Source organism: Hakea prostrata, chromosome 2, assembly GCF_041222555.1.
Source record: "Hakea prostrata isolate BN-2017 chromosome 2, UWA_Hpros_2, whole genome shotgun sequence".
NCBI classification, from domain to species: Eukaryota; Viridiplantae; Streptophyta; class Magnoliopsida; order Proteales; family Proteaceae; genus Hakea; species Hakea prostrata.
Genome location: NC_142601.1, coordinates 72879145 through 72948800, shown reverse-complemented (window position 1 = coordinate 72948800; position 69656 = coordinate 72879145). Strand labels below are relative to the sequence as shown.

The following is a 69656-nucleotide window of genomic DNA, read 5'->3' as shown; positions in this document are numbered from 1 at the left end:
CTCGTAGTCTCCAACGTTTTTGAGTGGATTGAATGCATCTGATAGATAAAGATAAAGAAGAATCGTTTCTTAGAGTTTTCAGTGAAGAAAATATGTGGTTGCTGCTGTAGCGCATAGATGTGTAACCATTATAGTTAGAAAGAAGAACAAGGCCCTTAAAACAGCAGTCGTGGTTACCGTACCCACCATTTGTGGAAGAAGCGAAGCTCCTACTACGAACAACGCAAAACGCTTCCCCAGTACAATCGTTTCTTAGGGTTTACAGGTTTTGTGGTTTGGAATTGTAGTTCGATAAATCTCAGGTGAAAATCACCACCCAAAAAAAGAAAAAAAAAAAAAAGACAACTATTATGATTTATCTAAGTGGCACTACTGTGACGGTTAAAAGAGATCGCCTTTCTTATCTTGACTCTTGAGTGGAAAAGAAAATAATTGAATCAGCGTTTAACAGCTGGAAATTTTCGCCCAACTTTCCGTCCTTCTCCAGGCGGGCGCCTCCCCATTTTCAGTTGCGAAACAAAAGCGGTTTTCAGTTGAGCCTAATGCCAAATGGCCTGTCTGCACTGAATAAAGTAACTCTTCCGACACGTGTTGCCAAACTGAAATTGGATCGCCATTGACAGTATAAAGAAAAGCTTCTCACTACTTCCAGCTCGAGCAATTTTGTGTTCTTCAAATTTCGATCAATCCATCATGGCTACTGCTCCGTTACAGTTCCCTGTGGTCGCCCGTAGCAATTGTCAAAGGAATGAAGTCTCGATGGTGGGCATCTCTACAACCGCAAATTTACGCTCAGCTTCTAAATTTCAGAAGAAGAGCTTTCAGATCAGGTTTTTCCATTTTTTCAATTGTTTTGGATTCTTTCCTTTTATCTATTTTTTCAATTAAATTGATGAGAAATGGATGGAATTAGTAGCTCGGATTTGAAATAGTAAAGGATTAAAAGAATTTATCTTTCTCGTAGATGCCAATCTGTTAGTACTGAAGAAAAGAAAACGAGAAGAAATTTGTTTGACAATGCAAGCAACCTTCTTACTAATCTGTTAAGTGGAGGGAGTCTAGGAACGATGCCGGTGGCTGAAGGCGCTGTATCTGATCTGTTTAGCCGACCGCTCTTCTTCTCACTTTATGATTGGTTCCTGGAGGTGTTTACCATTACCAATTCTCTTCGTTGCTACTCGCACCGCTTGGCTTAACTGTTGCTCTTCCTTGTGTTTTTTGAAGTTATATGCGTCTTGACATTTTTAAGCTTGAAGTTTCATTACTTGTTTCTTTATTTCTTGGCAGCATGGTCCAGTTTACAAACTTGCTTTTGGACCCAAGTCGTTTGTTGTTGTATCAGACCCCATTGTTGCAAGACATATTTTACGCGAAAATGCATTTTCATATGACAAGGTATGAATTATCATCTTCTGTTTCTATTATTATTACTACGGGCATGCTCTGGCATGTTTTTTCCCTCCTACGATTCCAATTTCAAATTGACACCGTTGTATAGAAATGATAATGACATGTAAGAGAGGTCAAAATGAATCTTACAATTTCCCTCTGTTTGAACGACCATATTTTTTTTTTATTAGGGAGTCCTTGCTGATATCCTAGAACCAATAATGGGGAAAGGGCTCATACCTGCTGATCTTGACACTTGGAAGCAGAGAAGAAGAGGTATGCTAGTTATGTATCCTTAATGAGTTTATGTTTGCAGTCCATCTTTTAGAGATCAGTCTGCAACTAATCTTCAAGCTTTTGACTTGATCATTGAGCTGAGCAATTGCTTTAGAGGTTTTGTAGCAAAAAATCGAGTAACACGGTCTGCACTGCCTTTTGACTAGACTGGCCATGCCTGAGTTTTTCGGGGCTGGATGAATTTCTGGCATCTTCCTCATCTTCTTTCCTGAACTTGACTCTCTTCTAGATTAATTTTTAACCCTTAATGCTAGCCATCTAACCAGAACAGTTCCCACTCTGGTGTTGACTTATTTTTGCTTCCATTCTTCATCATTTACTACTTGTCCACAGTTTTTAAGGATTGGTAATGATGCAATAATTAATCCTCGAGAACAGTGCTTCGGAAAGGGATTCAGAAACCAGAATGCATTAATGTCATTATGTTAAACATTTCAGTTTTAGCGTTTTTTTATGAACTAATGCACAATTGGTTTTCCCCATTAGCTCTTTTAAAAACTTCACGTCTGTTTGCTTAAAGATTTTGTGGATAAATTTTGTATGATATTTGTTCTGGTCTCAGATTTTGGGGTTTAGGGAGCTGTCACTTGGAAAATTTTGAAGCTAACATGTTTCAGATGTAATCCCCATGAATTGCAGTTGTCGCTCCTGGATTCCATGCTTTGTTCTTGGAGGCTATGGTCAAAATATTCACCACTTGTTCTGAGAGAACCATATCAAAAATTGAGACACTTCTTGAAACAGTTGAGGCTGAGGTTGTTGAGTTAGATCTTGAAGCAGAGTTCTCAAGTTTGGCACTTGATATCATTGGGCTTGGTGTGTTTAACTATGACTTTGGGTCAGTGACTAAAGAATCTCCAGTTATTAAGGTTTGGTTCAATGGCTATTCATCTTGAAATTTCCTTCATCTTCTTCTTCTTCTTATTTTTTTTGGTAAACAAATTTTCTTCATTCTATCTATGTTCTTCTCAACCCAATGAAGTTTTTTTCTTTTTTTTTTGGATGAGTGAATAATTAGATTAAACGCCAAGAATGTACAAAGGATGAAGGGGGGGGGGGGAGCTGCCTTCAAGTAGGAGACCGGAAAGAGGAGGTAAGACCCTAGGAGACAAAAATGAGTCTGTTCTTTGGGATATCAGTATCCGGGGGATGGGGGATAGAAAGGAACTTAGCAGAAATGTCAAAACAGATGGCATTGCAAATCATGTCTATAAAGCAGGATTTGGAAGTCCATCTTTGAAGTTTGCGTTCCTACCACAGGTGATGGACAATAGTACAAAAGACCAGCTTACCAATCCAGTCGCAAATGTAGGAACCTGAAAAGTTTCTCAAAACCCAAGAATAGTCTCAAGCAAAGCCAAAGGACCGCCACGAACGAGGCCAAATGGAAGCTAGGGCTTTTCCCCAAAGGAGATGGGAGAAAGGGAAAATGAAGAACAAGTGCTCTAAGTCCTTTAAACCATTCCAATAAAGGATGCAATTGGGGCTAACCAGGATATGGCGGCCAATGAGGAAGGATTGGGTGGGGAGAGCAAGGTTAAGGGCTCTCCAAAAGGTAAGAGAGTGACTAGGGATGTGTCATTTAAACCAAACCAAGGGGACCAAGGGGGCTGGGGAAAGGGGAATGAAGAAGGTTCCAAGCTGAAGATGTAGAGAAAGATTTGGTAGGGGAGTGCAGCCAAATGGTGAGGTCGTGAGGGGAGTCCAAGAGGGTGGGGAGCGAATCCCAGACTTGAGTGAGACTAGGGTGGGGGAGAGGGGACATGAACCATCAGTGATGAAAGAGGAGAGGAGGGTGGGATGTGGGTCTCATAGATAGTGTGGGGGCCGAGAAGAGTGAAAACAATACCCATCAAATGCCATGGATCAAGCCAGAAGGATGAAGTTGTTACTCTTATCTTATTTTTGGGAAGTGGAGCTGGAAGATGTGAACAAGGAGGCTTGAAACCAAGACCTCCCAGTAGCAATGAACTTTCTACACATCACAGGCTACCAAATGCACTAAGCTTTTGTTCAAATCTTAAAATTGGGATTCATATATGTACCCCAAAAGATTAGTATCTGCAGCTTGGAACTTTCTTTTTTGTGAGAAATTGATCTATATAAGATGCTTTCCAGTCTACTACATCAAGGCCAATAGAATGTGAATGAACTAACAAGAACAGGTTTACCTGATGAACTCCAGATTCTTCATTCTGAAGTTAACTATGGTTAATATCTTTAGAAGGGTAAATATTAAACTGTACAAACTTTCTGACATTTCTTGACCAGTGTGTATTTATGAGATGTTTTCTTCTTTTGTTGATGTATACATTTAATAGCATGCACTTCTATGCTAAGCAGCAGTTCACATGGTAGCAGATCAAGGAGGTTGAGTGTTCACTCTTAGGAAGTGCTATGCGGGATTGTGATGCTTCTTCCCCCTTTGTGCCATGTGAAGTGTTTCCCCCTGTGTGTGTGTATCAGGTGAAAGGACCATACACCTACAATTACCATAAAGAGGGGGGGGGGTATATAAATCTGTGTTGCCCTTACTTTAGTTTCTAGGCTTAGTGGTGATGCACAACGTTGTCCAACCTATTTACTGAGTAGACCTTTTGGACTGATTAAAGTGGATATCAAGTCAAGGAAAAAAAGTCATGAGACAAGAAAGACGTTTTCTATACTGGATCTTATTTTTCGCTTGTCCATGGATTATATGTTTCATTCACTTAAATTTACCTGTTTCATTTCCACCCGAAAGGATAAAAATAGGCTACCTGTACCGGATATTTTTGGTTGCTTCAGTTGAACCTCTGCTTGTGGTCTGGTAGTAGAAGTAGAGAGAATATCCTACCATCTCCTCACCTCTTTAACTTTCCATATGAAGCCAATATATGGTGATTGATGCCTTGCTCATTTTGATAGATTAAAATTAGTTTTGGAGATGATTTTTTAAGTTACAGTTTCGTGCATTTTAGTTTGTCTATCTATTGATGGAAAAAAGTTGAATTCTGATGTAGTTCTCTTTACATAACTGATTCGTCTATATTGCTTTTACAAAGTAAACAGTCAAAAGCGTTCATATGTTTTTCTTTGTAACTGTAATCTTGTGTTTATGACCTTTTGTGAATAACCTTATCACTTGTGCTTCTTGCGGGCCTTTTTGCATTGAGACTAAAACACATGGCTGCTAAAGATTTTGATTCAGCTTTTCCATATATAAATCACAGGCTGTATATGGCACTCTTTTCGAAGCTGAACACAGATCTACTTTCTACATTCCATATTGGAAACTTCCTCTAGCAAGGTGGCTGGTTCCCAGGCAGAGAAAGTTCCATAGTGACCTTATGCTTATCAACGGCTGCCTTGATGGACTCATCAAGAATGCAAAAGAGACCAGACAGGTGAGGATAAATTTAATCTGAATGGTGAGTGAACTTGACTTTTAACCATGGACTTCTTTTAACCATTATGAGTTTCTGATTATCAATGATTGCCTTGATGTCTGCTGCATGGCCTTTCGATGATACTCTTTGTATTATATCGATTTTACACTTCTCAAGTTTATGTTGATTATATTTGTTTCTTTGTTTTTTTGATGAATATGCTTATAATATATATTTGTATTCTACTCTTATTCATTATGCGTTGGTTTCCTCACATTAGGTCATACCAGAATAATTTTATGATATTTGCATTGATTTGGTTTTTATTCTGCTATAATCATATAAGGGCAAGAGCCTCAAGACTATCAGATCATTTATAGCCTCCACCAGCATGGAAACCAATAGGAGAGTGTGCTTCGCTTCTTGATAATGAATCTTTATTACAACTGCTAGATATTATTAAAAAGTGAGCTGTTTATGGTTATGTAAATTACTTCCTACGCATAAGTTCTGGGCATTCTATGAAGCTCGAGTGTTTTTAAACTAATTCTTGTGTGGTTTCTCTGGTATTGCAAACATGATTATGTTTCTGAACTGTTTAGTTGTACTTTTAATGTTGATTTTTTTCCATTTTATTATAGGAGACAGATGTTGAGAAACTACAACAAAGAGACTACTTGAATCTGAAGGTTGTTATGGTTCCTGTAAAGAGGAAGCCCCTCAAATCCTTCATGCTATGTAACTTGGTTCAGTTCATTGTGGAGCTTAACATTACTCCTTGAGAAGCACTCATGTGTTATTCTTTTTGTTGACAAGCCTTGCAGGATGCTAGTCTTTTGCGTTTCCTAGTCGATATGCGGGGAGCTGATGTTGATGATCGCCAGGTAAATATATGTCCTGTAATGCTTTAGTTTGTTGTGACAGTCTGAACTAGGGTATTAGATCAGAATGTTCCATTTCAGACCTCCATTTAAATATATTATTGCCATATCTGAGACAGGGATTAAAGACCCCCTTCTGAAACTTTTTAGTAAGAGATACGATGGATGCTTTTATCCTTATGTCCCTTTCCCCCCCCCCCCCTCTCTCTCTCTCTCTGTGAATTCCCCTAGGTGGGTCCTGTCAAATGATTTGCATAGCTTTGTTTCTCTATTAATATATTTTTTTTAATGTCTGATATCTTGCCAGCTAAGGGATGATCTAATGACAATGCTTATTGCTGGTCACGAGACCACTGCTGCAGTTCTTACCTGGGCTACTTTCCTGCTTGCTCAAGTATGTTTTTGCATGACTAGACTTTGAAAGTACTCTAATTTCAGAATAACTCAAGAACCTTTTATTGGATTGAGTCTTACTGTTTACTGAAATTTGCATTTCATAGGAACTTACATCTTACACATGTATTTAAATGTCTTTACATTTTCGGAAACTCTAAATTTCTCTTGAATTGCTTTATCACAGAACCCTTCCAAAATGAGAAAAGCTCAAGCAGAAATTGATTCTGTACTTGGTCAGGGAAGAGTGACATTTGAATGCCTTAAGAAGTTGGAGTAGGTCAACGAAGCCTTTAGTCCTGTTTACTAGTTATATGAACTGTGTTCTTTGTTTTCTCTGTCTGCTAATGAATTTTATTTAAAACCCCTCCCCCTTCACCCCAAAAAGAAAAAGGATAGAGAAGGAAATGCTTATTTTCAGGTGTCTCGATGCCCCCATGTATATAATATTCTTTTCCTACTGTCAGTATATAGTTTTGTTCTTCCACTTTACAGGAATGATCTTTCAATATTCTGCTTAGATTTATGATGCTATGTTTTTCAAGTCCCTGATTCTCTGTTTAGTTTCTAGTCTGTGGTATTGTGTTGAGTGAATTACGCAGACCTCCCCTGACATTTTTGACAATCACTTGAACCTCCCCTGCATTTCTAGCCTTTTTCATGAACCCTCTACTTTACAAACTTCATTTTACTCTGGACAGTGGGTATTACTAATAGTTTCTGAAATTTTACTCATTTCAAACCCATGACTAATATTGGATTCAATAGAATGGAACTCTACGATTCTGAATCCTAAAATCCTCCAACAGTCACATAGATCAACTGGCACCGTCTTTCTCAAAATGATGGAGGGCGTTGCTGTGCCTTGTAAGGACCATTCTTCATCTCCAAATAAACTGCGCTTGAAAGCAAAAACAAAGACTGATGCCATACTACTCAAAACAAAGCCTTATCCTGTACAATTCAGTTGATCGTAATACTGCTCCAGGTAGAAAGTAATCAAAAAGATTATATAGTGCAAAGGTAACCAAATTGTGGCCTTTTCCCTCTTTCATGTCAGCGGTTGCTGTTGTCAGTTCCACCAGTTGTGTAATTACAATGGATAGACACCAGGTATGAGGGCTCCATCAATGAAATTCGCGTCATGTTCAAAACCAAGTTGGGATATGGGTGGAAGCCATGCCTTTATGTTGCGACTGATTATCTCAAGAATGACAGCAGCTGCAGGTTCTGTTGGGTGACTTTAGTGTTTTGAGGACTGCAGAAGACTAGAATTGCTGTGAGTCTTGGAAGAAATATTGCTGAACATCTGTGACACATATAGTCTGTAAAATGACAGGTCCCACCTTTTACATTGAAATTAAATACAATAAAGGATAATCATTGACGAGTTTGTAGCAATAACAGATGAGGGTAAAATTCTCAACTCATTTTTTTCTTAACACCGCTAGCATCAGACAACACAGCAGTAAATATCAGAAACACAGGGAAGGTTCATGTAATTGTCAGAAAGGTCAGCATAATTTAGTCTGTTTGTGTTTAAATCAATATGGTTTATTACTAAAATTAAACTTTTTGGGTTCCTATGCGCTGGGCTATTCTGATTACTGAATATGAGATGAAGACAATGTTTTCAAAGATCTTAACTTTACATCCATGCAGATACATACGGCTTATTGTTGTGGAGGCTCTTCGTCTATATCCTCAGCCACCCCTGCTCATTAGGCGTTCCCTGAAATCGGATGTATTGCCAGGTACAAGTTCTTGTTGACATCACATCTAACCCAAGTTCTCATTGACATCATATCCAACTCCAAGTAGATGTAATGATAATTGTGGTGTGTCTTTCTACTGAACTCAATCTGAATATATCAAAATTCAAATACCTTTAGTTTAAAGATGTTAATAGAAAGGGCATGCCCATGGAAGTATTCTTCCAAATGAATGAAGTTCTCGTTATATAATGATATGGGTCAATTCAAACTTAACCTATTTGTAGGCCTTTCTAATGAAAAAATTTTATAGTCAGAGCAAGTTTGATTATTTTAGTACTTCAGCTTTCATTCCAGTTATTTTTTATTTTTAATGAGATTAAATTTTGAGGAGCCATAAAGATGATGCCGTTTGAAACAATTATAAGTTACCTGTTTATCTAATCCTTAGATGGTTCACCCTAACTAAATAACAGACGGTAGAAACTCCATATCCAAATCATATGGTTGATCTGTTCAAGACTCAAGAGAACATTGAAAAAGTATGCACCCATATAATCACTGTGTTCTTCTGGGGCCATCTGTGTGACGGCTTCTTCTAGGCTTTCATTCTATATCTGGAGTTTCAATTTTAACATTTCAAAATTCTTTTACCTTTCTTGGAGGTCTCAGTCTTTATATCAATTCCTTTGTCAATGACAACAAAAATGAAGGGGAAGAAGAAAAAGACAGAGATTTTAAATACAATTTTGCTTATCAAGTTGTGAAGCTAGGAAAAGGATATATTGATGAGGGAGTTACTGTTGATGTTTTTCTGTCTCTACTAAGTGCCAGGGATTCTTTTGGAATCATATGCCTTTTATTTTTGGATGAATTTAAAATTCACTAGCAAAGGAAAGAAGGGAGAGAGATTTTCTTTTTCTTTCTTTTTCTTTTTTCGGGAGGAGTGGGGTAGCGATCAAAATAAAAGGCTCTGCCTTTATGAAGGCAAACGCAAGGGCCTGCAAGAGGGGAGGGAAGAACCCCAAAGGATGCATTAATTCTTTGATGCTTCTTTCAAAGGATAGCATGTCTGATCCCAAACGTGTTCTAAGTTTTGCTTCCTTTAGCTGAGTTGCTCAGTATGTAGGAAAGGAATTTTCTTGTTGCCATATTCAGGTGCATAGATTTCTGTTGGTTCCTTCAGAATTTCTTCTTGAATCATTCAGGCTCATTTTGCATATTAGGAACCTTCAGATACAGAAAGAGGAATCTGCTCATATATTTTCATAACTACATGCATGGCAAACTTTACTGTGCAAATATTGGAGATCATAATGTAAGCAGTCTTGCCTCTGCTTTCGCAACCTTACTGGATTTGCTAAATGTACATCTGTCATGACCATAGTTCATTGTGTCGGCGACATATCGCCGACACAGGGCGATATGTCGCCATGTCGCTGGGGGGCGACACGACTCCCCCAGCGACACGACATTTACCAAATGTCGGCGACATATCGCCCGTGTCGGCGATATGTCGCCGAAAAGTCGATATATCGCCGAAAAATCGGCGATATGTCGCTACATTCGCCATATATAACAGCCTTTCGTTTGTTTTTCGCCGATTTTTCGTTCTCTTTTTGCCAAAGTGATGTAGGGCCTCTAAAAGCTCCGGGGGCGCTGCCCCCACACCCGCCGGGGCGGCCCCCCCGATCCGTCGGCAACAATATGTGAAGCATGAGCCATACTCAACATAGTTGTATAATGAATTGTAAACTTTAGTACATCTCTTTATTACTTGTGTATTTGTGTTCTCTTTGCATATTTACATTAGTTTATATGAATTTTCCAAACTTCCAGTTTTGCCCGCATATAGTTGGACATGTGCCAATTATAAACTTTAGGTTAGGTGATGTTTTAGGTCAAAATAACACCCCCAATGTGTTTATTGGCCTCAAATTAGGTTACACGTCAAATTTCATGTCAAAATGACCCCAAATACCCTTCGAAACAGGGGTTCGATTTTTCATCGAACCCTTACCAAAAGTCGAGCGACTTTTGGCGACATGTCGCCCGTGTCGCCGTGTCGCCAGAGTCCGACACGGCGACACGAGTCGACATGTCGAACCTTGGTCATGACCCAGACCAATTAGGGCTGAGATCAGTAATCTCATCCCTTAAGGCCAGCACCTCACTATAACTGTTAATACTTTATGCAACCGGTGCCTTTCCGGTTACCCTCACATCTAGGACATGATAAATATGCTAGTCTAAGCTGCAATTTTAAATCAATCATGCAGGAGGACATCAAGGTGACAAAAATGGATACGCCATTCCTGTTGGGACTGATATATTTATTTCTGTAAGTAGAATTTTCCGCTTACTTTCACTCTTTTATGCATCTGCTTGTGGCCTTTTTAGTTTGCTGTACAGTATATCCATAGAGAAGTGAGTGATTACTTTGTAAACAATGCCTCCTCTGGGATGTTCTTTGAACTTCGGTCTCTCCTCGTTCCCTTTCCTTCATTTCCAGTTTTGATTTCCACCCCCCAACCCCTGAAAACTTCTTTTCTCCCCTTTCTCCTTTGATAAAATTAAAGGCCCTTAGAAACTCCTTTTCTTGCTCAGGTATATAACCTTCACAGATCTCCCTTTTTTTGGGACCAACCTAATGATTTCGAACCGGAGAGATTCTTAGTGTCTAGGCCAAGTGAAGGAATTGAAGGATGGGCAGGTTTTGATCCAGAACGGAGCCCAGGAGCAATGTATCCTAACGAGGTTAGCCTCTGTTACTCTTCTAGAATATCCTCTTGTACAATTGATTGTTACTCACAATTTCAGATACATATAAATTGTCAGATCATATCAGATTTCGCCTTCTTACCTTTTGGTGGGGGGCCACGTAAATGTTTGGGAGACCAATTTGCAGTCTTGGAGTCCACTGTCGCATTGGCGCTACTGCTACAGAAATTTGATGTGGAGCTGAAAGGTTCTCCTGAATCTGTAGAACTTGTTACAGGTGCAACAATTCATACCAAGACTGGTCTATGGTGCAAATTGCGGAAGAGACATCATTGATTGAGATGGAGGAGTGTTGCAATTATATCCCCCGTAAAACCAAAAGTTACAAGAATTCAAAGTTTTGGTAATTAGCTTTATAATGTAATGCTTGGAAGATCAAAAGGATCTCATATTCTTATTTATGAAATTCAAGTATTACTTGGAAACTGGATAAGGTCAAGATTGATATGGGATTTGTTACTAGCTGGGCATTCAATGGCATTTCCCTCTTACAATTTCCTGTGAATGGACAATCAGAGCTTCAGTTGGATTGAGCTCTTATGGCTATGATGGTTTCCAGTTGTCTTCATCCTTTCCTTTCCAATTGAAGCATATGGTGGAAAGATAATTGGATTGTAGTTTTCTGGTAAGCAAAGAAGCATTCATTTGGAAAGCCTTTTCATTAATTGGCTTTTATATATAAAATAGTTGAAGCTCATGGTGGTTTTCGTCAGTTGAAACAGATTGTTAAAAATAGAAATTCTGTTTCACTGATCCTCATTGAAGTCACAATGTAACTTTATGAATATTAGAAAAGAACCCTTTTGTGATCAATACGTATTCTACGGTAGATGCATGAGAAAATTGCTTTCTTATTTTATTGAATGTAATATTGCTTTTATTCTCAGGAATAGTGTGACAGTGTGGTTGACCACCTGGTTCGAAAGGCCTTGTCGTTGCTGCGGGAAAGGCGTTATGGTCGAACTCTACTCCTTGGCTATTAACTAGACTTGTGTTACCTTGTGTTCTTCCTGCCTTTCTCAATGAAAATTTATATTGAAAAAAAAAAGTACCAACAAAGCAATCAAATAAAATTATTGGACTGACCATTTTTATTGAAAATAGAAATTCTAAGACAAGGAGAAGGAAGCATTTATTTATGAAAAGTTTTATAGCAGTATAGCTTTTATTGGAGCTTCATTCGATTTTCTCAGATGTTTCACCATAGTAACAGTTTCTATGAAACTCAACAAGGCTTGCAGCAGATGCACAGATCCGGGACCTCCTGACAGTGTCCCTCAGTGAAACCCTCGGCCTCACACACAAGACCACAAGTGGTGGGACTCTTGCACTGGCCCCTGAAATTTTTGCTCTTCGAGCAACACATTCTCTCAATGTCATGATTAGGCTTCATTGTCTCCTCTTCATTTAACAAAAACAAAAACAAAAATGCAGAAGGCATCAACAATTTGCTGCTGTAGAATGAATGCAATTAAATACAAATATGAGACACAGAGAGAAAGAAAGAGAGGTACCTGCAGATGCAGCTGAGATCAACATGACTATCAAGAGAAGACAAGCGAAGGACTTACACGCCATGAAGACAAGCTTTTTCTGAGTAGTAAATAATCTCAAAGCTGGGAGAATATGATCATATCCTTGGAGAACTGGGATGGGTAGCCTTCTTATACTAAAATTTGCAGTAAAACAGTAACAAGTGTAGTTGAAAGAATAGATGCATGGTTTTAACCCATTAACGAAGTAATTATCAATATCTGTGATCACATATTGATGAAACTTTGCAGTTCTAGGAGAATCTTAGTGGTAAAGAAATCCATTTTAGTACAGTTCACACTCCAAATGGAATTTACCATGGACCCTCCTCATGATAATCTCATTGCAGCTCATGCCCCCATAACATGAAGTACAGCTAGCTCCAATGCAATTATACCTGAAGATTTAAACCCCACCCAAAACCCAGTTGGGTATTCTATTTCAAAGGAGAATTCTTTTATTTGGTTAAAATTCCAATCACCAACCAGTTACTAAGCATAAGCTCTCTAAGGTGGGGTGGGTGCATCCCTTGCTAATTGTAAGTGATTATTGTCATTTCTAGGATTATCTCCTTTGAAGCTTTTCTCGAGTAATAAATGAGTTACCCTTTAATTTATTAGCTTTTATATATATGTATATACTTTCACTGCTGTAAAGCAATACTTGAAGCACATGGTGGTTTCTGTCTGTTGAAACAGATTACTAGAAATCGAAAATCTGTTTCATTGATCCCCCGATTGAACTATATCGAAAAAGAAAAGAGAAAAAATCTCCTGATTGGAGTCAAAATGGTGGCGTAGCTATCATCATTGAACCAAAAAAGGTAGAAGAGAGTTGCATTATCGTACACAACGTTTGTTTTTGAATCTGAAGAACATATCGTGGAAATCATTACCGACTCAGCAATGCTTGGATGGTGCAGCCCATGTCCTCAAACTTTGCTAATGTTTCGGATGAGGGAGTTGGTCCTCCTCGAACCAGTTTCAAAGTCTTCTTGGATGCATCTAGGGATAGCTCTTCACAAAAGGCAGATAGAAGTTGCATTATTTAGAGTCTATGGGTCAATTTATTTGGGCAAGAATCTTTTGTTGTTTTGGTTTTTTAGCAATTGTAATAGAGTTTATTGTTTTGGTTTTTAGCAATTGTAATAGAGCTTGAAACTCTTAGGGATGTTGTTTATGCCACTCTTGAACTACAGATATCATAGGTGTCTTTCACTCTAATTGTCTTCTATCTATAAAGGCCTTAAATGGTCAAACTCAGTCTTTGGACTAGATTAGCAAAGGATGCTCACCCTCTAGCTTTTGTCTGATACTCTTTCAATGAATTTCTGTTTGACAAAAAAAAAAAATTAAAAATTAAAAAAAATTTAAAAAAAAAAAAAGAAAGAAAAAAAAGAAAAAGCAAAGGCTGCTCGCAATTTGTATGTGTTTACATCCCAAAGACTATAGATCAGTCTCCCTCACTTCTGATTATCATTCTCGGTTAGAGATTTTAATGGCGATGGAGAGTAAACTCAAATCTGATAGCAGTGCAGAAAAGATCCCCTGCAATTTTTGCAGTGAAGAGCTCACAGTCTTGTACCGTACCGCTAATACTACAAAGTCTGTTTATTCTGTGTCGGAATTTACGGACACAGTAATAGAAAAGCAGAAGGAAAAACTAGCACGAATGCTAGCAAATCTAATGCCATTCCCCTAAACTGAATCTAGTTTAAATGAGTCATTTTTTTCTCTTGGTAGAGGCTTAAATGAGATTTGAAATCATACATCAGATCAACCAGAAAAATAGTAATCCCAGCATCAGTGATGAAACAAGATAGAAAGCAACAGAAGATATGATGTAGAGAGAGGAAGAATCCAAAACAGTTCTTGTAAACAGGTGATAGCCATCACAAGCAAGTTCCGCCAGCAGATTCACCGGCAGCCACAGCTCGGTGAGGCTACAGTTTCCTAGTTAATAAAAGAGACTAATTAATTCACTATGCTTATGTAGATTATGAAGACAACCCTGAATAAATCTTTCATAGAACTTCAAAAGGAAAAATAAAATCAATACATCTGCTAGTGTTTGACTCCTACATTGAAGGGAATGTATTATTTAAGTCGTACAGAGGAGACAAACCTTTTCGATGTCTCCCATCTGGCAATATTTCTGGATAACTTATCAAAGCTACAGTTCTCACAAAATAACAAAAAAACAAAAAACAAAACTGATCAAAGCTACAGAGCCTTTTTTTTATGAAAATCAGAGCCATAGCTTCCCCCAAACTCTTTAGGGAACAAACTGCTAATCAGCTCAATCCTCCAAAAACTTTCATAAAAAGATTCAACTCCCCAAAAATGTCGTCTACTAAAATTTATAATTGAAAAGCTCACCAGCACCAGCGTTAGCCGAACTGGTGCTGAACCTACAACATGTGGCCCAAGCGACTCTATCATTTCTCAGCAGCCACCAATGCCATGTGCTCAATCAAGTCCAACACTCGATTACTGCATAAACACAAACAAAAACTTTCATTTTCAAAGAGAGAGAGAGAATTTGTGCAAATGCAAGAGAGGGCGAGAGAGTGCATACCTGTAACCCCACTCATTATCATACCATGAAACAAACTTCATGAAGGAGTTACTTAGTCCAATTCCAGCCTTCGCATCAAATATGCTTGACCTGCGAGAAAAGTGCCAATCATTACAGAAACCAAAAAACAAAAAAACACTTCAAGACCCCACCCTGACAACATGGATAGACTTGGCCAATTGAGCTCACAGGCAACTTGTAATCACCCAAAGTAGATCTTAAAATAATTTTTATTATTATTTTTTTTTTTTTGGGTAGAAGATCTTAGAAGTATTGTTACTGTTGCAATAATAATAACAGATATCACATAAATTATCATTGCAGACAAATTATATTACCTGGTGTCACCAACAAAATCGTTAGAAACAACATCTTCATCCGTGTAACCAAGAATGCCTTTCAACTGTTCTTCTGATGCCTGTCTGTTTAGATAGGATTTTAGTTGTGAGTGTGCAGGAAGAAGTTTCAGAAGATTGCTGGACATTTAGTAAAAACAAGATAAACATACTTTATCACTGCCTTCACATCCTCATATGAAGCACTTTTCTCGAGTCGGCAAGTTAAGTCCACGACTGAAACATTTGAGGTTGGGACACGGAAGGCCATCCCAGTGAGCTTGCCATTGAGTGCTGGAAGAACTTTGCCAACAGCCTACAATTCCAAATCATATCTATTATACTCCCAAAAGAAGGCAAGGATTTTTTTTTCCCTTCTTCTAATTTCAGTATTCTTGATTGCTTCACCAGGTATCGAGAATCTGTCAATCATACCTTTGCAGCCCCAGTGGAACTCGGGATGATATTTTGAGCAGCACCACGGCCACCTCGCCAGTCCTTCATTGAGGGCCCATCTACAGTCTTCTGAGTTGCTGAAAAATAAGTGATACTGATTACCACCTTATGTCTACAATTCCACTCACAAGTAGGGGTCTTGCATTTGTATGCACAAAGACATCTTGTGCACACAAAAGTTGAAAGGCATAAAAAGCATACAGCAGTGGCATACTATGTCTGCATTTCTGTTTGTGTTCATGGCTTCATGCTTACAAAAGACACCATGTGTTTGTCTAAAGGTATGGGGTGTTTCTTTATATATTTCATTTTACATTAAAGGGGGATGGGGATGGGGGAGAGAGAAACCTGTCGTTGCATGAACAGTTGTCATGAGGCCTTCTACAATACCAAACTCCTCATGGACAACCTACAATGTTGTTGCCAATAAATAGTACTGAATGAGGAATAACAGAAAATAAATACACTTTTAAGCAATATTGAAGGAAATGGAACCCATTAACCAGATAAATGAAGTCAGACCTTGGCAAGTGGAGCAAGACAATTGGTGGTACAGCTAGCATTAGAAACAATGTTCATGCTAGGCTTGTAGGTCTTCTCATTTACCCCTACAACGAACATGGGTGCATCAGCCGAGGGAGCTGAAATGACTACTTTCTTGGCTCCACCCTAAAGAAGCATAGAAATGAAAATTTTCAGCTACAGATGCTGTTGCAGGGCCAAATATACAGGACAGAAAGAACCAACCTTCAAGTGAAATGATGCTTTTTCCATAGTTGTAAATATGCCAGATGACTCAACAACATAGTCAACTCCAAAGTCACCCCATGGGATCTCTGATGGATCCCTGCGGACAGAAATGCAAGGGATTATATTTCTCACAAAGTAAAGCACTAACCATCATACTAGCGCATGAAGTGAGCCAAACACTATAACTAATGTCATCCAAAAAATAATTTGAATCGCAGTGGTAGTTTGCATAGGATGGTGGGGAAATCCTGCCAGTAGCCCAACAACTTGCCACTAAATATTGCAAACTACAGCCATTACCTTCTGCTGATAACTTTAATCTGCTTCCCATTGATTTGCAAAGTAGATTCATCAACAACATTGATGGTTCCCTCGAATCTACCATGTGTTGAGTCAAACTTAAACATGTAAGCCTGGCAACAGGAAGAAAAATTGGTCATCACCAAAACTATGGATCTGCTTGAAAAGAGTAAGCTACAATCATTAAAAGAAAGAACAAATCCTTACCATATACTTTGCATCAATAAAGGGGTCATTTACAGCTACCACCTCAATGTCATCCCTAGTTGTTGCAATGCGCAAGACCAGCCTCCCAATGCGACCAAAACCTTCACAAATGGTGAACATTTGATCCTTTACAAAACTCAAGAAACATATTTCTGTAATTCATATTTCAAAATGCTACAACAGCAACAACAAACTCAGCTGGGGTTGGCCACATGGATTCCGACAAAAACACATAGGAGTAAACAAATGAGGGGGAAATTGAGAAGGGGGGGGGGTTAAGCAATGAAAGAAATGAGGAAAGCAGGACAGGAAATGAGATGAAAATGACAAATGAAAAGAAAATTTAAGAGGAAAGTAAGAGGAAAAAAGGCACAAAAGCTAGTCAAGAGAATTCGCAGCTAATCGGGTTTGCTATGGCGTTCCTTGCCCTTTCTTTGTATTTCCTCTTTTTTTTTTGGTAAAGAGTTCCTCGCCCTGAAATAGGCCCTATACAAGGTCATACTTCGGGCACAACCCAGACTACTTCTCCTGTGGTCATTTTAGGCCAGCATTGCTCTTTTAGCTCCCTCAAACAGATCCAGAATAACAAAAATAGCAGGACCACACACCCCCCCCCCAACCCCCCCCAGAAACTCCCAAAGCCTTTATCTGGGACGAGATATCCAGGAATCCTACATGCCCTCCTGATTCATGTACAGACCTCATGGACCTACACTGTCCAGCCCAGCCTTTTTCCTAAGAATAATATCATGAAGACGTAAAAGCTGTAACAGCAAGCTCTACAATCTGAATATCTAGTAATAAATACAGAAATTAGAAAGAAATCAAAGACATACACATTCATGCACCCATTAACAACATTTTCATCTGCAATACACCTCTTTGCTTCTTTACCAGGTGTTTACTAAGTGTGAGGGTTCGAGTATTAGCATGTATTTAAGGGCACCATTCTCTCCCTTGTTCTTTTTCTTTACCTTTTTCTAAAGGTTAGATGATCACTCCCATAATTATCCTTAAAAAGACATGTTTCAATGATATCCAAAACTTTGTCTACAACTCTTGCAAAAATGAAGTTCTTAAAGTTTATGACCATAGTCGGGATCAAAAATCTAGTTCAAAATAAAGAACTCTAATATCCTTCAGAAAAAACATAGTCACCATATCTAATTAATTTGTTTGATAGTAAATAGGTAAGAACATTTGAAATAATATTGACATATTAAACTATGAAAAAATATAAGTAATCTCAGCATAAGGCTGACTAAATTTTCAAACCTCTTAAAAGGTTTTGAGCTTCAAACAAGTTACTGCTGAGAATTCAGCTAAGCTATTCCTGCAATTCAACTGAAGTGGATTCAGTATCATCCTTCGATGGATTAGAAGGGCAGAGACAGCATCACTTGCTCCCATCTGATCGCAACAAATTTCAAAAAAGATAAAAATAATCTTACTTTAGTTAATATTATCCAGAATTAATGAATGTTTGTTCTTACTTGGAAACCTTAACTGACTGATGGAAGATGCACAGCAAGCAAACAAAAACATGATGGGTTTTCCCATGACTAGAACAATTTAAGGGATCTCATAAATCCAGCTACTTTCGTGTAGGGGATCTATGGAACTGTCAGCTTTGTGAAGTAGAACAGAATTCGGACTCTGATCTCTGGGTGTCAGAGGCTTGGAAGCTCTGGTTACAAAAAGGTTTTGACTTCAGGGATAGCAAGTGACTTCCTTTTTCCTTTACTCCTAATTTGAAAGATACCATTTTAAACCCTTATTTAATGCATATATATACAAACACATCCGCTAAAGCTAGCAAAACATCAAGTGAAGGTCCCCAATCTAACTTAAAATCTTAAATAAGATCACATGAACCACAGAGAAGTCAGAAAGCCTTCCATTAATTTCAGGTTTGTGGTCTAACTTAAGCAATAGATAAGATCATATAAACCAAAGGTCTCAGAAAGCTTACCATTGATTCCAACCTTCGTCTTGCTACTGCTCCTTGATCCTAAACCCAAGAAAGGGGAAGTAGACAAAATTAAAACCCAAACCTTCTACAAGCCTAAGGAATAGGAAGCTTGCGAATAATACTACTCTTACGCTGAACTGTAGGGGGCACCTCAGTAGCTGTGGCTCTGATAGGGTGAATACTCTTGGCACTGCATTTTCTGCAAAGTTCAAGACAGGAGATAAGCTTTTGTAATCTCAAAGCTATAGCAGCATGGAAAATGAGATAAAATGAAAGACGCTTAACTGTATGGAAGATGATTTACAAGAAACACTGGTACCGAAAATGCTAGTGTCAAGCCTAACCGAATCCAGACTTGAATTAATGCTAACACGAGATACCTGAGAAAGACGAAATCAAACATAAGGGCATTGAACTTTCATGGTAAGAAAAGCACATTAGCGATTCGTGAGTTACGAACTATTTAACCACAAAAGTATCAAAGATTTCATAACTGAAGAAAGAGACAGAGATCAGCTGTACACGCTATAGATCTTACGGATTATGAACCGCAGACTTCAGATAAAGAAGTGAATAGAACTACATTTAAACGTCAACGGTACATCCCTTACAGCTTAAAAGAAAAGCAGCATTTCCATCGAAACCAAATAAAACGGCTAGAAAATTCAAAAGGGCAAACGATTTATTAATTCACTACGCAACCATTAAATCAAATCAAAGGATGAAAAAAGGAAAATGACCTTGCAAAATGCAGAACCACGAACTCCAGAATCAAAGTGAGAAAGCTCACTTCGAGGAGCTTCGATCACAGGAGTTGCAGATCTGATCAGAGTAGAGAAAGCCATGGTTTTACCAAGAAACACCAGAAGCCCTAAGCAGGGTATTTAGCGAAGCAACCTGACAATGAGTGGAGATCTCGAAGTGATCGTTCCAACTCCAACTCGAAATAATCGAAGAGAAAGACTGGTTGCGGAGATTCTTATTGAGCACTGGGAAACGAAAAACGCGAGGGTTAGGTACGGGTTTAAAAAACAGATCAGACCGAATCTTATGGGATTCAAATCGGTGTCCAAGTACCCTAAAATCGCTGGTCCTGAGCTGACTCAATGCTTAAATCCAAAAACAGGGTATATTTTTTAATATTATGTTTTGAATCTGATCAATCGTCTTCTTGGAATCAAGATAATCACAGAAATTTCCGATTCTGTCCGATTCCAACTCTTTGGAATTACGCGGTAAGGTTCCACTTCCACCGTCTCGCCTGTGGATCTTGTTGTAGTCAATGATGAGTTGGTAAGTGATAACAAGAACTCAACCAACTCAACCAACGCAGAGAATATAAGAGGCTCGGTTTATTTGACCAAAAAAATAATATATATATAAGAGGCTCGGTTTGAATAATGAACGTTAATTGGACTATACAATAATGAACATTAATTGGGATTCGGATTTTCGGACCGTATTACCGGGGGTGGTGGTCTAGTGGTCCCAAGCTCACTCCCAAGTGGACCAAATCTGATGTCCCATGTTCGAATCCCTTATGCTCCTTTGTTTCTTGCATTGGATAGTTGTGTGTTCTTTGACCTAGGCATGGTGCTACTGGCTTCTGTGGACTATACTAAGCCTCCGGTAGGGCTCCGCTGATAGGGCCAATGCTTGCATTGGTAGTGCATAGGGCTAATGATTCAAATCTCCAGACTCATCTAACCAAACAAGCCCTTAAAGAATTACCTAATATTCGGCATTAAAGCTGAGTACCTTGTCACACATGGACCTCGTTAACATCAACACATTCCAAGGCCTTAAGTTCTGTAGTGTTTATGTTGTCCACCGATGGGCATTAGCTGGATTGAATGTATAAGACAGTGGGTTTAAGCATATCCTTGGCAAGGTGCGAAATATCACCCGGTTCGCTACCCGGCGAACCGAACGAAAAGGCGAAATATTGCCGAAATCTCGGCGATATTTTGCCCCTCCCCTGGTTTCGGAGGTAATTTTGGTCATTTGAACCCAAAATTGATGTAAATATGTGGTAAATTTGAATTATTTCCTATAGATTTTTCAATTTAAATTCTCTTGCCTAGCCACATTTAACATGTTATCTTTCAATGCCTAAATCATTCGGACATAATTGGAATGATTATCCATTCACTTTAAATATTCTATTATAAAATCCCTTCATAATCTAAATTGTTTCCAAAAATTATTTCATGTATATACTCTTCCCTAACCACATTTGGCATGTTGACTTTTGAAGACTAAATCACTAGAATATAATTGGTAAGATTGCTCATTAATTTTGAAGATTTTGCTATAAAATGTCTTTCTAATTTAAATTATTTTCATAAATTATTCTATGTAGATTCTCCTCCTAATTACATTTAGCACATTACCTTTTGAGTCTTGAATCATTATGATAGAATTGGTAAGATTGTCCATTGATCCTAAAGATTTTGTTGTAGAATCACGAGAAAAATCTCCTAAAAATTGTAAGAAATAGCATATAATCGCCAAAAAAAAAAATGAAAATATCGATATTTTCCTATATCGCGAGAAATTGCGAGAAATCGGTGATATTCCACCGTATCAAATTCGGTGCTGGGTTCGTTTCGCCAAGCACCGAAATTCGGCCATTTTTCTTACCTTGATCCTTGGTAACACTTTTATGTAAACATAGACCGTATCGTTCTAACTTGCACATACGTGCCCACGTCTGACTAGGGAGTCAACTAAACCAATGACTACCCTAAAAATATGAACAAATTCCACTCCATACAAAAATTGTTACCCATACATTCAAAAGAACTGTATAGCCCCATAATCAATCAAATTTCAAGGAAGATAACAATGTTAAAGGCTACAACACAAGGAGAGTTTGGGAGGTGCTTATTCTACATAATCTTACCTCAATGATTTTTGCTCAAAAGTTTTTTCGATAATTTGATCTCGGGTTACAATTTATACGATTACCTTCTTACCACTCTCTTTGTAATTATATAGTTTCTCGTCATGAAAAGTAAGATTTTGAGGTCAACTTACCAGAGTAGTCCAAATTCAAGATTTATAATTATATCAATTCCAAAGGTGACATGTAAATAGATACCTTCATGACACTGTGATATTTTTTTGGTCTAGAGGAAAATTATATTAGGTTCTCTAGGGTAATTCTAGAGGAGTTAAAAAGAGTCGTATACAATAAAGCAAGATAGAGACTGCCACCAAAGATTTAGATAAAGAGAATTTCTTTGAACCTTTTGCAAGATAACTAAGAAACCACCAGTTGCAATTAGTCTCACGAGTCATGACCAAGAATTGAAACCTATGAGTCGAGTTACTGGTTTATTCAAATCTAAATCCAATCTCGTTTTGATTTTAAGAGCTCTAGAGTGTCTAGTCACTCATTCAAATTGGCAATCCATCAAGGTATATATATATAAACCTGCTTCACATTTTAATGTGAATGCAGAATGTGGCTCCACAAATCATAGTCATCTAACCGAAAGAAATTTAGTTAGATAGATCAACAATAAACCTGATCAAATGAACAATACTTTTTTCACTGGTTTCATATTTTTACTCCATTCATGAGATAGTAAACATTACAAATTTTATTCTCTCCCTCACACACATCAACTTCTGTGGGGGAATTCAAAGGCAACAGCAAGTTAACTTGCTTCCATGTGGGATGCATGGACCACGTGTAAGGCTGGCTGCATGACAAATTCCTTCACAATCAAATGTAGTCTTGCATGACCCAAGATAGTTCTTACAGTCACTATCTTCATTGGGATAAGCAGTGTTTGGTTTCATGTCTGCATCATAAGTTTCACGTTAAGAAAAAAATAATCTTCTAAACCCAATAAAAGGAAGAGAGAAAGAAAAATATTGCGAGAGAAAGCCAAATGTTGAACAAAGAAAAAAATAATCTTCTAAACCCAACAAAAGGAAGAGAGAAAGAAAAAAATATTGACACAGAAAAAAGCTCACCAATAGATTGAACAAAGAAGATAACTGAAATGAGGAGGAAAGATTAAATGGAATTTGACTAAAGCCATTTTTCTTTGACAGTTGCTCACATTTGCAAAATAGCTTCATAGGTCTAGAATATATAGGCATCATAAAAAAGAGAAAGAATCAGATTTGTTTCTTTCTTTTTCCACAGCTGTGTTGCAATTTAGAAAGTATTAGGTGTGATTTTTAAGTGCATTTAATTACATGATTTCAAGGGATTTTCAAATCCTTAGAATTTTCCCAGAAAATTTGAAATCAAATGGATTTCATGGTTTAAAGTTAAATCTATACCTTCCTTAATACTAACCTTGCGTATAAAACAACCTTGACTCACGTAATCATGATAATCAAAATATTTTTCAAATCGAATCAATTCATATGATCAAACAATTATTTCAATAAACTACTGTTGTAATTTTCGTAATTTATTTAAAAATTCAAACAATTTTTTTCTTCTAAAAGTTGGTCTTTACCTAAAAGACACATAAATGGCCAATAGGTGTTTTCACTGACAAACATGCCTTAAGAGAAGAGATATAACATTTGGAGACAACCTTCGTTGGTGTCTCATGTTCTCCTATATAAAGGTGGGAGGGGTTTGTTATTCTTGCACGAACATTTTTTGAGAAGCATTGGTTTTCTTTAAATTGTGTCATAGAAAACACATTGGTGAGTGTAGCTTTACGGATCCCTTAGTCCATCGATTACGGGGTGCACCGTCTATGATGAAGGAATTGATTGATCTTGGGGGTGAAACGCACTTAAACTTGTGTGCAACTATTCGAGGTGTTTAAATACCTTATAAAAAGTGCCGTTACCGGCACGTTTCAACTCCATCGATTTTCATTATCAAGATGGATGTACGTAATAAAGCTTTCAAAAAGGAGTTTGTTCATGCCATTTGAATCAAGATAAGTTTCCTAATTCTGCTTTATTTGTCTTATATGATTGCCCTGTGATAATATATTTCCAACATCTACAAGCCAGTGGATAGTGATTCTATGAAATTTGAAACTAAAATCAACACAAGCTTAATGAAATTTAAGTAACCAAACACACGCAAGGGGGGCAAGAAGTAGGGGTGAGCCAGGCCTTGGAAAAGCCATGTTTGGTGTGAGTTGAAGACGAAGAGCAAGTCTGGTAATTTCTGCATCTCTCATGCTGGGCACGAGATTAAGCAGTAAAGTCTTTCATTCAAGAAGAACCCAAGTTTCATAGAATATTCAAACAAAAGAAGTAGCAAATAAATCTAGCAACATCATGGTTGATACACCTGGTTTACATAGTAAGGGTTCTATTATGTGATTCCTTTAGTTTACTAGAACTCTATAAGTGCCAAAATTTATTTTAGATAAGAAGCCAAATAGATGATCTTCATGCTCCTGCCAACTTCTGGCCTTGGGATAAATTCTCCAACCATTCTATTTGAGCCAAGGGAGGAAGGGGGGGAAAATAACAGCTTTTGGTAACTCTATCAATGCCTGAAGTGCCTCACGTTGGTGAAAAGGAGAGAAACTCCGTATTTGTTGCAACAATCAATAGCATCCCCATCTCTGATGCTCCCCCCTGGTTCAGCAATGACTCCTACCCCACTTTCACATGCTTCTTCCACTGCATCTTTCCAAGCTGCAATCAGGAAACAAACATAGATGAGTTAAAAGGAAAAAGGGACTGCAACAGAATTTAATGCTTACACACCATCTATGAAGCTGATATTTGATGCGTACACCCATAGGTCAGGGCTGAAGCAACTCAGTAAGGGATCATATGCTTCCAGATACCCGAACCTCGACCAGAGTACATATTTTATCCTTAAATTTTCTTTTCCTCAACTTATTCATTGCCAATCGATTTAACTTTCAAATCAATGCAAGAGATTTTGCATAGCTAGACGCAACTTATAAGCTGTATCAGCTTAAGAAGAGTTAATATGTCTTACCAAATGGAAAGAAAGCATCACTGGCCAAAGCAGCTCCTTTAACATCTTCTCCTGCCTTTTTCAATGCTATTCTGAGGCTCTCCAAACGGTTAGGTTGTCCACTTCCCATCCCCAACATACAGTTATTCTGCAAGGAAAAACAAACACAAAGGATTAACACAAACGACCAAAGTACTAACTGATTTTGTTTCATGATAAGAATAAGCATAAGAATGATCAGTTCTTGACCAAAAAGAATTGCATAAGCGTCAGAATAATCATTTCTTTACCAACAACAATTGAACTTAAAAGTGGCAAAATACTAACCTTGGCAATTACAATAGCATTGCTCTTGACATGTTTAACACAGAGCCATGCAAACTCAGCATCACAGAGTTCATTTTCTTGTGGTTTTTTCTCCGATACTGCATTAAACTGTATATCTTGAGGTGTTAAATCATCCGACTCCTGAGCTAACCAACCCCCACCAACTTGTCTGAGAGAAAGTTTTCCTTTCTCATTCTTTTTTGCTTCAAGGATCCTCAGAGTTTTTGACTTTCCTCGGAGAATTTCAAGACCTCTCTGTGAATACTTGGGCGCAACTACTATTTCATAAAACATTCGTGTTTCACCATCAGTGGGACTTCTGAACTCACGGATTTCCTTCGCAAGAACCTTCAAATGCATCAAGTTGGACCCAGAAGGTGAAACAGACAGACATCAATTCAACATTCATTTTGTAATTTAAGTTTTATTTTGTCAAAAAGACTCACCTCATCAACTTCTATGTTGAAGGCCACTATTCCACCAAATGCACTCACTGGATCTGCTTTCACAGCAAGTCTATATGCTTCACAGATGTCATCACGTGAAGCTACTCCACAGGGGTTTGTATGCTTCACAACTACACAAGTAGGGTTCTTAAATTCTGACACACAATTCCAAGCTGCATCTGCGTCTAAATAATTATTATAAGACATCTCCTGTAATGAGAAGAAAAACAGCATAATTACATGTCAATCAAGAGAATGTAAGAATTGCACAGTACAAAAATTAGAAAGTTAATCAACAACAAATTTACCAAAGAAAAAAATGAATAAAAGCAGAAAATATTAAACTCAACAAATTTGAACATGGGGGGACAAGAGGAGGAGAGAAAGGAAGAACGGACATTGGGGCTGGGGGGGGGGGGGCGAGGCATAGTTTCTTGAGCAACAGAAACTAATAAGAGATCAAATTTTTTAAAACATAGACTAAACAATGTAAACCAATCACAAAAATAACTAAGATAACAATTTTTTTCTTAAACTATCAATTAATATCTTCTGGTAAAAATAAATAAAACCTTGGAATTTAAACTTTCTTTCTCACTAACCTTCCCATGATGTTGTATAGCAGTTGCAATCCCACCAGCATTAACCTCAGAAAGGCTCTTGTCAACATAAAATGCAGCTTTTTGATGTGGATTTTCACCATAACGAAGTGAACTTTTAAGCAAGAGAGGGACTGTAAAACTGGGAGGAAAATTGTCTTCCAAGAAGAAAGCAACCAAATAAATGTACTGAACTCCAAAAAATAGGAATTAAAAGCAACCAGAAGAGAAGGAGACAGAAAGAGAGGAGAAGAGGAGAAAGGGGGTGGGGGAGGAAGTTAGTGTTACTATGAAAGTACCTCCCTCTGTCTGCTTCCATAGCCACTCAGAGACTGCAGAATCATAGGAAGCCACATGTTGAAATGCTTTCCAAGCAAGCTTTCTTCGGAACTGTTGGTCATCTTGGTTTCCTTTCAGAAATTCCAATAGTGCAGGGTAGTCATTTGAGTCAACGACAACCAAGACATCCTTGTGATTCTGTTAAATGTGCATTGAATAATTTTTTTTAATAAAATAAAATAAAAAAAAAGAAGAAGAAGATCAAGCAAACCACAACTTCCCACACCACCACCACCACCACCGGGAAAAAAAAAAAGAAGAAGAAGAAGAAAAGAAGAAAGAAGAAAGAAAGAAATAACAAAAGAAAAAAGAGGAACAAAATTTTTGGTGAATTCTGTTCCCTGCATTCTAAAACCTAGCTTCAAAATCACACTGATAAGAGTGAATTTAACATTCTGGTGTCAATCTGCTAGAGACGACCATTCAAGAATGAAGGGTGAACTTAACCCATGGACCATTAAGCTCAAAACCCTTCAACACGTAAATTGCTGGCAAGAACCATTCGGTCGATCCATTCCCACCATCCAGCAAATGAAAGAAAATAAACATGGTGCATTAACAGAGTAACTAGATGCAGTCCTATATAAACTACAACCCTGTACAACAAGTAACACAATCTCAATAGAATTCCCTTTGCTTCTCAAGGATAACAACCTTTGCTGCAGCTCTGATCATGGCAGGCCCTCCAATATCAACATTTTCAATGCCATCCTCGAATGAAATTCCACCAGCAGAAGAAACTTTATCATAGAAAGGATACAAGTTCACAACCACAACATCAAATGTTCCTGAAAGGGAAGTGTTGGCAATCGAGTAAGTTATACTCTATTGACTCCACAGGATACTTAGGAGGTAAATTCTAATTTGAATTCTTATCTTGATGCCCTATAAAAATGGAGACATACAGAATATAATGCTGAACTTCTCCAAGAACTCACCAATTCCATGCTGACTTAAAGCTTCAACGTGGTGCTTCTGGTCCCTTCTAGCAAGAATACCCCCATGAATGTTAGGATGTAAAGTTTTGACACGACCATCAAGCTGTAAGCACATAAGGTCAATTGAATTTATTCATTAACAACTACAAAACAATTTATTATGAAAGAGAAACTGAAGAATTGAACTAAGACCTAGCATTGATTTTGATCATTAGAACAAAGAAGCCCATCATGGGCTTCACCTACTCACTGAAATACAAAATTTGATATTTCAGTAAGAAACAGTAAGCAACAGAAAAACAATCAAGTTCCAGAAAGGATTTCTACGAAATGAAAACAAGTAACTGAAAGAAAAGAAAAAAAGGCAAGTTGAAATAGCCAAGCGGACAAATCACTGAAGACAAAACACCTCATAAATTTGTAACATCCTACCCAAAAAACATGTAGCACATTATATTGTGGATTATTTTATCAGAAAAACAAAAGCCAGCTTTACAGTACAGGATATTAGTTTGCAATTGCAGTCAGAAGTTGGTCCACTAGGGTTTGATAACTAAAGCAGGCATGAAATTACTTCAATTCCCACAACACCAATGAATTCCAATTGAATTGGTATGAAACGTATCATACAAAACCACAAGCATTAAAACTAAATATAATTGAAAATTTTAGATTGCCTTCGGAGTTTGGAGCATGTAGATGTATATGCAAGGATATTCAAACAAATGAGCTCTAAACTAATAGGATCCAAAATTCACTGAACATAAACAAAGGATGATGGGCAATAAAAACATCCTTAGTGTTGATCCATAAGATTTTTAATTTTAAAACTGTCCAACTTTAAATTTCATTTTATTTCAGGTCTGATGCTTAGTGCATCAGTCAAGTGCTCAGTTGCTGACTGCTTAGTCACAGGTATAAGTCTTGGAATCATCCTCTCTAGAACAGGGTAATCTGGCCCAGCCCAGATCCTACTAAACTTGGGAGCCATGTGCACTGGGTACAACCATTTTGTTTTTTAATTCCAAGGAAAATCCTAACCCATTGAATGGTTTTCCATTGGAACATGATCTCAAAATTTAAATTTGAGGACCCAAGGAGACTCACACCTACAAGGACATTCAGACAATCTCAGTAAGACTTCACTAAATGCAGGTCAGTAGATCAAAAAAATTGATAATGCATTAACTCCATAAAGAAGAAGTTCGACAATAACATACCAATGGATGACAGGTATACAGTCAGAATTCCAATAAACTCAGGATAAAAGTGAAAAATGCTAGGGCTATCTTACCATCTCTGGGAAATGAGTAAGTTCTTCCACTTTGGTTACAGAGACTCCAGCTTCTTGTAAAGCTGATGCAGTTCCACCAGTTGAAACAATAGTATACCTACATCACAGTTGGAAGATGAACTGATAATTTGCAATGATTACAACAAGAGTCATCATGGTTAACTTACACCAATAAATATTTTCAAAAAAAAAAAAAAGAAGGAACTTCATGGATGTATATTTGCTCAATAAATATACCACACTTAGAAGGGGGGGGGGGACTTCTACACTATGCTTGTAGCAACTACATTTTTTTGAAACTTCTGTTAAAACATTGAATCAAATGAATGGATGTGTGGATTCTAGAAAACTGTTGTTGAACTTCACATCCATGCCCAGGGCAATACATGTCGGTGCCTAGATTGCAACTTTCAAGTCAATTCTTGGCAATAAGCAATCTAGGTCTTGTCCACAATGCACACGAATATCAGGAAATAGAAAAAGGGGGTTTGCAAGAGAGGATTTTATGAGAAACAAGTAGGATAATACTAGTAAATGCAGCAAAATATCTACAAAAACAATTTCACACAAATATCTGATAAGCATAAAGCTTAATGATACAAGGTACAAAATATCACCCTAAGCCCTGAAGTCCACTCCCAAGAAGAGCAAGGTCCCGCTTGTCCGACAACGATATCAATGCTTGCCTGTTGCCTATAGGGAGAGGAGATTCCAATAAGAGAGCATTTCAAGTTATAGAAAATATATACACCCTCAAGTAAAGGTAACTTAAATGACACCTGAAAAGAATATCCAAACACTTCACCAAAAAAAAAAAATAAATAAAGGAATATGCAGAGTGCAGACATGATAAGACATAAGATCATGGAAGTAGGGAATGTGAAGTAACGAATTATAAGTTTCTCCTGTTAGGTTCTAGTTCATAAACTTTGTGAACGTATGGCATACAAACCTGTTTCAGATATCTATCTTCACACATTAGCTTTAAAAATCTATCTTTAGTAACAATTTTAAACTCCTTCAGTAACAGACACAGAAGAAATCAATAAATAGAAGTGCAGTGAAGAAGTATATTACCAACACCAACAGACCGAGATTTTTCCTCTTTGGATATCGTCTCGATCTCTGCCATAGCTCTGAACGGCTTAATCCTAGAATGCAACGACGATGACTGAATTCTAAACAATACAACAGGAGACTGCAAGGATTGAAGAAACGTAAAAGAAGTTTTAGATAAAATTCAAATGGGAAATACAAGAAAAGAAACAAGTTTTCCATCAACAAATTGTAGAATACAAACTAACCTGTTGAGAGAAACGACTTATCCGGTGAGTGTTACAGAGGTGAACCAGAGAGGATAGACTTCGCCGGTGAACGGAGTTAGAAGCTACAGCGGTGGAGGTGGCCAAGGCTGACATTCTTTCACTTTCCCTTCCTCGGTGCGTACTGAAATGCTAGCTCGCTAGGGTGTCCGTTTAATAGTTGATTAAGGGTGGGATAATTACATGATTAGTTACGTTTAGGTTTTTTTTACACAACTAACAACCACTCGATATTTCAATTAAGAAGCTAACTAAAATTCAGTTTTGATTTACAAAACTAACCCAGAGTGATTTTCATCACTTTTAGGCATTCTTACCCCTAAAACTAAGGAAAATCATTATTTTGTTCAAAGAGAAAAAATTACTATTTTTTCATCCTTTGGATATTTTCGTCCCTTGGATATTTTCATCCCCACATCACATAGTTTTAAGGATAAAAATGTTCAAAAAGAAAAATTACTACTTTGATTAATTTTGTAAATGGTTATTAGTTTTAGATAGTTTTGTTAATTGAAACATTGAATATTAATTTTATTTTAAAAAAAACTAAAAGTAATTAATCACGTAACTTTCTTATTAAGAATTAATACGTTATAATTAATTGTTGTAAATTATAATTGTACATCCCATTAACCAAATTCCATCCTCTAGTTTGTTTGTTTGCAAACTCATTGGTAGTGGTGTGAGAGTCTAGTGGTTGAAATCAACACTTTGTAGTAAAGAGGTTGGGTTGACTTTTGCTGAGGCATATTAAAATCCCCATCCCATCCCATTAAGCCTTTATATCCAAAAAAAAAGAAGTGATGTGAAAGTATGGATGACCTTCTATAATATGCTCTCTATAATTTTTATTGTCATTTAGTCTATGTTATTCTTTATGTGGGCCCCATCACTATTTTGTGATAAAAAATTAGTAAGAAAAACACATTGTTCTCTCTTGACAAAAAGATGGTCTGAACTCATGTAGGTGAGAATATATATATATAGTATTTTGTTAAAAAATTTGAAAATGGAGTGTTATATTTTTCATTTTCCTCATTTTCACATCAATCTCACCCATGACCAAACCCTCTTTTGTTTAAAAGATTATTCATTTCAATCATAAATTAATGTTAGATCCTCTTAGTATAATATATTACATGTAAGTACCAAGCAGACTAATGTCGTTAGCCGCCATTAAGTATATTCAAATTTGAAACATGAAGGGACCAAAGTGTCCCTCAGTTATTTAATACATTGTATTAATATATAGTTTTAATAATAAAAAGAAAAAAATATAATAATACAATATATTAAATACATTTTGTCCCTCCATATTTGAAATTTGAATATATTTAATTGTAATAATGGTATTAATTTTGTTATAAAAAAATATATATATTTAGTTATTAGGACCACACATAATATATTACACTAAAAAAATCACAACATTAGTTTGTGGTCCACTTACATGTAAAAAGGGTGGAGAAGAAAATTCTTCATTTCATTTTTTTTTTTCATCACTCTAATGACTCTATTATCAATAGGTCCCACATATATATCTTTCCCGCCCCTTTTTCTCTCATAAACAAATTTTAGTCCGAAAGAAAAAATATATATATATATATATATGGAAAAACAACGAAGAAAAACAACCCAGCCGGCAACGAGCAAACCCCAGCCAACGCGGCCAAACCGCCACGGACGAGACCCCCTGCAGAGCACCACCGACGCCTGGAACAAACGAGAGCCGAGAGGAAGATGGCTAACCCTATTCCTCCACTAGAGGAGCTAAGCATGGGAGAGGGGAGCTGAAAGAAAATATATTATGTCTCAGCAATTCGTTCATAGATTCTTGATCAAAAGAAAGAAAAATTGGTTCCTAGATGGGCGTGGGCCATCAGACTCGGATCAGATCCATCGGCAAACGGATATTGTGGAGGGCCCACATGACGTGTCAGCAAATTTTCATTTTGTAATCCCAAAGATCGTCCCTCCGTTTCTGTTTTTTTTTTTTCTGTTTTGGGTGTGGGGTTGGGTGGGTATCGAAGCCGTAACTGCTAAGGACCTCCAGTTGTGAACCAACGTCGGGGGCAAATCTCTATCATGGCCTCTCCTAGTTTCCTCTCAAGATATCTTGCCACTTGTCTCGTCCTCCTCCTTTACAGCTATCAAAGACATGGGGCTCCATTCTCTACCACTTTCGTTTTGGAAAACTAATGCGAACGAAAAGCTCTGTGTCTTCAACATTTTTTGATTCCGAAATCCCAGAACCGATGTGAACACGTTTCCTTCTCTCTCGCTGCGTTTCAGCTCGTAAGATGTAAAATTCTTCACCTTCTCTTCAGATATTGTTTATTCCCGATCCATTTCTCTCCTCTTTAATTTTTAATCTAATAGAGATTGAACGCTTCGGCATTGCAATTTTTTCTTTTGGATAGGTCGTCATTTGGATTTGGGGTATTGTTTCTTATTAGGTTTGAATTCCTCCTTTGTTTTTTCGATGCTTTTGAATTTGTTGAATGTATGACAATACTACATTGCTGGTGAATCTCTTCATGATCTGAAACTCAAAATAATGCGTTGATACACCTGACTGCAATATATGGAACGCCGTTTTATTTTATCTTTTTGTGTGTTTTTGGGGAATATATAATAATACAGCCAGTGGATACAGCACAGGATTATGCCAAAATTTGCATGTTTCTCGCTTTCCTGCTGCTTTTTGTCGGTGTGCCATAATGTGTTTTTCAGCCCTTCGGTGATTTTATTGTTTTCAGCATCTCTTTTGCTGAAAGACTTCTTGCTGCATGTGTCCATGTTAAAAATGAGGAGCAGTTGGAATAATTGCTCATATTCATTATGGGTAGCAGTTTTTACGGGTACCAGTTCAATTGTCCTGGTACAGTCTCTGTGGTGCCTTTCTCCGTTCTCAAATGCACAAAGATATGGTTGATTTGCTTGCTTACGATTGGCTCTGAGAGTTTAATTTGAGTTAAAGCTTGGATGAAGCCCATAAAGCATGATTGAGGTTGGGTAATGATTGCCTGTTTGAGATAATTTGATGGAAATCTTGAAACATTATGCTGGATTTGGACAATTACTGTAGGTACAAAGTTGACAATCACTTTGCTCTTAAGACAAAGAGATGGACGAAATCTTTTCTTTGTTCTGACTTGTTCAATGTATGCATACTGATATCTGCAGGGTTGAAACTAACTAGGAATCTATGAGGTGCAAAGTTTGTCACTGTGATTTTTAGCAGTCTTTGACATGGAATTAGCATTTTGGAGTTTTCCTCTACTAGCTGGCTTCCCCGGGTACAACCTAATTATGACTAGGTCAATGGCAATGTCATGTTAAATCTTTAGTCTTTCCCTATGTAAGAAAGAAGGAAAGAATGTAAGATATGTAAATGCTTTCACCTCTGTTATATCATCTGTTGAAAATTCTTAAATATATCACTTATGAAGATAACAGAATGATATGCATGGGATATTGTCTTTATGAAGGCCATATATGCTTTTTAACTTTTAAAATTTTCACCCAAAATATACATGGAGCCAAGGAGGCTGAACATGTAACATTGTCTACATAGACATACATTTTGTCCATCACGTTGGACTTGCTGCAGTGCACATTGCAAGGAACCTAGAGCTCATGACAGTTTTATGTAGATATTACAATTCTGAAAGGGGCACAACAAGAAAAGCCTTACCAGGGGTGGTTGGAGATCACAAACACAAAATGGTGGTTGTAGATCAATTTTGTGAGGTTTGTAATAGGTGTGGGTTAGATGTGTCTAGAGGCATCAAAACCCAACACTTCCCATGGACTTTTTTCTTGGATGAATAAATAATATATTAAAAAACACCAAGCAAACAACAAGAGAAAACCAAGAAACCAAGGAGCTGAAAAAGAGGGGGGAGGGAGCACAAGCTCAAGGGGGGACAAAGGAGCAGCTGAGGCACCAGAAACTAACAATTAACCTATTTATGGGGTTGTCAGCGACAGGGGGTGGGGAAGAAATAGCAATCTAGAAGATACATCAGAGTTGAAGGTTGCATGTTATATGATAATGTATGCACCAACCCAATAAAGATTTGACAATGACAAACTTTCAACTCCTCCAGAGCCCCGCTTGAATGACTACCATATGAACAAATGCAGTTGTAAGTTGTAACTAACCTAAACTAGATCAGATAGTTAAACTTCACCCACAAATGATTACTAAGGGCGTGTTTGGGATGGCTTCTTGAGATTCTGCTTCTGGAAACCCAGAAGGAGGGTTTTTGGGTCAGTGGAGGACAGAGCTAACAAGCTATGTCATGTTGGTAATCACCACCAGAATCCAAGAAGATGGGGAAGCATAGGTGCCTATTGGGTGGGATGCAGAGAAAAACTCCTCCTTTGCTGACCAAAAAGCATGGCTTTTTAAGCAGAAGCTCGAGAAGCCATTCCAAACATGCACTAATACGCATGAATTACGAATGAAACAAATTTGACCCCATGGTTAAAGATTATGAAGTTGCTGCATTAACTTGATTGCTGAAGAGAAATAAATGAAATTTTAAACCCAAAACTGGAATCAAATAATCTAGATGAACCCATTATCTAACTACAGCTCTTCAGTCTGGTTGGTTGTACCTCATGACTATGTCCGTCTACCAGAACTTCCCCTCTTTCTAGTCTTTTTTTCAAAGTTCTCCTTTTGGTCCTTATCATCTTCTCCCAAATGAGAAAAATCTTTTACTGTTACTGCAATCTCCTGATATTATCCAAAGGATTTTTTATTGATGCTTTGAAAGTGTTTTGGTGGAACTGGATTATCTAATACTCCAGCTACCAGCTTTTCATTGCATATGTTAAGTCAATGATGCTACTTCTCCAATCTAGTGATCATGATTTTTGTCTAATTAGGCAGCTATACTATTTTGTTGTTGTCCAATTCATTAATTTTGTAGTGTAACTTATTTGATTGTGCTCTTTTGATGTGTGAACTTTTAGACAATGCCATATTTCTGGTTCCTGATGGGTGTTAAAGGATATGGCATGATCAAATCAGAAGCTACTACCATGTCTTACCTTTTATCAGCATAGTTTTGCTGTTAGGTAATATATCCAGTATTCATTGCAGCTACTTCAATGAATATATTCTTCATGCTTAGACTAAAACTGGTCTTGTCTCAATTTCTAAGTGCCAAAAAGAACACCTTGTGATCTTCTGAGGATGGCTTCTAGCTTTAAATATTGGAATGACTGTGTTGATCCACCGGACATGGAGGCAATGTGGATGGATCCTTCTGTGAGCAAAGAGTGGGATGATGCAGGAGAGGCAAAAGGACAAAAAGTTCACCTTTCAAGGGATCCTGATGGGCAGGCTTTTCTTACACAAACTGAGATGAAGGTAAAATTAAATTCATCCTCATTACTCTTATTTATCATCCATATGCCATGCATCTGTTGCCCATAACCATATATGGCTTCTCAAAACTGATCATCAACTGATTGAGAGGCAGTGGGGACAAAAGATATACTACTTCTATAATTTTCTGAAAAAAAAAATGCTGATTCTTTGAATCTAATGATCCTCTGGACATTTCAACAGGCTTTGAAATTCTAAAGCTTCGTTACACATTTTTTGTGGTCTCTGTTTTTTCATTTTTTCCTAAAAATCCTTTCTCCCTGCTATTCTCTTCCTTAATAATGTTTCCCTTCTCTGATTCTGGTGGGAAGACCAACAGATCCTTGCATGTGACAGTTTCTTCTGCTCTTCCTGACAGTTTTTCCCTGTATTTGGCTTGGGGTCCCTGCAGGCTGTGGCTGAGATTATTGTCCGGAGACACTTCCATTCACAAGTAGATCCGGTATCTTCTGGAGTTCTTCTGTTCAAGTCTACTAACTTATGTTATATCCTTAAGTTTCTTTATATTGAGACTTAACATTTGTATGTATGCAAGTTTATTCTCTCTTTTTATTCTTAAGGTAGTACTTATTTCCTTACATTTTTATAGGTAACCACTTTTTCCCTTGTTTTTGGTAAATGTAAGTGCCCAATTTTTAATTTTTATAACCTTTTAGGTTTTCTTCCTGAAAAGATTATTGCTAGTTGCTGTGTCTCCGTATATTTAACCTCAACTAAAGCTTAACATGGGATTCTTGAATTCAACATTCTGGCATTTTTCCATGTGGAAACTTTACAATGCATTACAATATACCATAACATTAAATCTTGATTTTCCTGTGTCAGGTAAAGTGAAACAAGTTATCAGAAAAATCTGTGCATTGCTTGATTTAGAGATCCTTTCATTGGACCAGTTTTCCTATGGTCTTTGCATTTGCACCCGATGACTGATAAACCTCCTCTTCATGTCTGAAAATTCTTACTGAAACACATTTTTTTGTGATTTTTAATTTAAACCTGGTTCTCTGGAACTCTATTCCTTCAACAAAGCTTGTTATGATTCCCCAAAGGAGGTTGGTTAGCTAGATGGAGTGCACAGTTTGTTTTGAAGGTTGATAAACCAACCAACAGACAACAAGAACACCACAAATAGATTGAGAAATAGAGCACAATAAGAATAGATATATGATTTCTGGCATATAAATCTTCCTTCTTCAAAGGCTATTTTTAAAAGAGGAACCCAGTTTGTTTTTCATTAAAGGACCTGAAGGAAGGGCGCATTTTTTGTTCAGAATAGCATTCTCCTTTCTCACATTTCATCCTGCCAACAAGCTCTTAGCTGTACTTTCACCTACTCACTATTATCAGAAGCCTAGCTTAAAGAGTGATCTTGAAAAGCTAGGCACGATGCCTACTTATGAACTTGTCAAGATCCACCAATTCCTTGCTGTCCCACAAGAAAACCCAAATTTCCAAATCAGTTGTCCTCTTGGGGTAGAACTTGTTAGTCTGTAGTATGGGCCAAAGCTGGCTGGACTGAAGTTGGTCCTGTGCAATCCATGATAGTCAGGATTCGGCTTAGCTTAGGCTTACCTTCACTAGTCATGATGTGGAGTGTGTTGCATAAGCATGCTATCGGGATAGCACTCAAGGCTTTACCATCTGACTTAAACTAATAGTGTCTGCTTGTTAATCCAACCTTCTGTCTTTCCTTTCTCAACCTTTAATTTTGACCGAACCACATCTCAGTGCACTCATGATCTTCATTCCAAATGGCGAAAAGTTGAACAACTCTCAATTTCTCTCCCCTTGTTACTTTCTAGGTTTCCTGAAATATATTTGTTTATAGTTATGGGCTTCCTAACCTTGCTACTGCATCTTTACATCCTTTTAAACCGCATTTTATTTATTTATGGTGAGAACCCCACAAGGTTCCAAGACGGAGCTTGTCCTGAGTCTTGGTTAAGAACGGCGATGATCTACGTTTCACACAACGCACGATTCCATGGATAGTTTGAGCATATTTATGATGGTTTAACTTAAGTAAAAGGACTGTCCCAGTACACAAGGTTCCTGCTACTGCACAGTCTGGAAGGAGCAAATGTATGAAGCTTTACCCACTGCTTCACAGGAAAGAATATTTCCAAGTTTTGGACCCTCCAGTCTCCTGCAGGGTCTGAGACAGGATGATTCAAATTAAGTAGTTGCTCTAAATATGGGTTTTCTTCATTAGATACGATTTGCGATTTCATGTCACCATACCACAGCCAATGATCCATTTTGGGTTTTCCTATGTAGTCAGTAATATGTAATGCTGAGTCAAGACACTTTATGATGCTTGCAGTTTCATGGTGGTCCCACGGAAGTGGTAATTAATAAAGCACAGATGTGAAACAGAGTTGTTTTGTTCTGAAATCTAGTTCAATATACATTTTAATTTTATCTATGATAAGAATCATATCTATTTTACATTAACTGTTAAAAATTAGCTTTAATGGAATAGGAACATACGAGATAACCATGTAGCTCGGAGTTGGGAAAAAGGCTTTAAATATAGCATTGTATAAAGTGTCATTAGGCTAAAAGATTTTTACTCTGATATTAAAGTTTTCCGAGTTTGGGATCCTACTCTTGTGCAGGATATGATTTGTGCTATTGCTGAACTTCAAAGTGACAGACAACTTCTTACAACACGGTATAACAAAAAAACTAAGGAAACTGGTTTCGGGATCATGCAGTTGTCACCAAAAACTGCAGAGTGGCTTGTCAGGTATTATTTATATGATTAGACCTGAGTTAATAATTTGAGAGTGTAGAAATCCCTAAACAATTGTAGCATTCTTTTTGGTTAGTCATATCATCCTGAAACTGGAAGTTCTTGCAGAGATATGGGCTACCGGCAATATGAAATAGAAGGAGAGTCAACACTTCTGTATAGGCCCTTCATAAGTGTATATTTTGGTGCAGCATACTTAAAGTGGTTATCAAATTACGATAACAAGTATGTTCATTTTTTTTCTATATATTTTTTCTATACCCATAAATTATTGAATTTTGTAACATGCAGTTTTCCCCAGGTGGGTTATGTGATTTGTGTGTTTAAGTATTTTGGGTGATGAATTATTTACTCTGGGATTATCTTCAGGGAAAGAAACGAAGAATTTGTTATTAGGGCTTACAAAGGTGGAACAAAAAAGGCAAAACACAAATCAACATTGGATTACTGGCGACGATACCTCTCGGTCAAACAGAGTCTCCCATCCAGGAGGTTGTTTCAGCATCCTACCTTTCATGTGCATCTAAATATTTTCCAGCATTTAAGTTTTCTTACACCTTTCCCATCAGCGAATTTTTTAATCAGAAGGTAAAACATCATCGCCCCTAATTTTTAGCGGCAGCAATCTTGTGACAAGAGTTCAGATAACCTCAATACCTTTGCAAATTAATTCCACGTATTGTTACTTATCTGGTTAAATGGGGTCCTAGGTTGTATGCAACGGTAATAATATAAGCTGTAGATGGTACTACATTAGATTTCTTTGAGATTGGGTCTCCCATAGTACCATCTAATTACGTACTTACTGGCTTCAATGAATTAAGTAAAAAACTTCTGTCCAAATTGAATCAAAATGCTACTGCTGAAATTGTTATACATTTTCTAATTGTTGTGCAGCGAGAAGTATAATGCTCCAATGCCTGATGCTTCTACTCCTGTTCTGCCTATTTTAGAAGACAAAGGTATCTTCTACTACTACTGGCATATCTGGTAATGAGGAAAAATGATTTTCTGTGCTAATCTTTCCCTTCATTGGAGTGGAATAGGTATGCAAGTTTGTTGTTTTTTTTTTTTTTTTTTTTTTCCCCTTATTGGAATAATAATTTTTGTAAAAGCATGGAATTGAGAGCGTAAAAGTCTCTCTCAATGTGTTGTTCTTGTGTCATAACAACTGGGTTTGTCAAGGTAATTCAATGGATCAGATGCATATTTGATATGATTTTGCTTCTTGAGTATTGCTTATATCACCTAGAACTTCCAGTAGTTCCTTTAAAGTACTGTTGCCTCATATGAAATGCTTCAATCATATTTGATGTGTTCTATGTGGATAACATTATTATATCTGATATATAGTTAAGAGGACATCTCTGATTTCTTTATAAATTTCATGTAAGAACAGCTGATGTGTTGACCTACTGGGACTCAAAAGCATCTCCTGATGACATGGATGACTTGTGGAGGAACCCAGAAGTCCTCAAAGAATGGACCAAGTCTAATCAGAACAGAGGAAAAGTGCGGTTTTCACTTGATGCAGAGAAGAGACCATACCTTACACGAACAGAAACAAAGGTAAGATTATATGATAATGCATATATCTTCATCTAAATGAAGTATTGGTCAGTGAGAGCCATCACACCATTCACTTTGCGAGTAGCATTTGAAGCAACCATAATCTCTTAGCTCACACTTCTCATCGAATAGTCATTTATCTTAGGCATATTAGGTGGTTTGCAATTATGGTAGTTCAGTATGTTCTATATATAACTTAAATCACAGGAGCTCTTTGTTGTCGTTCACATTTGCGAGGAGATGAATAGTTTTAATGGTTAGGAAAAAGACAATGGGATGGAAGGTACCTTTTCCTCATGGTAACTTCATTTTTGAATAGGTTCACTTAATTATGTTTAGAAATCAGTGAAAACTAACACGTGCTTGCTGGCAGATCATCTATGCCTCACACTCCACATATCCCCCACACCCCCCCCCCCCAAAAAAAAAATAATAATAATAATAAATACAAGCTGTATGGTAGCATCACACTTTTCTCCACTAATTCCTGTCTGTCCTGTGCCCTTTTTAGCTATGCTACTATGCTATTTACTCAACCCCAGATATCATGAGGACCAATTGAAATAATTAATGTGGATACTTCAATTCCTTCCCAAGAAAAAAAATTCTTTTTGGTAGTAGGTCATGGTTGTCACCACTCATCCATCGTCAACCTAGGCACCATAAAGGCCATTAAAAATTGATGCAAGGATGTAATTGTATTCTTCCAACTGCAGATTCTCTCAGCAAGAGGAAGTAACTTATGGTCTTTTAATTCAATTCTAATAATTTGAAAATTGAAGAACTCATAATATCTGTTTGTGTCTTATGGAGAAGTATTTGATCCTGATTTCCTGTAACCTATATGCTTTTCTGTATGTCGTTGGTTGACACAGCAGCACTTTTGCGTACCTGGTGGATTTTTTACCCTATTGATGCCCTTTTAATTATCTGAATTTTTGTTGAAGAGAATGGTTAATTAGTTTCTTCTCACAATATCAAGGACTAGTGTTGTGCAATTCATTTCCTCTTGAGAAACTAATTGTTGTGAATTGTGATAACAACTTAAGTAAATATCCTTCTACTGTTTCTGTTGGCAGGCAGTTGCGCAAATCATTCTTTCAAAGCACTTCAGTACAAGACAAGTCAAACCTGTGAGTTTCTTCTTTCCATAAGTATTATTCTTGCATATGCACTGCATGGTGGTAACTAGGATAATGGCAGCAACTAGTGAATGTGTTTTACTAGACACTGCTACCACTATGCTTAAAAGGTAATCTTAAGTTTTGTTCATTGGCTTTTTATGCTCTTCAATTGCTTCACTTGAAGGTGCCAGCTCATCCTCGTGGTGAAGGCAGTGGTTGCTCATATCCCTGACAAGGATTAAATTTCACTAGTTGCTGGGAGATTGCTTCTTTATAAGCTAGTAGTACTACCCCGTCAACTCCCCAACCAATCTAGTCATTAAGTGGATCCAGCTAGTGACCATGAAGTGGATAAGGTAAGGAATTATCATATTAGAGCTGGACCAGGAGGCAGGAGTAGCTACAAAAAATGATAAGCTACAAGAAAGTTGATTGAGGTGACACAGCTATATTCAACAGAGGCCTTATGCCCCTGAGCAGAGAAGCAATTTAATCCGGATCGAAGGAATTAGAAGAACTAAAAGTAGACTTAAGATAACCTTAAGAGAAGTGTTGAGAAAGGATGTGCATAATCTAGACCATGTATCTAGTATGGCTTCAAATAGAGCTGATTGGAAGGCAATGTAGCCAACCCCATTTAGTTGGGAAAGGCTTGTTATGTTAGTTGTTTCCTGAAAGCCTTGTAATTACCTCACTTTCACAAAATTTTATTTTTTTTATTTTTTCCTGTCATTTGAGCATTTTTATACTTAAAAGTAACCTTGTTTTGTGGCAATATCCTTTTTCCCCTCTTTCATCCTGGAACCTACACTGTAATGTCCATGATGCCATTGCATGGTCTGGAAAGACCTCTGCATGCCTTGAAAGAAATACAACCGGCCTTTGAACCTTTTCTCTGCTTTCTTTTAGAGGCTTAGAAACTACTGGCTTGGTCATCAGAATGCCTACTATTGATCACTGTTTAAATAGTTAGATTGGGGAGACTTACACACAGACCTCTTGCCAAGGGTTTTTGTAAATTGGCAATTGGTAGATAATCTGAGAATCTCTAAAGAAAAATTCTTACATCCTGAAGATTCTAATCATAGACCAATTTTGCCTGCCTTTTAAATGACCCATGACCCTGCAATTCAACCCCATATGGGACAGTTTGACCTACGGGTACGTTTCTTTGGTCTATGTTATTCCATTTCAAAAAGCAGTTGCATATAGTACTATTTATGAAAGCGATACCATTCAATAAATTTGAATTCATAGCAACCCATTGGATGTTCTTCTGAAACCATACTGGTCATATAGACCCCAGGATTCTGGCTTCAAGTATTGAAACAGTTGTAAAGAAGTTTCCTCTGTAATCGTCAGAGCGTTCTTCAGAAATCCTGGCTATGCTAGTTAGCTCCTCTTTGTCCTATCATATCTTTTTCTATAGCAATTAGTTTTTCTTTTTTTCTTTTTCTTTTTCCCTCCCTTTTTCCCTTTTTTTGAAGATTATTATCACGCCTTTTTTTTCTTGAAGTTTACATTTACTTCGACTCCTCTTGCTGAAGATTGGTTAGTTCTTTCTAAAGTGCACCCTTTCTACAGACAATTCTAGCAGCACTTGCGGACGTCAGCAGCATGCGTTTTGTGCAAGGTCTAGGATCATGCCCTGGGATTATGGGAATTGATCATTCCAAGGCACGCTGGCTATACAAGTATGTCCCTGATATTATATTGTAACCTTTTTTCTACATTTACACATAGGAACATACATATTATTAGCATGAGCTCACATGAACTAAATTCTGCTGCCTAGTTTCAGTCCATAGTACTTACAAGGGTTTATAGAGCAGTCCATTGTATTTTATGTCAGCTGACACATTTCTGTTCACCTGTTTCCAAGGGATATTGGTTTCAAGGTTTACAAAGTCAACTCTAGCGAGGATCTTCTCAATCCCTTTGCATCCATGTACTTTGGTGCAGCTTACATGGAATGGCTATCAAACTATGAGGGGAGGTTTGTGCTGGAACATTAAAAATGGAAAATTTTGAATTTGTTCTGTGCAGTTACTTGATTATTCTGAATCACAGCTGCCTAGAGTAGTTGATGATCTTGGTGCTGCCAAAGCCCATTCTCACCATGTCTTGAGTTTGAACCTCCTGTCTATTATCCCCCCCCCCCCCCCCCTCTTTTCTTAATGCCCCAAAAGAAAGAGAAAAAAAAATCATCCTGAATTTTCTCAATTGTGGTGGCTTTGTAAACCAGGGAGAGAACTCCACAGTTTGTTGTTCATGCTTATCTTGGAAGGCCAGAAAATGTTAATCTTCAGGAGACAGGCCCGCTTTGGGTTAAATTTGAGGAAGCTTTGAGTCAATATCCAGAGACAAAGAAGTATGTCTTCCTCTTCTTTGTTGTAGCTATAGCAATCATGACGCCCTTATCTTAATAAGTCAATTTTTACTTTTCCCCTTTGTTGGTTACAAGTTCCAAGTTGTTCGACGCTTTCTTACTGTTTTTTATCCTTGCAACTGCAGGGAAAGGGAACAAGGAAGCTGCTCTATTTTATGATCAATGCATCCTCTGCATTAGTTGTCCATAATCATGCCGCCTGACTTTCATCTCTGACCAGACATACTCAGTCCCTATTCTTCAGAATGCATTTAGTTTGACCAATTAGTGAAAAGTATAATAATAAGAGTAGATTCAGTGGGTACAGATAAGCTGTCTTGTTTTCAAGTAAAGTTTTATCTGATAGATATCCCGTTAAGCAAAATCCATGTAAGTGGTGTTGATTTTTTTTTTCTTCCCCCTCTTTTTGAACATTAAACCTAAAGATTACTTTTGTACACTTAAACTGTTCCCGTTATTCAATCATATTGGAATTATTGCTTGCTTATTGGTCCCTCAATATTTGAATCTCTTCGACATAAGTGGAATCAATCTCATTAGTTGGCACAGCTTGTGATGAAACGTCCAAATATGAGAGAGTGCTTGGACATCAAAGCCAAGATACGTAGATTCATAATTGTCTTTGGGATCTCCAAGCAATTTGGCTTTAGCCCGAGACCATTTTCCATGAGCCCTTTTTGACCGGATTGGGGAACGGTAGCTTTTGTGTTGTACAACAGAGTGTGGGAGAAAAACTTAAAGCCAGGTTCCCCATAAACCAAAATTTGATCCATGGATAAGCTTTGCTGGATCATTATCACAGTGGTGTAAGCTCGGCAAATCAATCTAATATTCAAATTAACCCAACTTTGACCTAAAGGACAAAGAACACGGGACACACGCTCTGTTGTCTCTTCATCTGAAGGGGACTTCAACTTATTTTAGTAACTGAGCCTGGTGGAATGGGGAAACCCACAGTGCATTGGTCATGGACTTGAACAATTGGCAGTCACCAATCACTAGTAGTCTTCAAAAAAGAAACTCAAAATGAGCAAAAAACTAAGGAAAAACAAAAACCGTTCCAGAGTGGAAAAAAATCACCATTACTATGACAGATAAATTAGCAACTCAATTGAGTACAGATACAAGCTAGTTTCTACAAATTGGACATGCATACATATTCATTACATTACATTATTTGTTAGCATATACACGCTTGGACCATCTAAATTAATTTATACAACTATATACACATTGAAAGAGACAAACTCTACAACTTCGACACCAGAAGTTTATACACCCAAAGCAAACTGAGATTAGACCTCATCTAATATCTAATACGCTCAGCTTTCAAAATCAATTGACAGAGTATCAGCAGATAGCCCCAGGGACACATTAAGACAGGCTCTGATTTTGTTATCGTCATCCATAATCATTTCAAATTTAAACAGAAATCTGCCTCAAACCTGCAATAGATATGCATATTATTATCATAATACATTTTACGACCAGTGCAGTAATACGACGATTATGGAACAATGTAAGTCACTACCTCCATAAGACCAGGAGTTTTAGCTAGAGAGATGCTTGTCATGTAGATGCCTTGATGTCATACCGTGCAACTGTGAAGGTCCCACGCTGGATTCTCCCTGTAAAGTGTGGATATGCATTGTGAGGATTCCATGCAAAGAAAAAAGTTACTGTTTCTACATACATTGTGAATACCATATCCTGCAGACTATCTTGAATGCAATAGCAACTGTCAATAGTTGGTGATCTGAAGTCCAGCTGTCCCTACAAGAGTAAAACCTCCAATCATCATTATTGAAGTAAGTCAACAGAAAATAAATTTCTGTAAGCATGACAGAAGTGGAGTGGGTTGTACCATTCCCTGCATGCTCTGTTGAGCACCATAGTAACCATCACTTGTTGGTACCATAGAACTCAACTGCCCCTGCAATAATAACAGAAGGAAAAGAAAGAAACTTTCAGTTTAATAATTTCAATCACCAGGCCTATAAAGAAACTTTCAGTTTAACAATTTCAACCACCAGGCCTATGGCTAACTTTTTTAAAATAATAGTAATTCTTCCAAAAAACCATTACATTCGCTGTATCATTTATGGCTTACCAGCCCATGCATGTTTTGTTGATGGCCATAGTAACCTTCACGGGCTGGTGCTATAGAGTTCAATCGTCCCTACAGCAAGAAGCGATATCGACAGTTAAAATTAAAACCATTTCACTACTGCCACAAAGAAGTCTAGCTAATTCAGACCATGCATCTATAAAGTGCCAAGAGACCACCAAGATCAGTTATGTCCCTAGCCCTTATCTACATTGACTACTCACCTAACAGTCTGTTGCAAACCCTGTTTTCGTAAAATTTTCCAAACCCCCCCCCCCCAGGCGGGAGCACAGGCCATCTTTTCATTTTTAACACAGACCCACACACACCAAGATCAAGAATCACTGCTCATTCTTACCATGAGTAAGGGGGGGAAAACTACACCTGAGGTGGATGATTCCCCAAACTGCAAATAATAAATGCCCCTTGCTTCAAGGATTATGTGGCAATTCCACATGGGGAGGAAAAGCCAAACTCTGGATTGCTCACACACATGTCAAGTTTCAGACCCAGTTCAGTAGAATATACTCTTCCATACATAAGCAAAATTTACCATGTATGCCCATGCACCCCTCAGTGGTTCAGTTCACCCTCTCAGTAATAGCAGCATTTAATGAATATGGAAAGAAGATATAAGTAGGTCTACCAATAACATCACTTTCTAAAAATAAAAAGGGCAAATTACATATACACCCCCTATGTTTGAAATCAATTACAGATGCCCCCCTACTGTTAAGAATTAAAAGCTATAAATGGACAACTCTGCTAAAGCAGTAAGGGGGCATTTGTAATTGAATTTTTTTTTCAAGGGTAGTAGATGTAATTGATTGCAAACACAGCAGGTCTATATGTAATTTGCCCAAATAAAAAACTCCTTTATCCAGGTAGAAGGATCCTAGCCCAATGTTTGGGCGCAAAAAGAGGATTTCAGTGTATGACCTCATAAACCTGTTGATTTCAACTCAGGTGCCATATGTGAACTTCATGTATAAACAGGTATGAGCCTGTTTGTCTACCAAGCATGTTGAGCCTCTTTCAACTATACTTCTTTTCTAATCAAATAATGAAATATGTTTGCCAATATGTTATAGTAATAACTGTACTCCAACTTCTACCCAAAAAAAAAACTGTACTCCAACATACCATCCTTGGCAGACTACGTTGAGTTCCATAACTATTAAAGGTTGGTGTTCTTGAGTTTAGTTGTTCCTACAACAAGGACAAATCCATGAATTAAGAAAAATGTTACTTGAATCAGAATTTAACGAGATAACTTTTTTTTTTTTAAGAAAAATAAAAAATGGTGAATCTCTCAATAATAATTGTCAAAAATGCAACATGGCATACCATCCCTTGAATGCTCTGTTGAGGAACAAAAGAACCACCTAATGCAGAAGCCTTAGAGTCCAAGTTTCCCTATAAAATGTGAACGTGAACCTCACTTTAGCAAATATTGTTATTGAAATTGTCAAACAAGTTGGAAAGAAACAGAAATATGCCAACAAAGTTCAATTAGTGATAAAAATAAATCAGACCATCTGTTGCAAATTGTTTTGGGTTCCAACATTCCCAACACTAGTCACTTTTGGCTCTGGCTGTACCTGAAAAATAAACAAGATGCTTCCTTAATTTCATTTCTGAGAAGTTTGCCAATACAATATAATTAGAACAAACAAGTGAACTGCCATTTGACAGACCTTTCTCTTTTTGTTTGTATTCTTTTTTTTGACTGACCTAGCTCCTTGAGGTTCAAGCATCCTAAGTATAGAAGACCTATTGTCACCATCACTTTCATCAATGTCCTGAAAACCATAGGATGCAGGCATGCTGAGATCTGAACCATTATGAATGGAGCTATTCACACTGACACACTGTTTTAAAGCTTCATCTAATGCACGAAATGCAATATTGTAACTCTCTTGGGATAATGATCCTTCTTCTCCCAACTTAATGGCCCGTTGACATAGATCATTGTAACGCTGCACCCTTGATTGTTCACCTTCTAAACCTTGTCTCATGGTATACCTGCTTTTCGCATCCTTCGTCCACCGCTTAAGTATATAGTGAGATGGGATACTGGATATGCCAGATATTTGGAGAACAATCATAGCATGCCTACAGAGGAATCCTTTATATTCAAAAGAATGACACAAACAAGAGATCTCTAACTTTGTTTCATTCCATTCCACAATGAAATCCTGATTGTCCTCAAAATCTTGGACTCTGAATGTAATGGTCGACTCATCTTCTTTTTCTTTCTTGGGATGACATGCAATTACTCCCAAAGCCTCAACTTGGAATTTCTTAAATATTGCTTGTGTGTATACTGTTGACATTTGTTTCTCAAAAGGTGATGGAGATTTTAGCACCGGCAATTTTTGCCATGTATCTAAATCTGCTTTTGCTTCCTCTTCATATCTATCTTCTAGTATAGATATATATTGTTCCACAAACTCTTTCAATGTTGTCTTCCTGTGAATGTACTTGTCAAAATAAGAGTTTACACTTTCAGATCGTTGCGCAGTAGACATTCCAGCCAAAAATGCAGTTCCCACATAAGTTGGAGCCCACTGTATACGATCTTCATATAATGACTGAATCCATTCGTCCTCTTTAAGTTCAAACCTATCAACCAATTTCCACCACCGCTTCTCGAACTGCTCATTGGTCCATGATTTATAGATGCATTTGTTAAATTTTGTCACAAAATTTTCATGTTGCTTGGTCACATCACCAAGCTTTTCAGGGATCTTCCTGATTATGTGCCATAAACCAAAACAATGTCGAGTGCTTGGTAAAACCTCTGCAATAGCTGCTTTCAAGGCTTTATCTTGGTCAGTAATTATCATACTTGGAGCTCGACCGCCCATTGCTCTAAGCCATGTACGCATTAACCAAACACAACTTGATACAGTGTCATCTGCAACTAATGCACACCCAAGCAACACACACTGAAAGTGATGATTAACTCCAACAAAAAGAGCCAATGGCATTTTATATTTGTTTGTAACATATGTAGTATCAAAGGAAACTACATCACCAAAATTGATATAATCATGTCTACCTTTCGCATCTACCCAAAACACATTCCTTAGACGATGTTCTTCATTTAAATCCACAGCATAGAAGAAATTGGAGTTCTCATCCTGCATATCCATGAAGTGCTCAAGCATGGCCTGTACATCTCCGACCTCTAAGTCCAAATGCACTCCTTCATGGAATTGATTTATGAAGTCATTACTTAGATAACCAATATTTTGTAATCCACCAGATTGCTTAGATACCTCAGAATACATCTTTCTTCTTCTTTTGATTGCATATAAAGCGTCAATGTTTATACTCCTATGACTACGGAAGAAATGTGCTTGGGCTGGCAAAAGGTCATGATTATGTTCCTTTATAAAGTCATGGACAACCCATTTCCCATCCTGTTTCCTCTTCACATGCATGCTTGCCTTGCAATCAGTCTTTAAACAAGGTCGTGGATTCATGACCTTACTGGACTCGTGCTTGGTTCCATACCTGGAGCATGCAAACTTTGCATCAATGAATTCACCAGATATCTTTGAGCGACGGCTGTTTTTTATTGAGGTGCCAAACCCTATCACCCTAGCATATTCTCTATAAAATGAATATGCTTCACCATTAGATTCAAATTCCATACCCATGCGGGGTTCTAAGATTGTCTCTCCTTTGATAACATCAGAATCCATTTCAGGAGAATTCATATCCACTTCATCTCCACCATCCATCACATGGCCATCCAAATTTGGTTTAACATCTTCTGTATCTCGTTCACCTGAAGGCTGCTCAAGATCTATTGCCATGAGAGGACTGAAATTCTTTTCAGTGATTTTTACCAAGATGCCTAAAGAAAAAGGGAAATGCGATGTCAAACCAAATGTTCTAGGATTGCACTCCACAATTGAATTTCCATATGAACATCATTGGTCCACCAAAAAATTTGCCACCTTTTTTTTTTTTTTTGGGGGGGGGGGGTAAAAAGAAAACCCTGCCAATTTCAATACTCACCTAAACGAATTACAAGAAAGAAGACAATACAATAAAAAAAATGAATATGAATTTCAAAGTTATATAATACGGAAAAAAATCATAGAAATTTTTTTGATACTCACTTGGAGCAATGACAAGAAAGAAGAGAATACAATGAAACAAATCAATAGAATTTCAAATCTATATTATTATGGAAAGAAATCTCAGTCAGAACTGCAAGTTTCAACCAAGACATCTCATTCGTGTAGGTAAGTGAAACAAAACCTCAAGGGAACTTATACAAAACCAAAGTTTAGCGGGTTTCAACCAGTTCCGGAAAAATGTGATTTAGAAACTTTGAAAGTTTGAACCACCAATAATGCCAAGTTTTGACCATTTTCAACCAATCCACTATTGACCAACACAGCATTTGTCGAGTTTTACCCCCACAAACAAATACTAGGTTTCCATCAGTTTCGACCAAATTTCGGTTTCTTGCTCAAACAAACCTTGGTTGCCAACAAAATATTTATCCTATAATGAGTTGCTACTCTAGAGAGCACAACAAACTAACTTCCCATTGAACTGCTTGGGTTTGAGGTTACCACTGCATTATGCTCCCATAGTCTCTTACAGGTTAAGTTGGCAGAATCAGCATAAGCACTACGAGCCTTTCATGATAAAACCAAAAAAACAGCCAGTTGAACAGGAAGAAAAGTCTAATCTACTTTATGGGTTTCCCTATATGAGTTCCCCAATATCAAACCGGTCAACTTAGCACACCAATTCAGTGGTTTTTTTTTTTTTTTTTGGAAGCTATAGAAACAAAGATGGAAACACAAAACATACATCAGAAACACGAGTAGTAACTGAAATATCAAAGAGAAACCAGCCCGCTTGTCACAATTAAGGGCAAGTGATATATCAGTTGGACTGCAATTCACTTCAGAAAAGTTATAAACTCCACCATTATATTATTCAAAAGATCAATTTAATAGAATCATAGGATAAAAAATTCAGATAAGTTAGGCAAGGAATGGCTTTGATAGGAAACCCGTTATTCAATAAGAATCAGGGAGTCTTCTGGTCAGGATGTTGAACACAACATACCTTGGCCATTATAAACCAGCAAACCAACCCTGGAATAAATGTCAATGGGAGCCTAATCACAGTTACTTCAAATTGATTATCAGGGATGCATGCATACACTTGAAGCATTTATGAAAATTTTTCCACTAATAAATTCACATAGAAGGCAAACATATATAACAGTCCCAACAGAACATGAGAAGGGAGAAGACATTCCACTGTCATTAAGTGATGAAGAAATTTAACTTTAACCCCCCCCAATCTGTAAGTTGTTGGTATTTGTCAATATTGAACCTACTGGGAAAACCTTTGGTAACCGAATCAATGAATAGTGACTAGGGTTTCAGGAATTACCTAAGCAGCACAATCAGGAATCACCGAGACATTCAGGGTAGAGATTCCAAATCAAAACCAGATACCATGTTGCAGTCCTAGCATTTCTAGATAAACCATTATTTTTTCAATTACTCTGTTTCTTTAGTTTCTTACTTCTAAAAAGGCATGTTGAAACAATTCTTGTGTGATTTTGCAGTTCAATATTCAAAAAACTAATTTATGAGAATAAATAACAGAAGACTTTATCTAGCAGCAACTGTTGATTAATGACATTTACAGCCACTAAGATCATAGAATAATCCGAATCTTTCAGTAGCCAGCTATTGTGAAATAGCTAATCCATGAGCATATATTATATAAAAACAGAACAAATGGAAGAAACTTTTTGCGCAAGCAAACTATAGGAAACACACATAACAGAAATTGCCAGATGTTAAACTAGTTGCATTTCCTAGTCAATCATTGAGTGGATCAGTATAGCAGCCCCAAAACTAAATAAGGAACAAAACCCAAGTCATGTAGCTAATTTTGCCGTTAACAATCAATACAACCACTAGCCTGACCAGTTTAGCAGCCCCCACACGAATAAAAGGAATAAAAACAAGTCATGCGCGATCTAATTTGTAGTTAACAATTGTTAGTTCAGGCCAGGATACTCAGATTGGAATACATGACTTAATAAACTAGATCAAATTCAAACCCCCCCCCCCCCTTTGAATTCATGAGCCTTAATTCCAGGTTTACTAAAGCTTTATCGAAAAAATTCACATCAATGAGCTAGTGAGCTGACAAATAGAACCAATGCAACACTCATACCAAACCAAACCAAACCACCAACAAATGAGTATGACTGTGAACAATTACAGTAACAGGGTTCTCTGATAGTTTACGATTGAATTCACAGATACAGATAACACTTGAAAACAATGGCAAAATATGAGTATTCACCCAGTGGGAGGGGGTGGGGGGAGCCAAAATGTGATGGATACAAGAAGAGCAGGTAAGAAGAGCAAACACGAAATCACATTCAGAAACAAAACCGAAATTCAAAAAAGAAAAACAGAAAGTAAAATTATGAGTGAGATTGTTACGTTGAATACCTAAACATGAAACTATGGAAGATCACGCGAGTGAATTTCGCGAGTAAAGATGATGATTCCGGCGAGTGGACGGAGCAATCGATCCCCAAATACTTCGATGCTTAGGGTTTACAGGGTATTCCACTCGAATATCCACTCGCCTTGTATGGCCATTTTCAGGGGTGATTTCGTAAATTCGAACCGCTAATGCCAATTATCTCCATTTCACGCGCTGTCGCGAACATGAAATGCGCCAAAAGCTTTCCAAGTAGAAACCCGACCCGTCACTCCTTCGTCTGCACCCATTGACTATGACTAGACCACTAGTCACCAATAACGTAACTCCTTAGACTTTTTTTCTTTTTTTATTATTTTTTTTTAGAGGTGGGGTTAGAAGTAGAACTCGTAGACGAGTTCGGATCAGCTCTTCTGACCACACAAAGTAGTGGGGCCCACGGTGAAAAACACCTTTTGGAAAAATACAAAAAAAAAATTTAAATTTTACCCGTGAGCCCCACGTTTTGTGTGGTCAAGAACCCGTCGGGGAGCACTGTGTGCTACCCCGACGGGGTGAGGATCCAGATTCCTCGTAGACAAAGTCCAGATCATCTCCCCCGACCTATTAACCACATATTACAGGGGATCCACAAGATTAGGATGATGGTTTTTTTTATTTTTTTTTTATTATTTTTTACTTGATAATTTCACATAGTTTGTGGTTGTGAAGCTGTCAAGAGAGTGATCCCCATTAGAGGAAATAATCCACACTCCTTGTAGACTTCATATGCATTCTATATACATAAGCAACCTACCAATTATGGAATTATATATATATCACTTTTTTTTACAAAAAGAAAATAATTATATGTGCCAAGAACAATTCCTCCACAAGAGAAAAAAAATGAGAAGTAGGTCTAGATTTTCTACGCCTCTACTCTAATGTGTACTCTTCACACTTCGTCGCCACATTAAGATGAAGTTCACTAAAAGGTCCACCTCTAGTTTTAATTGTCAAAATTCAGAGGTGGACTCTCTCTTAATATATGATGAAGATGTGTGAGTAGGGCACAGACTTCTACTCGTTATCGATCCCAACTCAACAACTGAAATTCCAAGGAAATTTTTATATTTGTAGTGTACTCCAGTTAAATTGGGCAAAACTTGTGTTGGCTCCATTAAGTGGCCTAAATTACATAAAATTGTAATCCACAAATAAATTATGTCTAATTTATAATTTAATAGTCTCAATTTGTGCTAGTTAACTCCTGAAACTATCAAAATATTCTCACAATGTTAAGTTACTTAACAAATCTTGTGTCCCAATGAGTTCACCGATCTCTTATTTAGTAGAAACCACCCACCATCATTAGAATCACCACACTCATCATACCAATCAAACCCAAAAGATTTAACAGAGAATAAAGGAAAATTTCAGATTTTAAATTAGAAGGGCCCCAGCGCCCATGTTCTTAAGGGAACAGATCCATTTCAGTATTGGGAATCCCATGACCAGAGGATTTGATGTCCTATTCGGATCTACAATGGATACGTGCATCCACCCGTTATTCGAAAGATTTGCTTGCACAGTCAAAGAATCTTTGAAAACATGTGAATAAAAACGAAGAGAAAATTTATTATTTTATTTTAAAGAAAAAATTATTAATTTTTCATACCCTTGAACATTTCCACTCTCATATTGATATAGTCAATTTAAAAATAAAAATGGATAAATGGATAAAAATTAATGTAACATTTTGTAGACATCAACCTGATTTTAAATATTTTTATTAAATAAAACACTGAGTAGCTAATTTTGTAAAAAAAAAACATAAAAAGTAATTAATGAAGATAATTTTTTTAAGTAGTTCCAACGCTTTCAAAAAATACTATTTCTGACACCAAGAACCAAGCTACCTAGCTGAGCTACAAAGCATGCATGGAGAGTAGCTATAGGCATAAAAGATTCCTTTAACTTTAAGAACCCCAAGTTCTGTCATCTGGACTAGCCAAATTGAACATACGTCACTTCGTGAAGACTATTTCAGGTAAAGTAAAAATAATTCTGTTGATATGAAAAAGATGACTTTGATAACTGTGAACAATTGATTTTTTTTTATTTTTATGCTTCAAATAACAAGTAGCATCAATCAATTAGGAAATAATTGTACCATTGGATTACCGTAAATACTAAAAGTAATTCTGTCTTTTTCACAGAATCCTAGAGTGTGAAACCCAAAGTTATGTACCTTTGGGTTTTTTTTTTCTTCTTTATTTCCTTTCTTGTAAGAACTTGTTGCACGTCACATTCGGCAAATACTCACTCACATGGACTTTGCTTTCGAAAATGTTTCAGTCTACGGTCGTGAGGAATTTTGGATCGTTAGATCCGAAATTTTGATTGAAATTTTAATATCGATAGTTGAATATCAATAGTTGAGATAAAAATTTCGGACGAGATTTCAATTTGGTAGTTTAGATTATTTTGCAAGACAGTTTGCACATTTAATGCAGAGGACCTTCAAGCAAAACATTTTCGACCTTTGGGTCGAAATTTCGATCTCAACCATCTAAATTGAAATATCAACTCAGATTTTTCATCTATCGGACTGAAATCTTGTTTTGACGGTCATGATGTGCATGACTGAAGGAATTTCACTCACTGGGTACTTAGACATTAGTGCCATCAATTTAGGCTTTGGTTAGAAACAAATATGAGGAAATCCTCCGTACGAATAGAGTACAAAGGATCAAGACCTCGTGGTTTTGTGCCGTTGGGTCTTGCAAACCTGCAGACCTATCCAAATCGTCCAAATCGGGGAAATAAAGTGGGACCCATGTTAAATGGAGTTACACCATTTTTCAATAATTATCCAAACAAGATGAAGTAACAGAGAAGGCTCATTCAATTATTCACCGTAAAGAGAATATCTGATAGCCGGACCCAATGGATATTATCTTCTGCATCCTTATGGGCTGGGCAAGGCTGGGATGGGCTGGATTAAGCTGAACTGTACTGTCATATTATTTATGAGGAATTTGTCGTACGCTGTCGGAGTTAGTGTCTTCGTTTAATGTTTTTATCGGAAACTACTTCTGAGAGACAAACGACATGGTATTAGCTTCGGATCCAAATCATATGCCCCCAGTTTGCCGGTGTTTCTATACTCCCATACTCACATGAAGTAGTGGAATTCACAAGCCAGATAGTGTGGACTGTGGACCTCAAACTCATGTGAATATGGGAGTATAGAAAATTTGGGGCATATGATCTGAACTCGTTAACTCTTATGTTTGTATCATGAGATTTCAGTTGAATCATGAAGACTCTAAATGTAAAGTCCAAATCCTCTCCACTTAGGTGGGTTGTCAAATTAATCCTAAGGACTTTTACTAACATTGTCAGAGTTAGCGTCTTCGTTTAGTGTGTTTCTTCAAACTTACCTCTGTAAGACAAGGACATGGTGTTAACTCTCATGTTCCTATTATGGGATTCAAGTTTACTCAGTTAGACCCCGCACGGTCACATGTTCAGGAGTTCAAATTTGCGACCCCGACAGAGGGAGCTCCCCAAACGCCTATGGACCCCAAAATATAGGAATCCGGATCATCACCCCGTCTCCCCGGCGGATTTACCACCACAAAATCGGTGGCCCACAAGTAAAAAATATATTAAAAAAAAAACTCCCATCACCCAATCCCTGGACCCTCTATAATTTGTGGTGGTAAAGCGATCCTTAAATTTTTATCTATGGGCCCCACCTAATTTGGTGCTCTCTCTCACGGTGATGATCCAGAGGGTGGGGCGTGACAATTTGGTATCCTTGTCCATCACTCGTTTGTCCTAGACGAGTCTGAGGATGCCTGTAGGGTGCTTTGGATCTCGAATCTATTGAAAATCTCAAAAAAGTAATTAGTATGACCAGAGAGAAAAAAACCCAGATGTTCCCTAGATTCTAAATGCAAGCTTTAAGTTTCTTACCTATTATGTAAAGAAGCTCTTAACACAATACCCATCAGTTCAATAAAGTAATTAGTATGACCAAAGAAAGAAAGAAAAAAACCCAGATGTTCCCTAGATTCTAAATGCAAGCTGAAAGTTTTCAATAAAGTAATTAGTATGACCAGAGATTAAAAAAAAAAAAAAAACCAGATGTTCCCTAGACTCTTTTTAAGTGCAAGCTGAGAGTTTCTTACCCATTATATAAAGAAGCTGTTAAGTGTTAACACAAAACCCATCAGTTCTTCTCAACTTCCCTCACTGTGACAATCATCATTTATTATCCTGTATGTTTGTATATGTGTCTGAGAGAGAGAGACAGAGATGACACAAATGGGTTTCTTGTGGTGGCCAAAGCAAACATCTGCAGTCAACTGTGGTGTTGAAGGTGGTAGCCCTATCTCAACTCCAGCTATCTCGACCACTCCTACAGCTACTTCAAGACGACAGAAGTCAGAGAACAGCCGTTGCAGCATAATGAGACTTGTGAAGAAACTGAAGAAACAGAGGTGGATGTTGTTATGTGCGGCAACAGTGAATAATAAGAATAGTAAGTCCAACACATTCCACTGCAGGTATGATCCATGGAGCTATGCACTTAACTTTGATACCAGTGGCTGTGGGAGTTTGTTGGATGATGATAAGCATCATCACTTGCTTGCTTTCTCCTCCAGGTTCGCTGCAACACCTCATCCAAAGCGTCTCCCCATAGCCGCCCAATATTCATCTACATGCTGATCCTTTTCATCTCTTCTAGCTTCTCCTTTCTTTCTTCTTGGCTAACCCATAAATATTATTTAACTGGATTGGTTTTGTAACTGCATTTTATGTTAATGATGTTATTATCTAATCACTGCTAGCTGATTCAAGTATCCCACATCCCCAAGTTCTTGTGTTTTAGACCGAGAGAGGTTTAGAGTTTTATACTTGCTGATTAATCTCATTTTGCATCAAAAGGGTCACAAATTTCTCTTTCCTAGTAAGTAATTGGCTCACGATTTGTTGTATTCTCTCGAATTGATCAATTTAGAATAGTTCTAGATAATGCAGAACATCTCTGTCCGGATACTCTTTTTTGCTTTTTTGTTGATTTTAGGAGTTTTTTGGGCCTTGGGTATAAGGTTTTGAGAGCTCTGAAGAGAACAGCAGCTCTGCTTGAGACTTGGGAACATTGAATCAAGGAGAGAGACAATGAGATGATGTGGGTGCCACACGAATCAACTTAGGTTCTGAAATCTCAGAGTTACAGGCTAGTGAGATCCATCTCTGCTCTCTCATCCTCTCAAGTCATAACCATCATGGCTGAATACAGTATATGGATTCTAGTTGGACACTTTGTCTATGAAAATGAAAATCATTCTGATACAGAATGAGATCAGAAAAAACTATGCATAAATTACTCATCTTTTACAGAGGATACACCCTAATTCTACACAGCCTTTGGTTTTTCTGGTGCACCTCCAAATTTGGAGCTTCCATGCTCACCAATATCCTCGGGAACCTTTCGGCGAAGGCATCTCACTCTTGAGGAACCTGGGTCTCCCCATTCCTGAAGCTGATAAGTGAAAACAGTGCAGGGGCGTGGTGCCACATAAGATGCTACCAAATGAAGCACTTCAGGAGAGAGGGAAACATGTGCCAATTTTCTTCTAGTTTCTATTGGAAGATGATGGAAAGCTTGATCACTGGATTGAAATTCAATGGCAGCAAGAAGAGATCAGAAGCAATCACACCTTTTTTGTAGAATTTTTCTTCTTAGGAAATGTAAATTTCAAGTCATTCACACTTTTTGACTCCCTGCAGAGTGAACCAGTTGAAATAAACTGAATGTAATTGATGTAGATGCAGGAACTTGTACAAAAACTAAGGTAACTCGATATAAAGGTTCTTGCCATTGTCAAATCTAAGAGGGTCTAACGTCATACTATTGGGGCCAGTCCTTTTGTCTGTTTTGATGATGACAAAACGAAAAAAAAAACAAAATATTTACATGAGTAGCTATTTTTAAGTTTTATTTTACAAGAGTAGCCACTCTAAGGTTTCAATCAACTGAACAAATTCTAGTTTGGACTCACAAAACTAACCAAAGTAGTGTATTTTTGCGTATCTTTAACTCATCGTCTTTCCTTTTGTGTACAATTCATCCTCCATAGCCACCCTTGATGTCACCAACTGAGTAAAACATTGTGAGAAGAGAGGTACAAAAGAGTATCCAAGATGGAGGATGAGAAGAAAATAGAAAAAATTGTAAAAAAATAAAAATCATGTAAAAGATGAAAGAATAGAAGAAAAGAAACAATTGTAGATGGTAGAAAAAAACAGTTGAGCATAGGGTTTTACGTTCAAGGGTCTTTTTGTATTTGAAAAAGTTTTACTTACTTATATCAGCACTTAAGAGTGATTTTCTTAAAGACAATTATTAATATTTTTCCTTCCTCCATAACAAATCTGACTTTGAGTTAATAGTATTAAAATAATAATAATAATTAATAATTTAAAAAATAAACTTATCACCTTAATCTTGTGGGCTTCCTGTAATTTGTGATCAACAGCCATTAGGGGAGTCAGCAATGCCACCTAATTGCAGCATCTTAAGTGTGTGCCGGAGAAATCATTATCCTGTTCATTTTTTATTTTTGTGTAGATATGTGACATGTGTCCTATTACATCAAAAGGTTGATGTTTATTTATAAATCACATCATTTAAAAAGTTGATGTAATTTATAAATGAATTTCAACAATTTAATGTGATGTTAAGACACATGTCATACGTGTATAAAGAAATAGAAGAAATGTACTAGATATAATTCCTGCGCCAAAAACCCCAAGGGGTGGCTTAGTTAGCAAAGCCCAACGTTTCCACGTAGGAGGTCAGAGTTCGAATCCCCTCGGGCCAGGGGCGAAACCCATCTATATTAATTATATAAAAAGACTAAAAGGTACATGAGGATAAATTGGTCAGACAAGACACCAAGGTAGGAGTGTCACTGTGTCAGTGTCACGTAAGGTAAATTTCGCGAATAATAGGACCATAATATATGTGGAAACGAGGTCGGCTTTTTCGAATCGAGCGTTTGACTAAAAACAACTGAAAGAATATCGTATCGTATGTATGTAAAAAGGATTTAAAAAAAAAAGGCGGAGATATATTTTAAAAGTAAATTCCAACCAAAATAGAAAATCGCCATCGCCACCGTGCTCAAAGGTCCCACGGCAATAGATTAGAGAGAGGGGAAACCCAAATCAAGCGAAGCGGAGAATAAGCGAGTGATCATTTTGTCCAACTTTTTGAATTCGAAGAGATTCTTGATTGGAAGTGACGGCGAGTTCGCGGGAGCCGATTTGATTTTGAGTAGAGAACCATCGGGTACGGATTAGATAAGGAGCGTATCTAATTTTAGATCGAATTGGCTTATCAGAGTTTTGGATCTGCCAACGAAATTTCGATTTTATGCGTTTTTAGTAGAGATTGTAAGTTAATTCTTAGCTTTTTCATGGTGAAAGTTTCTGCTTTTTTTTATTGGATTGTGGAGAAAGTGAATAGTTAGCTTCTATTGAAGTTCTTTGGGTTGCATGTTAATTAAAGCTCTTGTTTGTTTTACGGAAATATATTTCAGTGTGTTTTGAGTTCTTAGCAGGATCGGGCATATTGGCGGAATGGTAGTTGTATCACCAAGATTTGTTTACTTAGTATGTATATATGTAGGGGATTGGATTTGGGTATCATCAATTGTTGCATGTGGCTAATAAGGGTTTCTGAATGGATTGATTTCGTGTTGGTTTTGCGTATTGATTAATGAATTGTTCGAGGTCTGCTTTTTTGGACACTTTTGGGATGATGGGTATATCAATTGTATGTCTTTGGGCATTAATAGTTAAGTTGTAGTTTTTTCCCAACTCTATATCTTGTATGGAATCCATTTTGTGTGGCTGATTGCTCCAATGCTCTATTTTCAGTCGACAGTCATCAACGAACTGAGTGATTGCACTTCATTTCAAATTCTGTGCGAACATCAGATAGTACTCAATCTTGCTGTACTCGTCAAGTATGAAGAACTCTTTTGCTGGAAAAGCCCAATTCTTATTTGTCATGTTATTAGGATTTTGTATGTTGGACGTGTAGTGTTGTCTGCCAAAGGTTTTTCTTCTCCTTTAATCCATAATTGTGGTGGACTAGTGGTCATGAATTTTGTTCATGAACTTTACTGGAGGGATTTTTTTTCGGATAGTCAGTCTTACAGTGAACTGGGATTTTCTTCCTAGGAGCAAAGGAGAGTTAGATCTTTTTACCAAATACTAGACACAGGTATATGCTGAAAATCCTTTTCTCTGGCCATACTACCATGGTATCCCCCCCCCCCCCCAGCACTACTATGATGATATTTGCCCCAAGATGACAAATGTTTTTAAGATTAGATCATGATGTTAGATTTGTCAAGTGTGGCTCAGGGTCCAGTTGTCCACCCTAGTCAACTGCAATTATATAATGTTCTTAGATTTAATTATGGCACGAGGGTTCTTGTTTTAACATCATAACTAGGTTCGGACTAGTAGCTTAAGACAGTTATGTGCAGCATTGGAGGTCTTGAGTTATCTGAAAATTCATGTTCCAGAGGAAGAGTCTTTTTATTTCTGAAAATAAATAAACAATATGAATGGCTAAATGTCTCTTATCCTGGCAAACTAATCACCAGTTCAAATCAGATTACTTGGGGCCTGATTGTCCTTTTATGGTTGTTAGACAAAAGGCCACGGAAACGTTGAGATAGAGGCACTAGGTAATGTATGAAATTTGTGCCTCTTTAGCAACATAATTCAACGATTACTATGGTACCATTATTGTGCCTTCACAATATTTTGCCAGATGTGAATTACAGTTATAAATCTTTGTCATCATTAAGTATATCTGTGAACTAAGTAAATTTTACCTAGTTTAAATGGCGTGCAACTGTGCATCATTTATCTATCTGTATTACTTGCATGGGTTGAAAAAAAAAAAAAGAAGAAGGAGAAAAGTCATACACACTGGATGGAGTTTACAGGAGTATGCATAAGCATATTTGGTTTTCAAGGTTAGAAAGGAGGAGATTTGTGACTGGGAGAGAAGAGGACAGGGGCTAGAAAAAGGATTGAGTTGATTTAGGTAGGTATCTTGCTTTTTTAAGATCTTTAACTAGAAAAATCTAATTGGATTATTTATGCTTATCTTTGCTATTTGGCTTGAGTCAGCAACCTTAAAGTATCTCAAATCCTAGTTCTGTTGTCTCTTTGTTCTCTCCTGGAGTGCAAATGAAAATATATCTGGTTTTACTGATGTTATCTAGTGCTGATACCTTGCTCCCGACATGCTATTCCTTTGTCCTGAGAAAGTTACTGTTAGTGCTACTACTTTTACCATGCGTCAGTGATTTGATTTTTATTTGCCTTAAACATTTATCTTTCATTTTGAGCTGACATCATGGTGATGCTGATGCTTTTTTGTTTACTTTTCTCCTCCAGTGTGATAAGTTTTGAAGGCTTGTTGATTGGGAGAACTGGGATTACTCTAGCATGCCTGTTCAACAATTCTTTTGCTAGCATATTTATCTCTTGGGGTTGCTGAAGCAGGAAACAAAACCCTTTTCTGAGAGACTTGGCTTCTCTGTGTGATCTAGATGGTTGGCAATGCCAATCGCAAGCAATAGTATGATTAGCTGTATGTTGGACAGAGCTGTCCATTTATGGTTTTCATATGATCCTTTGCTTGTTTCTCAGCTGTTGTTTGTTCTCTTTAGTCTTAAGCTTAATGGATAGAAAGGCTGACAAAATGACGATGGAGCAATCCAAAAGTTATAATCAGCTACGTTACAATTTCATAGAACCTAGGAATGAGGAGGTGGGCACTGCAAACCAAAGGCTTGTGCAGGATCCAAGCTCCATCAATACTCACATGATACCTCCAGAGTTCATTATTTCAGGGGGAGCCAGACCCGTACTGAATTACTCGATTCAAACAGGTGAGGAATTTGCTCTTGAATTTATGCGAGAACGTGTCAATCCTCGAAAGCACTTAGTACCAAATACTACTGGTGAACTGAATAGTGCGTCAGGGTATATGGATCTGAAAGGCATTCTGGGCATTAGTAGTACAGGCTCAGAAAGTGGGTCAGATATATCAATGCATGGTACTCTAGATAAAGGTCAAGCTAAGGAATTTGAGAGGAAAGACTCATCACTTAAGGAATTTGAGAGGAAAGATTCATCGCTAAGTAAAAGCAAAGGTTATTTTAATTCTGGGCGATCGATACCACGCACCACATCAGGAAATTGTAGTAGTCGAGGGGTTCATGGGCGTGTCTCTTCAGGAGCGTTTGATAGCTCATCAACAAAGATGAAGTTTCTCTGCAGTTTTGGTGGTAAAATCCTACCTCGTCCTAGTGATGGAAAACTAAGGTATGTTGGAGGTGAAACGCGTATTGTTCGGATAAGCAAGGATATCTCTTGGCAGGAGCTTATGCAGAAAATGTTGACAATATACAACCAGCCCCATACAATCAAGTATCAGCTTCCTGGTGAGGATCTGGATGCTTTGGTCTCTGTTTCTTGTGATGAGGACCTGCAGAATATGATTGAGGAATGTAATGTAATAGAAGATGGAGAAGGATCACAGAAACTTAGGATGTTTTTGTTTTCTGCAACTGATTTTGATGATCGCCATTCAAGTTTAGGTAGCATTGAAGGGGATCCTGAAATTCAATATGTAGTTGCTGTAAATGGAATAGATGCAAACCTGAAAATGAACTCTGGTGGTTTAGCAAGCACTTCAACAAATAACTTGGGTGAGTTACTGAATCTTGATTTTAAAAAGGAGACTAGTAGGGTTGCAGTACAGTCATCTGGGGCTAGCAGTGCTACTTTGGCAGATATGCTTGCCCCTCCAGTTACTCAGTTGGGTCAGCCGATACCATCAACTTCACCTAGTACCTGTGAGATCCATGTGCAGTCTTATGAGAGTCAGATAGTGAATCATAGGGGAGCTGAGCAATTCCCATCCTCTGCTGCCCACTCACCACATAGTTTCCATGATGTGGATGTGAGAAGTGCTGCTCCCTCGTCTGTGCCAATGCAATATGGTATCCATCACCATCCTCCAAGTCATGTGCAGTTAGTGGAAAGCTCAGTTCCCATGCCTCTCCACGGGCTTCTGACACAGCCAGGAGGAGTAATTGGAGGTAAGCCATTGGGTGGTTTCTCAGGAGAGGATCCAGAATTGTCGATGAAGGAGGCTAAGACTAAAGTTGATGGTTCAGGTCAGCAGAAAAGGGAAGCTGAACGAGTCCAATGTTCAGAAAACGAATCTGTTGTTTCTTCACAGTCATGTGATGCTTCAAGTTATATTAAGGCAGAAGAACCAGCAGTTGGTGCTTCAATGCCAGACGGAGTACCACCAACTTTGACTTTGAAAAATAATACAAAGCAAAAGGATCCTGTACAGAGCCCAGTGCTCCCTGACTTGGGAAATGCTGCACAAACTTTGAATTCTAATGAAGATGACCATTACCACACATCTGGTGGAGCGTTTACTGTTGGATATACTGAATCTGGCGGTAATCAACCCGAGTTTTGCTATTTTGAGCCACCTCTGCTTCCTGAGAGGAATGAGAGGATCTTTCGTTCTGAGAGAATTCCTTTGAGAGAGCAGGCAGAGTTACTTAACCGGTTGTCAAAGTCTGATGATTCCTTTGGTTCTCTGTTTCTGATGGCTCATGCATGTTCTGATTCGACACAGCATGATTCACATACAGAAGGCAGCGATAAATTACATGTAGGAAATGTGGCTTCCCAGTCAGAGCAGACAATGCCTTCATCAGAACCACTGTATTCAAATCCTCCAACAACGGAAGATGGGCTGGTGCAATTTGCAAAGCACAAAGAGTTAGCTAATGTGATCAATCAAGGGAAACCTAACTTTTCTGAAGAGAGGTTGGGCTCCAAGATTCATAAATCTGGTTCAAGCAATGCATTATTCAGCCCTGTTGATGAAAAATATTCTAAGAGTGAGAATGCACTGAACCATGAGACTGATAAGTGCATGCTCCAAAAAGAACAGTCTGCTAGTGAAATAGTTGGATCACAATTTCCATCTACAAGCCAGGATATTTCTCTGAAGCAGCAAGAATCTCTGTCATGTCATTCTGTAGAGGTAGTTCCCAAGGCTATCAATAGTAACACCCCAGCAGGGAATGTCCATCCTTATCCATGGATGGGTAACTCAGCTAGAACTGTTTCTCGAGAGGAGTCCTCAGTTGGTACTTCCAGACCAGAGCATGGAGATATTCTTATTGATATCAATGATCGGTTTCCTCGGGATTTCCTTTCTGATATATTTTCTCAGGCAAGACTCTCAGAAGGCTCCTCTGGTACTTCTCCATTACCCAAAGATGGAACGGGTTTGAGCTTGAACATGGAGAACCATGAACCTCAACATTGGTCATACTTCCAAAAATTGGCACAACATGAATTTGATAAGAAAGATATTTCTCTTATTGACCAAGACCATCTTGGTTTTTCATTACCCCTTACAAAAATTGATGAGGAGAGTGCTAGAACTTATAACTTTTTGCCTCCGAAGAATGAGGGTGTTACCTCAGGTCTTATTGATTCTCAAATCCATTTTGAGGACAAACTTCAATTAGAATCATCTGGTCTTGTTGGAGCTGATGCCATCAGTTCTCATCCTGATTATGCTCACACTCAGGTTAAAGTCAGTGAAGGTGTACAGTTTGATGGTATGTCTTACCTAAAAGAGGCCGAGAACCTGAGAACACCAGATTCGGATTATGAGGTTTTGTACTGTCCCTCACTTGCTCTAAATGATTATTCCTAGAATTGCTCTACTGCAGTTAGAGTTTCTTATCCATTCTCTAAATCGTTTGATGTATGTAGGATGGGAAGTTAACAATGGAAAATATTTTGGGACCTCTGATTGACTCCACTTTTGGAGAAATTGATATTAGTACTTTGCAGGTATGATGCTTACCCCATTCCTCAGACATCTACATGTGCAATGTGAGAATGCATGAATTTTGCATGTTCTGTTTTTCAGAGCTGTCCAATTGTTGCTAAGGGTGTATTCATAATCTTATCCTCCTCCAGGATGTAGCCCTAAGAGGAAGGCATTTTGCCACATAATAGACCTTTTTTTCTTTCTGCCCAGAGCTGTATCTTTTTACCTGAAAATAGATAAAGATAAACAGAGAAAATTGAGTTTGGAAGACAGGAAAGATCTGCTAGAAAGCTTTATTGCTGAATTAATGTTAGTTTTATTAAAACTTGTTACATCCAACAAAGTTTTAGAGTGAATTTCAAAACAGTAGTACGATTATTATTATTATTATTATTATTATTATTATTATTTCTTGAATTGGTTAATCAATTATCTTCTGTGACGTCTAAAATTATTTACTGTGGGATAGTTCTGTCTAGTAGCTTAGTTAGCTGCTAATTAGTTGTCTTTATTTCTTTTATTGTTTCCTTTTGTAGTTAGAATTTGGGGTTAGTATGTAACCATGCTTCCAGTCCCAGTAGAATTCCTGCTAAGAGCTGGTATCAACCACCTTTGCATGTACCTTGGGCTGGTATTCAAAATGTAGAGAACATGTGGAGATGATTGATTATCATTGTATCAAAGAGAAGATTGTGACAGGGTCTCATCTGTTTCATATGTTTGTTCTAATAGTCAACTAGCTGATGTATTTACTATCATCAGATGATAGATTTTCTGGGGGAGGGGGTATAGATGTTATATTCTTACTTCGAATACCTTTGAAAATGACCTGTTATCTATCTTTCAAAGAAAAGAAGCTAAAAGCCTATAGACTGTTCCCGAAGTGGTTGCTACTCGACTGGTGCCTTCATAGGGAGCTGCAGTAAAATGCTGCCTGAGCCGCATTAAAATGCCACCTCTATGAGATCTCGGTGCGACTGCCCTTAATAAGAGCATTGAGACTGTCACAGGTCAATTGCTCAGCTCGGGCTTCCTTGCTCAACAAATTGCGGAAATGATGATCGAAAACACGCGATGCCTTGATCTGCAAGTAATCCTCGTCCACTAAACCTACGGTGCAGTCACAGGGATGGCTGTAGTTGACTATTGTTCAGAGACTAGCTGATGTATTTACTATCATCAGATGATAGATTTACTGGTGGAGAAATATGGGGTGAAAGTGTGAATTTTGTTATAGAAAATCATTAAAGAAACATTTCATGGGATCCAGCAACTCTTTAACAAGATAAGTATCAAAGTTAGCGAATTAGCGACCGGAGAGTAGAAGATGAAGTGGAGAGAGAGAACTGAAGAGATCAAACGTCAAAGCAATGACAAGAACATTTCTAGTGGAAAGGTGCTCTGTGTCTTTTGATTGAATAGCTGACTCAACACCTTGTTGTTTGAAGGAGCCCTCCACTTCAATTGGTCTTTTTCACACCAATTTTTGCTCTTAACACTGCTACTATTCTAGCAGCAGGAGTTTTTCTTGTAATACAGCTTCTTCCTCTTTTTACTCCTTTCCTGTGAGCTGCCTTCAAGTATCCCAAGATTTTGTTTACAACATTAGTATGTAAAAAATAAGGATTATTCATATACTGACTGGCCAATCTTACCATGCATTATTCGATCTATTATGAGATAGATAGATAAGTCTCCCAATTAACCATTACCAGCTTTCGTGTCCTAATATCCAATGCCGACTGGTTTTCCATCTGGAATCTTGAGGTGAGAACTAGAATTGGAGTTGCAGCAGGCATATACCCAAGTTTACCTGTTTCTATCAACGGGTCTAGAGTATATCTCCTTCGAGAGTGAGAAATCTCTTGAGCAGAGTAGGCTAATTCTATAAGTATAAAATATGTTGATTTCCCAATGTCTTCTAACTCAAACTTCATTTTTGAAAACTTCTGTAGAAAAGAAATTTCATCAGTATTACTCTCTGTGATGGCAATATTATCCATTAGTACATATAAACAATTAATATAGCAACATGAGCACATGTATTCTTTATAAACAATTATGATCTACATTACTTTCTTTGTAACCAGTGGAGACCATGGCTTTGTGAAACCTTCCTAACCATGCATCAGGAGACAAGTTTGATCCATATAGAGCTCTATTAAGCTTACTTCCCATGAGTTTGTTGGAAGCAAATCTAGGTGATATGTCCATATATACCTCTTCTTGAAGATGTCCTTGTAATAATGCATTTTTTAACAACTAACTGTTGGAGATCCTTCCTTGATTTACTGCACAATGGAGGATGATTCACACAATATTCATCTTGGCTGCTGGCGCAAAAGTTTCCTGTATTCAATCCCATTAGTTTGGGTGAATCCTCATGCAACCTATCTAGCTTTGTAACAATGCATAGTTCCATCAACTTTATGCTTTATCACATACACCCATTACACCATATAATCCCTTATCCTCTTCGCATTCTTCATTCATTGTCTCTTTTAGTAAAAGTTAGCTAATCCTCCTGCCAAGAATTGGGAATATTATGAAGGATAATGAAGAAACAAAGAATTGGAAGTAGGAGCCAGGGGGTCATTTGACACTACATTTAAAATAAGATTCTGGGTGCAGGTTCTGCTAGGTTTTCTGATAGCAATGTGTAAATCCAAAGTAGGATTACTAGTACGAACATACTTACCAGACCTTCAAGATTATTCAGTGAGAATTGGAGAAAGAGCTTGTGATTTACACCAATATTACTTTAAATATTTTTCTTACATCTGTGTCTTTTATGCCGTTAAAGAAGGGACATTTTTAGAAGTTGCTAAATTCTAGTCACTAACTTGACATATTAGGAAGTTTTTTTGAAGAGTCAAAACGTCAAATTCATGTAGGTACGTAGGCGTTGGTTATTATCTATCTACCGAATTGCAGTAGGCTTATTTTGAGTGGAATAGTTCAGTTGTTTTATGTTTTGGAATGGTTCTCTTTCAAGTGCTTTAGAGGTAAACCTAGAGTTGTTCATAGCAAACAAGTTTTCTTATTTTTTTCCTTTCTTCAGTTTGATTTTGAAAATATCTTGCTATAGGTCTAGTTGGGTCCATTTATCTGCAGGATTTTGAAAATTTTCCTGCACCAGTTGAGTTTGGGTTAGCCAAAATTTGTAAAAATAAAATCTGTTTCACTGCTACACCTGCCATAATGTTTTGCAATAGCTTGAAGGTTGGAAGAATTGATACTGTCTGTCTAATGAATTTTTCCTCCGCTTATCCTCTGGCAAGAGCTGGTTTGGGGTGCTAACCATGGATTTTACCTTTGAGGCAATGTGTCTATGATCTTCATCTTCTTTTATTTTTTAATTTTTATTCTCAAGGCTTTGCTTTCTAATACTTTATATCATTGTTATATCTTGAAAACTAATCTCTGCTGTTGTTAAATTTTTTGTAATCTCTTTGGAATGTCTGAACAGATCATAAAGAACGAAGATCTTGAAGAACTGAGGGAGCTTGGTTCTGGCACATTTGGAACTGTATATCATGGAAAATGGAGAGGAACAGACGTTGCAATTAAGCGAATAAAGAAGAGCTGCTTCACAGGTCGATCATCTGAACAGGAGAGATTGGTTAGTATTTCTTGCTTAAGTGCAATGATGTGATTGTAAAGGAATTCCTTCTATTTCCATGGGAAGCCAGCCACCATATGCATTAAGACCACAAAGCTTCCCGCCTGAAATACTTTAAGGTTCCATTTATCTTTGATGAAAATCATCATTTGAAAGGAAAGGAAATAATTACTTTAGCAGTAAGCAGCGTCATAGAATTATTTATTCCATAGTCTTTATGCATCAAGTAGTGATCCCTATTATAGAAATATGTCTCCAATAAGATTAATTACTTCAACAACAATAGTTGTAGCTAATTATTTTATCTTCCTTTCATACTCCCCTGGTGTTCCACCCATTTTATGTTGGAAGTTGGAACAATCTGAGTTTAAGAGATGCTGAGCTTGTATCGGGGTTTAAAAGAACAAGATCAGGATTTGGACAGTCTCAGTCAATTCTGATCCAATTCAGATTGGAATCAGTCATGAATTGGCTGAGATATTCCCTAACTTAGAAATCTCGCACAATTCCACTGATCTGTATCTTCCAGAATCAGGATCAGCCAGTATGATCCTGATTCTTGAAACAGTGGCTTGTACTAGTTAGCAATTAGTTCTTCAAAATTGCTTTTTCATGGTCCTCATATTAATTGAGTTTTGCATTAGAATGCTAAATGAATATTTCTAATTTACCCTCCCAGACTTTGGAGTTTTGGCGAGAAGCTGGTATACTTTCGAAGCTTCACCATCCAAACGTGGTGGCATTTTATGGTGTAGTTCAAGATGGACCAGGGGGAACATTGGCCACAGTGACAGAGTACATGGTTAATGGTTCTCTTAGGCATGTTTTACTACGCAGGGACAGGTAAATGTTATCCCATGTATCTCATGAAGTCATGAAGACACTGCTGACATTATGAAAGATTGCCCTCAATATTTTCTTCTCCTTAATGTGACACCAGAAATCTTGATCGTCGCAAGCGGCTTATTATTGCAATGGATGCGGCTTTTGGGATGGAATATTTGCATTCTAAGAATATTGTGCATTTTGATTTGAAATGTGATAATTTGCTAGTGAACCTT

At 37.5% G+C, this 69656-nt stretch overlaps 6 protein-coding genes and 1 long non-coding RNA gene across 19 annotated transcripts in view; 3 read left to right on the top strand and 4 right to left on the bottom strand.

Moving 5' to 3' along the window:
• Positions 1-257, bottom strand: part of LOC149026323 (uncharacterized) — a 338-nt gene extending 81 nt beyond the window's left edge. Inside the window, exons 1-2 of the long non-coding RNA XR_016171836.1 lie at positions 187-257; positions 1-38 (exon numbers count right to left, since the gene is read on the bottom strand). The exon at positions 1-38 is cut by the window's left edge and continues 81 nt beyond it. This is a non-coding gene — a long non-coding RNA (uncharacterized LOC149026323). The remainder of the gene's footprint in view (positions 39-186) is intronic.
• On the top strand, positions 31-12343 carry CYP97B3 (cytochrome P450, family 97, subfamily B, polypeptide 3). 3 transcript variants are annotated; one of them, XR_016171835.1, is made up of 15 exons: positions 31-830; positions 965-1145; positions 1288-1395; positions 1581-1665; positions 2326-2555; positions 4899-5072; positions 5696-5743; positions 5879-5938; positions 6243-6329; positions 6516-6604; positions 7991-8082; positions 10320-10381; positions 10648-10797; positions 10879-11446; positions 11709-12343. XR_016171835.1 is itself a non-coding variant. In XM_089146615.1 (14 exons), the coding sequence occupies exons 1-14, from the start codon at positions 694-696 to the stop codon at positions 11095-11097; spliced, it is 1722 nt and encodes a 573-aa protein (XP_089002741.1). In that variant the 5' UTR covers positions 31-693; the 3' UTR covers positions 11098-11669. The 3 variants fall into 3 exon arrangements, 2 of the variants coding, with proteins under 2 accessions (XP_089002741.1, XP_089002742.1); XM_089146615.1 differs by lacking the exon at positions 11709-12343 and having other exon boundaries at positions 10879-11669; XM_089146616.1 differs by lacking the exons at positions 10879-11446; positions 11709-12343 and having other exon boundaries at positions 10628-10796.
• A 1964-nt stretch (positions 12344-14307) lies between these two features.
• Positions 14308-20005, bottom strand: LOC149026321 (glyceraldehyde-3-phosphate dehydrogenase GAPCP1, chloroplastic-like). The gene is made up of 14 exons (XM_089146614.1): positions 19692-20005; positions 19237-19331; positions 19083-19150; positions 18952-18990; positions 16980-17080; positions 16773-16885; positions 16470-16569; positions 16245-16391; positions 16071-16131; positions 15702-15799; positions 15440-15582; positions 15270-15353; positions 14932-15021; positions 14308-14846 (listed from the first exon to the last, which is right to left on the bottom strand). The coding sequence occupies exons 1-14, from the start codon at positions 19794-19796 to the stop codon at positions 14792-14794; spliced, it is 1299 nt and encodes a 432-aa protein (XP_089002740.1). The 5' UTR covers positions 19797-20005; the 3' UTR covers positions 14308-14791.
• Positions 20006-24076: 4071 nt separating this feature from the next.
• Positions 24077-30290, bottom strand: LOC149026320 (AICARFT/IMPCHase bienzyme family protein). Its single transcript, XM_089146613.1, has 12 exons — positions 30128-30290; positions 29901-30021; positions 29441-29516; positions 28824-28920; positions 27530-27632; positions 27246-27379; positions 26552-26729; positions 26256-26410; positions 25654-25863; positions 25208-25555; positions 24902-25028; positions 24077-24588 (listed from the first exon to the last, which is right to left on the bottom strand). Exons 1-12 carry the CDS (start codon positions 30239-30241, stop codon positions 24437-24439), a joined length of 1815 nt encoding a protein of 604 aa, XP_089002739.1. The 5' UTR covers positions 30242-30290; the 3' UTR covers positions 24077-24436.
• A 1898-nt stretch (positions 30291-32188) lies between these two features.
• Positions 32189-43862, top strand: LOC149026319 (uncharacterized). 4 transcript variants are annotated; one of them, XM_089146611.1, is made up of 15 exons: positions 32189-32447; positions 32566-32584; positions 35132-35236; positions 35323-35531; positions 35941-35991; positions 38168-38298; positions 38413-38529; positions 38674-38796; positions 39202-39266; positions 39704-39873; positions 40953-41006; positions 42582-42691; positions 42880-42993; positions 43243-43368; positions 43512-43862. In XM_089146611.1, exons 4-15 carry the CDS (start codon positions 35355-35357, stop codon positions 43543-43545), a joined length of 1272 nt encoding a protein of 423 aa, XP_089002737.1. In that variant the 5' UTR covers positions 32189-32447; positions 32566-32584; positions 35132-35236; positions 35323-35354; the 3' UTR covers positions 43546-43862. The 4 variants fall into 4 exon arrangements, with proteins under 4 accessions (XP_089002737.1, XP_089002735.1, XP_089002734.1 ...); XM_089146609.1 differs by having other exon boundaries at positions 32566-32601; XM_089146608.1 differs by lacking the exon at positions 32566-32584.
• A 162-nt stretch (positions 43863-44024) lies between these two features.
• On the bottom strand, positions 44025-52117 carry FAR1 (FRS (FAR1 Related Sequences) transcription factor family). 4 transcript variants are annotated; one of them, XR_016171834.1, is made up of 10 exons: positions 52012-52117; positions 47191-49361; positions 47029-47094; positions 46841-46909; positions 46637-46702; positions 45497-45565; positions 45251-45319; positions 45080-45159; positions 44918-45014; positions 44025-44831 (listed from the first exon to the last, which is right to left on the bottom strand). XR_016171834.1 is itself a non-coding variant. In XM_089146605.1 (10 exons), exons 2-9 carry the CDS (start codon positions 49318-49320, stop codon positions 44937-44939), a joined length of 2616 nt encoding a protein of 871 aa, XP_089002731.1. In that variant the 5' UTR covers positions 49321-49361; positions 52012-52117; the 3' UTR covers positions 44026-44831; positions 44918-44936. The 4 variants fall into 4 exon arrangements, 3 of the variants coding, with proteins under 3 accessions (XP_089002731.1, XP_089002732.1, XP_089002733.1); XM_089146605.1 differs by having other exon boundaries at positions 44026-44831; positions 45091-45159; XM_089146606.1 differs by having other exon boundaries at positions 44026-44831; positions 45091-45159; positions 47191-52117.
• A 7032-nt stretch (positions 52118-59149) lies between these two features.
• Positions 59150-69656, top strand: part of LOC149026317 (RAF-like serine/threonine-protein kinase 20) — a 13437-nt gene continuing 2930 nt past the window's right edge. The window contains exons 1-7 of one of the 5 annotated variants that reach the window (XM_089146603.1): positions 59150-59354; positions 59945-60033; positions 61487-64811; positions 64913-64993; positions 68443-68595; positions 69275-69438; positions 69536-69656. The exon at positions 69536-69656 is cut by the window's right edge and continues 27 nt beyond it. In XM_089146603.1, coding sequence (XP_089002729.1) covers positions 61719-64811; positions 64913-64993; positions 68443-68595; positions 69275-69438; positions 69536-69656 — 3612 coding nt within the window. In that variant the 5' untranslated portion in view covers positions 59150-59354; positions 59945-60033; positions 61487-61718. Of the gene's footprint in view, positions 59459-59944; positions 60294-61486; positions 64812-64912; positions 64994-68442; positions 68596-69274; positions 69439-69535 lie in introns of all 5 variants that reach the window. The other 4 variants (XM_089146600.1, XM_089146602.1, XM_089146604.1 and 1 more) reach the window with 4 other exon arrangements.

Bases quoted from the DNA above. Each gene is read 5' to 3' on its own strand.
- CYP97B3 (XM_089146615.1), top strand. From the start codon at position 694: ATGGCTACTGCTCCGTTACAGTTCCCTGTGGTCGCCCGTAGCAATTGT. The intron at 5,939-6,242 runs GTAAATATATGT...ATATCTTGCCAG, and splicing joins CTGATGTTGATGATCGCCAG to CTAAGGGATGATCTAATGAC. The intron at 6,605-7,990 runs GTAGGTCAACGA...ACATCCATGCAG, and splicing joins GAATGCCTTAAGAAGTTGGA to ATACATACGGCTTATTGTTG.
- LOC149026321 (XM_089146614.1), bottom strand. From the start codon at position 19,796: ATGGCTTTCTCTACTCTGATCAGATCTGCAACTCCTGTGATCGAAGCT. The intron at 19,151-19,236 runs GTTAAGCGTCTT...TGAACTTTGCAG, and splicing joins TGTAAATCATCTTCCATACA to AAAATGCAGTGCCAAGAGTA. The intron at 16,392-16,469 runs GTTGGTTCTTTC...ATGCTTCTTTAG, and splicing joins AAGCATCATTTCACTTGAAG to GGTGGAGCCAAGAAAGTAGT.
- LOC149026320 (XM_089146613.1), bottom strand. From the start codon at position 30,241: ATGTCAGCCTTGGCCACCTCCACCGCTGTAGCTTCTAACTCCGTTCAC. The intron at 27,633-28,823 runs GTAAGATAGCCC...ATGTGCTTACAG, and splicing joins TTACTCATTTCCCAGAGATG to CTTGATGGTCGTGTCAAAAC. The intron at 25,029-25,207 runs GTTAGTATTTTG...TTTTCCTTGCAG, and splicing joins ATGCTATTGTAATTGCCAAG to AATAACTGTATGTTGGGGAT.
- LOC149026319 (XM_089146612.1), top strand. From the start codon at position 35,355: ATGGCTTCTAGCTTTAAATATTGGAATGACTGTGTTGATCCACCGGAC. The intron at 38,797-39,201 runs GTTGTTTCAGCA...ATTGTTGTGCAG, and splicing joins CAGAGTCTCCCATCCAGGAG to CGAGAAGTATAATGCTCCAA. The intron at 39,874-40,952 runs GTAAGATTATAT...TTCTGTTGGCAG, and splicing joins TTACACGAACAGAAACAAAG to GCAGTTGCGCAAATCATTCT.
- FAR1 (XM_089146606.1), bottom strand. From the start codon at position 49,320: ATGGCAATAGATCTTGAGCAGCCTTCAGGTGAACGAGATACAGAAGAT. The intron at 45,566-46,636 runs GTATGTTGGAGT...TTCTTGCTGTAG, and splicing joins AACGTAGTCTGCCAAGGATG to GGACGATTGAACTCTATAGC. The intron at 45,320-45,496 runs GTAAGCCATAAA...TTATTATTGCAG, and splicing joins AACAAAACATGCATGGGCTG to GGGCAGTTGAGTTCTATGGT.